General features: G+C 34.3%; 2 protein-coding genes and 1 long non-coding RNA gene across 15 annotated transcripts in view; 1 reads left to right on the top strand and 2 right to left on the bottom strand.

Moving 5' to 3' along the window:
* LOC127863948 (uncharacterized) overlaps positions 1-14,024 on the bottom strand; it is a 21,603-nt gene extending 7,579 nt beyond the window's left edge. For 2 of the 13 annotated variants that reach the window (XR_008041292.1, XR_008041299.1), the window contains exons 1-6: positions 13,763-14,024; positions 10,419-10,480; positions 8,621-8,742; positions 7,848-7,909; positions 6,050-6,171; positions 5,278-5,339 (exon numbers count right to left, since the gene is read on the bottom strand). This is a non-coding gene — a long non-coding RNA (uncharacterized LOC127863948). Of the gene's footprint in view, positions 1-133; positions 196-2,707; positions 2,770-5,277; positions 5,340-6,049; positions 6,172-7,847; positions 7,910-8,620; positions 8,743-10,418; positions 10,481-11,262; positions 11,314-12,182; positions 12,722-12,989; positions 13,052-13,762 lie in introns of those variants that run through there. The other 11 variants (XR_008041294.1, XR_008041298.1, XR_008041295.1 and 8 more) reach the window with 9 other exon arrangements.
* Positions 14,025-26,819: 12,795 nt separating this feature from the next.
* Positions 26,820-34,928, top strand: LOC127863947 (uncharacterized). The gene is made up of 5 exons (XM_052403627.1): positions 26,820-27,140; positions 27,695-27,821; positions 28,682-28,821; positions 30,925-31,102; positions 33,076-34,928. Exons 1-5 carry the CDS (start codon positions 26,823-26,825, stop codon positions 33,330-33,332), a joined length of 1,020 nt encoding a protein of 339 aa, XP_052259587.1. The 5' UTR covers positions 26,820-26,822; the 3' UTR covers positions 33,333-34,928.
* A 3,981-nt stretch (positions 34,929-38,909) lies between these two features.
* Positions 38,910-41,088, bottom strand: LOC127863949 (uncharacterized). Its single transcript, XM_052403628.1, has 2 exons — positions 40,609-41,088; positions 38,910-40,239 (listed from the first exon to the last, which is right to left on the bottom strand). The coding sequence occupies exons 1-2, from the start codon at positions 41,086-41,088 to the stop codon at positions 39,373-39,375; spliced, it is 1,347 nt and encodes a 448-aa protein (XP_052259588.1). The 3' UTR covers positions 38,910-39,372.
* Between the last annotated feature and the right edge of the window lie 31,001 nt (positions 41,089-72,089).

Genomic DNA, 72,089 nt, shown 5'->3' with positions numbered 1-72,089 from the left:
CAAACTGCACGGGGAATTGCACGACGGCAAGGATTTGAGTGACCACAAACCATATTATGACAGTATTTTACACCTTAAACATCATAACTATGCTTATTTGCTTGTGTACATGATAATAATTTAGTATTATTACCTGTTTTGCCATCAACAACCCTTCTCCAGTTGCCCTCGGCTAAGTCCCAGACATTTCCCTACCTAAAAAGGTCAAAATACCCAATAAAAATAGGTATAAAATGAAAAAAGAAAATGCATTTATGTATTTTATGTGTATTTCTATGAATAATAGCAAGTGATAAAGCTTGTTATGTTCATGATTGAACTAAATATGAAAGCTGGCTCAGTTAAGCGTCTGCTGCACTGTCCAAACTGTAAAAATGTCCTGCCATTTCATGTCGGTGAAATGGGGCTCTGTTTGAATGTTCATGCTTTACGCACAAGCTATTGTTGCGTTACTGGATCACGGAGTCCCTGGCGTTGAATTCTGACTTCATGTTGCACATTAACGCTACACGGTCAACCAGAATGCCTTTGAATTTAAGTCGGAAAGCAATTTAGCCCTTATTCGGCTATATAAGGGTGGGGGTCAACTTGAAAAACGACTATTCAAGGTCAAATAATCTGAAATCATGCATTTAATGCACTTATATTCTTCTCTTTTGCTAAGAAATGACCAAAAATCAGCTTTCACAGTCATATTTTGCACTTGCAGATGATATTTCATTTTTACCTAAAGTTAGTTTAGGTCACAATATACTAAAAGATTTCCTACACAAATTCAATGTGAAAGCAATAACTTTAACAAAAAATAAAGTCAAACTTTTGCGCATAGACATCCCCATAACCATACCTTTTCTTAAAGAGCATTCCAAGCCGCAATGATTTAAACAATAAAAATGGGGGGTCATACGTTATGCAAGAAAGAATTCGACGCGAATCAGCTGGTCACTGTTTTATGGCCATCTATTATCCGGCTTCGTACCAGTTGAGAAGGGTTTCCCGCCATCTGTCAAAGTCTCATGTAGTCTCCAACCTTCAAGCAAAAGAGTGCATTTCTGTTAAACATCAATGTTTTCCCTACCACATGCACAAAGAAACATTCTAAAATAAAGCCATGGCAAGTGCCCCTACAGAGAATTGTGTCTTCTTATAAATGATGTTCATGTTTTTAGAGAGTATAGCATTGCACTCCAAAATATTTTAGTATATTGTAACCTAAAGGAGAAATTTATTCTGATTTAAATGTGTTTTTCTTGCATATTATTATCTTCCTATGCATATTGCAGCAAAATATTAAGTTTGGCTGGATTATCTGCCCATTTTGCCATTTTATATCATATTTTCACACGCGGGTGTTTTCGGTCCGAAGAAGGCAATTTTTGGCCTGTTAAAGCTTAAATGTCCCTTTAAGATTTAAAGTTGTTGTGTTCAATATATGCAACAAAATACCAAAACAAACCAAATGGACAGGCACGTGGGGCTTATGCGGGGTGGGGAAAGAATGAATTTGTTAGATATTTTCACTCAAAGCAATTTTGATAATGCCTTTTTTGTTCTTTTTTTTTTTAAATCACCCCAAAAATGTCAATTTCAAAGCAAAAAAAAATCCAATTTCATCACAGACAATAAGCAAATTGGTGAAAATGAGAGATCAAAGATACTTTGAAGTGTAGAAATCCATAAGCTTCCAATAACTTGTTGTTTCGCACCAATAAAAGTGTGAAATCTTGAAAGCGCCTTGTTGCTCGGAGCCAATTTGTTTACCAGCTGCCAATTATATATTCTAGCATATAATGTCATGGGTGTCTTTAAACTGAAGAAGATGGTCAATATTCACTGCCAGCTCTCATTAAGAGGTTCAAAGAGAATACAAAATTTCATATTTTGGGCACAAAATAAGTACTTTTGACTATTTTGATGGTGGCAATCTGGTCAAAATGGCGCTTCATAACCGAGCCAAAGTCAAAAATGCTCATTTTGGGGGTTTAGAATGGAAGGAAAGGTTAAAATGAACAAGACACACACATGTAGGAAAGCATTATAAGCTTAGAAATGAGGTTTCATGTTGTAACAGGGGCAGAAAGGCAGTTCAGATCAATGCAAGCTTCCTGAAAGGGGTTTCTGGTACTTCTTTTGGGGACACAGCTTCCCGCAGAATTCTCAACACAGCAAATATCATTGATCCATGTCACCTTTGTATGCAAAGACAAGCGAATAAGGTCAATACTTCCCTTAAATCACTGAATGAGAGAAGCATGTACCAAATAAAAAACAAAACTGGTTGCTGAAATGCCAAATTTTGGCAAAAAGATCCCTCTAAGGTAAATGATGAAGGGGACACTTGCTACAACAATCCTATGTTTAAGTCGGACGCCACATCCTTTCAAGCCGGGACCATGACTGTAAGCATATTGTGAGGAAACAATACCAAACACAAGCTAATTGTAGGGTTGCAAGTAGCATATCAACTCAGATGTACTGCATACATGCTTAGGAGCAAGGATAAACCTGTTAAGTGCCAACTTCTGCTGCCAACAAAGCACGAGCTTTACTTGTCAGGACACGGAGCTATCAATACAAACTGCACGGGGAATTGCACGACGGCAAGGATTTGAGTGACCACAAACCATATTATGACAGTATTTTACACCTTAAACATCATAACTATGCTTATTTGCTTGTGTACATGATAATAATTTAGTATTATTACCTGTTTTGCCATCAACAACCCTTCTCCAGTTGCCCTCGGCTAAGTCCCAGACATTTCCCTACCTAAAAAGGTCAAAATACCCAATAAAAATAGGTATAAAATGAAAAAAGAAAATGCATTTATGTATTTTATGTGTATTTCTATGAATAATAGCAAGTGATAAAGCTTGTTATGTTCATGATTGAACTAAATATGAAAGCTGGCTCAGTTAAGCGTCTGCTGCACTGTCCAAACTGTAAAAAAGTCTGCCATTTCATGTCGGTGAAATGGGGCTCTGTTTGAATGTTCATGCTTTACGCACAAGCTATTGTTGCGTTACTGGATCACGGAGTCCCTGGCGTTGAATTCTGACTTCATGTTGCACATTAACGCTACACGGTCAACCAGAATGCCTTTGAATTTAAGTCGGAAAGCAATTTAGCCCTTATTCGGCTATATAAGGGTGGGGGTCAACTTGAAAAACGACTATTCAAGGTCAAATAATCTGAAATCATGCATTTAATGCACTTATATTCTTCTCTTTTGCTAAGAAATGACCAAAAATCAGCTTTCACAGTCATATTTTGCACTTGCAGATGATATTTCATTTTTACCTAAAGTTAGTTTAGGTCACAATATACTAAAAGATTTCCTACACAAATTCAATGTGAAAGCAATAACTTTAACAAAAAATAAAGTCAAACTTTTGCGCATAGACATCCCCATAACCATACCTTTTCTTAAAGAGCATTCCAAGCCGCAATGATTTAAACAATAAAAATGGGGGGTCATACGTTATGCAAGAAAGAATTCGACGCGAATCAGTGGTCACTGTTTTATGGCCATCTATTATCCGGCTTCGTACCAGTTGAGAAGGGTTTCCCGCCATCTGTCAAAGTCTCATGTAGTCTCCAACCTTCAAGCAAAAGAGTGCATTTCTGTTAAACATCAATGTTTTCCCTACCACATGCACAAAGAAACATTCTAAAATAAAGCCATGGCAAGTGCCCCTACAGAGAATTGTGTCTTCTTATAAATGATGTTCATGTTTTTAGAGAGTATAGCATTGCACTCCAAAATATTTTAGTATATTGTAACCTAAAGGAGAAATTTATTCTGATTTAAATGTGTTTTTCTTGCATATTATTATCTTCCTATGCATATTGCAGCAAAATATTAAGTTTGGCTGGATTATCTGCCCATTTTGCCATTTTATATCATATTTTCACACGCGGGTGTTTTCGGTCCGAAGAAGGCAATTTTTGGCCTGTTAAAGCTTAAATGTCCCTTTAAGATTTAAAGTTGTTGTGTTCAATATATGCAACAAAATACCAAAACAAACCAAATGGACAGGCACGTGGGGCTTATGCGGGGTGGGGAAAGAATGAATTTGTTAGATATTTTCACTCAAAGCAATTTTGATAATGCCTTTTTTGTTCTTTTTTTTTTTAAATCACCCCAAAAATGTCAATTTCAAAGCAAAAAAAATCCAATTTCATCACAGACAATAAGCAAATTGGTGAAAATGAGAGATCAAAGATACTTTGAAGTGTAGAAATCCATAAGCTTCCAATAACTTGTTGTTTCGCACCAATAAAAGTGTGAAATCTTGAAAGCGCCTTGTTGCTCGGAGCCAATTTGTTTACCAGCTGCCAATTATATATTCTAGCATATAATGTCATGGGTGTCTTTAAACTGAAGAAGATGGTCAATATTCACTGCCAGCTCTCATTAAGAGGTCAAAGAGAATACAAAATTTCATATTTTGGGCACAAAATAAGTACTTTTGACTATTTTGATGGTGGCAATCTGGTCAAAATGGCGCTTCATAACCGAGCCAAAGTCAAAAATGCTCATTTTGGGGGTTTAGAATGGAAGGAAAGGTTAAAATGAACAAGACACACACATGTAGGAAAGCATTATAAGCTTAGAAATGAGGTTTCATGTTGTAACAGGGGCAGAAAGGCAGTTCAGATCAATGCAAGCTTCCTGAAAGGGGTTTCTGGTACTTCTTTTGGGGACACAGCTTCCCGCAGAATTCTCAACACAGCAAATATCATTGATCCATGTCACCTTTGTATGCAAAGACAAGCGAATAAGGTCAATACTTCCCTTAAATCACTGAATGAGAGAAGCATGTACCAAATAAAAAACAAAACTGGTTGCTGAAATGCCAAATTTTGGCAAAAAGATCCCTCTAAGGTAAATGATGAAGGGGACACTTGCTACAACAATCCTATGTTTAAGTCGGACGCCACATCCTTTCAAGCCGGGACCATGACTGTAAGCATATTGTGAGGAAACAATACCAAACACAAGCTAATTGTAGGGTTGCAAGTAGCATATCAACTCAGATGTACTGCATACATGCTTAGGAGCAAGGATAAACCTGTTAAGTGCCAACTTCTGCTGCCAACAAAGCACGAGCTTTACTTGTCAGGACACGGAGCTATCAATACAAACTGCACGGGGAATTGCACGACGGCAAGGATTTGAGTGACCACAAACCATATTATGACAGTATTTTACACCTTAAACATCATAACTATGCTTATTTGCTTGTGTACATGATAATAATTTAGTATTATTACCTGTTTTGCCATCAACAACCCTTCTCCAGTTGCCCTCGGCTAAGTCCCAGACATTTCCCTACCTAAAAAGGTCAAAATACCCAATAAAAATAGGTATAAAATGAAAAAAGAAAATGCATTTATGTATTTTATGTGTATTTCTATGAATAATAGCAAGTGATAAAGCTTGTTATGTTCATGATTGAACTAAATATGAAAGCTGGCTCAGTTAAGCGTCTGCTGCACTGTCCAAACTGTAAAAAGTCTGCCATTTCATGTCGGTGAAATGGGGCTCTGTTTGAATGTTCATGCTTTACGCACAAGCTATTGTTGCGTTACTGGATCACGGAGTCCCTGGCGTTGAATTCTGACTTCATGTTGCACATTAACGCTACACGGTCAACCAGAATGCCTTTGAATTTAAGTCGGAAAGCAATTTAGCCCTTATTCGGCTATATAAGGGTGGGGGTCAACTTGAAAAACGACTATTCAAGGTCAAATAATCTGAAATCATGCATTTAATGCACTTATATTCTTCTCTTTTGCTAAGAAATGACCAAAAATCAGCTTTCACAGTCATATTTTGCACTTGCAGATGATATTTCATTTTTACCTAAAGTTAGTTTAGGTCACAATATACTAAAAGATTTCCTACACAAATTCAATGTGAAAGCAATAACTTTAACAAAAAATAAAGTCAAACTTTTGCGCATAGACATCCCCATAACCATACCTTTTCTTAAAGAGCATTCCAAGCCGCAATGATTTAAACAATAAAAATGGGGGGTCATACGTTATGCAAGAAAGAATTCGACGCGAATCAGCGGTCACTGTTTTATGGCCATCTATTATCCGGCTTCGTACCAGTTGAGAAGGGTTTCCCGCCATCTGTCAAAGTCTCATGTAGTCTCCAACCTTCAAGCAAAAGAGTGCATTTCTGTTAAACATCAATGTTTTCCCTACCACATGCACAAAGAAACATTCTAAAATAAAGCCATGGCAAGTGCCCCTACAGAGAATTGTGTCTTCTTATAAATGATGTTCATGTTTTTAGAGAGTATAGCATTGCACTCCAAAATATTTTAGTATATTGTAACCTAAAGGAGAAATTTATTCTGATTTAAATGTGTTTTTCTTGCATATTATTATCTTCCTATGCATATTGCAGCAAAATATTAAGTTTGGCTGGATTATCTGCCCATTTTGCCATTTTATATCATATTTTCACACGCGGGTGTTTTCGGTCCGAAGAAGGCAATTTTTGGCCTGTTAAAGCTTAAATGTCCCTTTAAGATTTAAAGTTGTTGTGTTCAATATATGCAACAAAATACCAAAACAAACCAAATGGACAGGCACGTGGGGCTTATGCGGGGTGGGGAAAGAATGAATTTGTTAGATATTTTCACTCAAAGCAATTTTGATAATGCCTTTTTTGTTCTTTTTTTTTTTAAATCACCCCAAAAATGTCAATTTCAAAGCAAACAAAAATCCAATTTCATCACAGACAATAAGCAAATTGGTGAAAATGAGAGATCAAAGATACTTTGAAGTGTAGAAATCCATAAGCTTCCAATAACTTGTTGTTTCGCACCAATAAAAGTGTGAAATCTTGAAAGCGCCTTGTTGCTCGGAGCCAATTTGTTTACCAGCTGCCAATTATATATTCTAGCATATAATGTCATGGGTGTCTTTAAACTGAAGAAGATGGTCAATATTCACTGCCAGCTCTCATTAAGAGGTCAAAGAGAATACAAAATTTCATATTTTGGGCACAAAATAAGTACTTTTGACTATTTTGATGGTGGCAATCTGGTCAAAATGGCGCTTCATAACCGAGCCAAAGTCAAAAATGCTCATTTTGGGGGTTTAGAATGGAAGGAAAGGTTAAAATGAACAAGACACACACATGTAGGAAAGCATTATAAGCTTAGAAATGAGGTTTCATGTTGTAACAGGGGCAGAAAGGCAGTTCAGATCAATGCAAGCTTCCTGAAAGGGGTTTCTGGTACTTCTTTTGGGGACACAGCTTCCCGCAGAATTCTCAACACAGCAAATATCATTGATCCATGTCACCTTTGTATGCAAAGACAAGCGAATAAGGTCAATACTTCCCTTAAATCACTGAATGAGAGAAGCATGTACCAAATAAAAAACAAAACTGGTTGCTGAAATGCCAAATTTTGGCAAAAAGATCCCTCTAAGGTAAATGATGAAGGGGACACTTGCTACAACAATCCTATGTTTAAGTCGGACGCCACATCCTTTCAAGCCGGGACCATGACTGTAAGCATATTGTGAGGAAACAATACCAAACACAAGCTAATTGTAGGGTTGCAAGTAGCATATCAACTCAGATGTACTGCATACATGCTTAGGAGCAAGGATAAACCTGTTAAGTGCCAACTTCTGCTGCCAACAAAGCACGAGCTTTACTTGTCAGGACACGGAGCTATCAATACAAACTGCACGGGGAATTGCACGACGGCAAGGATTTGAGTGACCACAAACCATATTATGACAGTATTTTACACCTTAAACATCATAACTATGCTTATTTGCTTGTGTACATGATAATAATTTAGTATTATTACCTGTTTTGCCATCAACAACCCTTCTCCAGTTGCCCTCGGCTAAGTCCCAGACATTTCCCTACCTAAAAAGGTCAAAATACCCAATAAAAATAGGTATAAAATGAAAAAAGAAAATGCATTTATGTATTTTATGTGTATTTCTATGAATAATAGCAAGTGATAAAGCTTGTTATGTTCATGATTGAACTAAATATGAAAGCTGGCTCAGTTAAGCGTCTGCTGCACTGTCCAAACTGTAAAAAAGTCTGCCATTTCATGTCGGTGAAATGGGGCTCTGTTTGAATGTTCATGCTTTACGCACAAGCTATTGTTGCGTTACTGGATCACGGAGTCCCTGGCGTTGAATTCTGACTTCATGTTGCACATTAACGCTACACGGTCAACCAGAATGCCTTTGAATTTAAGTCGGAAAGCAATTTAGCCCTTATTCGGCTATATAAGGGTGGGGGTCAACTTGAAAAACGACTATTCAAGGTCAAATAATCTGAAATCATGCATTTAATGCACTTATATTCTTCTCTTTTGCTAAGAAATGACCAAAAATCAGCTTTCACAGTCATATTTTGCACTTGCAGATGATATTTCATTTTTACCTAAAGTTAGTTTAGGTCACAATATACTAAAAGATTTCCTACACAAATTCAATGTGAAAGCAATAACTTTAACAAAAAATAAAGTCAAACTTTTGCGCATAGACATCCCCATAACCATACCTTTTCTTAAAGAGCATTCCAAGCCGCAATGATTTAAACAATAAAAATGGGGGGTCATACGTTATGCAAGAAAGAATTCGACGCGAATCAGCGGTCACTGTTTTATGGCCATCTATTATCCGGCTTCGTACCAGTTGAGAAGGGTTTCCCGCCATCTGTCAAAGTCTCATGTAGTCTCCAACCTTCAAGCAAAAGAGTGCATTTCTGTTAAACATCAATGTTTTCCCTACCACATGCACAAAGAAACATTCTAAAATAAAGCCATGGCAAGTGCCCCTACAGAGAATTGTGTCTTCTTATAAATGATGTTCATGTTTTTAGAGAGTATAGCATTGCACTCCAAAATATTTTAGTATATTGTAACCTAAAGGAGAAATTTATTCTGATTTAAATGTGTTTTTCTTGCATATTATTATCTTCCTATGCATATTGCAGCAAAATATTAAGTTTGGCTGGATTATCTGCCCATTTTGCCATTTTATATCATATTTTCACACGCGGGTGTTTTCGGTCCGAAGAAGGCAATTTTTGGCCTGTTAAAGCTTAAATGTCCCTTTAAGATTTAAAGTTGTTGTGTTCAATATATGCAACAAAATACCAAAACAAACCAAATGGACAGGCACGTGGGGCTTATGCGGGGTGGGGAAAGAATGAATTTGTTAGATATTTTCACTCAAAGCAATTTTGATAATGCCTTTTTTGTTCTTTTTTTTTTTAAATCACCCCAAAAATGTCAATTTCAAAGCAAACAAAAATCCAATTTCATCACAGACAATAAGCAAATTGGTGAAAATGAGAGATCAAAGATACTTTGAAGTGTAGAAATCCATAAGCTTCCAATAACTTGTTGTTTCGCACCAATAAAAGTGTGAAATCTTGAAAGCGCCTTGTTGCTCGGAGCCAATTTGTTTACCAGCTGCCAATTATATATTCTAGCATATAATGTCATGGGTGTCTTTAAACTGAAGAAGATGGTCAATATTCACTGCCAGCTCTCATTAAGAGGTCAAAGAGAATACAAAATTTCATATTTTGGGCACAAAATAAGTACTTTTGACTATTTTGATGGTGGCAATCTGGTCAAAATGGCGCTTCATAACCGAGCCAAAGTCAAAAATGCTCATTTTGGGGGTTTAGAATGGAAGGAAAGGTTAAAATGAACAAGACACACACATGTAGGAAAGCATTATAAGCTTAGAAATGAGGTTTCATGTTGTAACAGGGGCAGAAAGGCAGTTCAGATCAATGCAAGCTTCCTGAAAGGGGTTTCTGGTACTTCTTTTGGGGACACAGCTTCCCGCAGAATTCTCAACACAGCAAATATCATTGATCCATGTCACCTTTGTATGCAAAGACAAGCGAATAAGGTCAATACTTCCCTTAAATCACTGAATGAGAGAAGCATGTACCAAATAAAAAACAAAACTGGTTGCTGAAATGCCAAATTTTGGCAAAAAGATCCCTCTAAGGTAAATGATGAAGGGGACACTTGCTACAACAATCCTATGTTTAAGTCGGACGCCACATCCTTTCAAGCCGGGACCATGACTGTAAGCATATTGTGAGGAAACAATACCAAACACAAGCTAATTGTAGGGTTGCAAGTAGCATATCAACTCAGATGTACTGCATACATGCTTAGGAGCAAGGATAAACCTGTTAAGTGCCAACTTCTGCTGCCAACAAAGCACGAGCTTTACTTGTCAGGACACGGAGCTATCAATACAAACTGCACGGGGAATTGCACGACGGCAAGGATTTGAGTGACCACAAACCATATTATGACAGTATTTTACACCTTAAACATCATAACTATGCTTATTTGCTTGTGTACATGATAATAATTTAGTATTATTACCTGTTTTGCCATCAACAACCCTTCTCCAGTTGCCCTCGGCTAAGTCCCAGACATTTCCCTACCTAAAAAGGTCAAACTACCCAATAAAAATAGGTATAAAATGAAAAAAGAAAATGCATTTATGTATTTTATGTGTATTTCTATGAATAATAGCAAGTGATAAAGCTTGTTATGTTCATGATTGAACTAAATATGAAAGCTGGCTCAGTTAAGCGTCTGCTGCACTGTCCAAACTGTAAAAAAGTCTGCCATTTCATGTCGGTGAAATGGGGCTCTGTTTGAATGTTCATGCTTTACGCACAAGCTATTGTTGCGTTACTGGATCACGGAGTCCCTGGCGTTGAATTCTGACTTCATGTTGCACATTAACGCTACACGGTCAACCAGAATGCCTTTGAATTTAAGTCGGAAAGCAATTTAGCCCTTATTCGGCTATATAAGGGTGGGGGTCAACTTGAAAAACGACTATTCAAGGTCAAATAATCTGAAATCATGCATTTAATGCACTTATATTCTTCTCTTTTGCTAAGAAATGACCAAAAATCAGCTTTCACAGTCATATTTTGCACTTGCAGATGATATTTCATTTTTACCTAAAGTTAGTTTAGGTCACAATATACTAAAAGATTTCCTACACAAATTCAATGTGAAAGCAATAACTTTAACAAAAAATAAAGTCAAACTTTTGCGCATAGACATCCCCATAACCATACCTTTTCTTAAAGAGCATTCCAAGCCGCAATGATTTAAACAATAAAAATGGGGGGTCATACGTTATGCAAGAAAGAATTCGACGCGAATCAGTGGTCACTGTTTTATGGCCATCTATTATCCGGCTTCGTACCAGTTGAGAAGGGTTTCCCGCCATCTGTCAAAGTCTCATGTAGTCTCCAACCTTCAAGCAAAAGAGTGCATTTCTGTTAAACATCAATGTTTTCCCTACCACATGCACAAAGAAACATTCTAAAATAAAGCCATGGCAAGTGCCCCTACAGAGAATTGTGTCTTCTTATAAATGATGTTCATGTTTTTAGAGAGTATAGCATTGCACTCCAAAATATTTTAGTATATTGTAACCTAAAGGAGAAATTTATTCTGATTTAAATGTGTTTTTCTTGCATATTATTATCTTCCTATGCATATTGCAGCAAAATATTAAGTTTGGCTGGATTATCTGCCCATTTTGCCATTTTATATCATATTTTCACACGCGGGTGTTTTCGGTCCGAAGAAGGCAATTTTTGGCCTGTTAAAGCTTAAATGTCCCTTTAAGATTTAAAGTTGTTGTGTTCAATATATGCAACAAAATACCAAAACAAACCAAATGGACAGGCACGTGGGGCTTATGCGGGGTGGGGAAAGAATGAATTTGTTAGATATTTTCACTCAAAGCAATTTTGATAATGCCTTTTTTGTTCTTTTTTTTTTTAAATCACCCCAAAAATGTCAATTTCAAAGCAAACAAAAATCCAATTTCATCACAGACAATAAGCAAATTGGTGAAAATGAGAGATCAAAGATACTTTGAAGTGTAGAAATCCATAAGCTTCCAATAACTTGTTGTTTCGCACCAATAAAAGTGTGAAATCTTGAAAGCGCCTTGTTGCTCGGAGCCAATTTGTTTACCAGCTGCCAATTATATATTCTAGCATATAATGTCATGGGTGTCTTTAAACTGAAGAAGATGGTCAATATTCACTGCCAGCTCTCATTAAGAGGTCAAAGAGAATACAAAATTTCATATTTTGGGCACAAAATAAGTACTTTTGACTATTTTGATGGTGGCAATCTGGTCAAAATGGCGCTTCATAACCGAGCCAAAGTCAAAAATGCTCATTTTGGGGGTTTAGAATGGAAGGAAAGGTTAAAATGAACAAGACACACACATGTAGGAAAGCATTATAAGCTTAGAAATGAGGTTTCATGTTGTAACAGGGGCAGAAAGGCAGTTCAGATCAATGCAAGCTTCCTGAAAGGGGTTTCTGGTACTTCTTTTGGGGACACAGCTTCCCGCAGAATTCTCAACACAGCAAATATCATTGATCCATGTCACCTTTGTATGCAAAGACAAGCGAATAAGGTCAATACTTCCCTTAAATCACTGAATGAGAGAAGCATGTACCAAATAAAAAACAAAACTGGTTGCTGAAATGCCAAATTTTGGCAAAAAGATCCCTCTAAGGTAAATGATGAAGGGGACACTTGCTACAACAATCCTATGTTTAAGTCGGACGCCACATCCTTTCAAGCCGGGACCATGACTGTAAGCATATTGTGAGGAAACAATACCAAACACAAGCTAATTGTAGGGTTGCAAGTAGCATATCAACTCAGATGTACTGCATACATGCTTAGGAGCAAGGATAAACCTGTTAAGTGCCAACTTCCGCTGCCAACAAAGCACGAGCTTTACTTGTCAGGACACGGAGCTATCAATACAAACTGCACGGGGAATTGCACGACGGCAAGGATTTGAGTGACCACAAACCATATTATGACAGTATTTTACACCTTAAACATCATAACTATGCTTATTTGCTTGTGTACATGATAATAATTTAGTATTATTACCTGTTTTGCCATCAACAACCCTTCTCCAGTTGCCCTCGGCTAAGTCCCAGACATTTCCCTACCTAAAAAGGTCAAAATACCCAATAAAAATAGGTATAAAATGAAAAAAGAAAATGCATTTATGTATTTTATGTGTATTTCTATGAATAATAGCAAGTGATAAAGCTTGTTATGTTCATGATTGAACTAAATATGAAAGCTGGCTCAGTTAAGCGTCTGCTGCACTGTCCAAACTGTAAAAAAGTCTGCCATTTCATGTCGGTGAAATGGGGCTCTGTTTGAATGTTCATGCTTTACGCACAAGCTATTGTTGCGTTACTGGATCACGGAGTCCCTGGCGTTGAATTCTGACTTCATATTGCACATTAACGCTACACGGTCAACCAGAATGCCTTTGAATTTAAGTCGGAAAGCAATTTAGCCCTTATTCGGCTATATAAGGGTGGGGGTCAACTTGAAAAACGACTATTCAAGGTCAAATAATCTGAAATCATGCATTTAATGCACTTATATTCTTCTCTTTTGCTAAGAAATTACCAAAAATCAGCTTTCACAGTCATATTTTGCACTTGCAGATGATATTTCATTTTTACCTAAATTTAGTTTAGGTCACAATATACTAAAAGATTTCCTACACAAATTCAATGTGAAAGCAATAACTTTAACAAAAAATAAAGTCAAACTTTTGCGCATAGACATCCCCATAACCATACCTTTTCTTAAAGAGCATTCCAAGCCGCAATGATTTAAACAATAAAAATGGGGGGTCATACGTTATGCAAGAAAGAATTCGACGCGAATCAGCGGTCACTGTTTTATGGCCATCTATTATCCGGCTTCGTACCAGTTGAGAAGGGTTTCCCGCCATCTGTCAAAGTCTCATGTAGTCTCCAACCTTCAAGCAAAAGAGTGCATTTCTGTTAAACATCAATGTTTTCCCTACCACATGCACAAAGAAACATTCTAAAATAAAGCCATGGCAAGTGCCCCTACAGAGAATTGTGTCTTCTTATAAATGATGTTCATGTTTTTAGAGAGTATAGCATTGCACTCCAAAATATTTTAGTATATTGTAACCTCTAGGGAGCTAGTCAACTCGTACCTTAGTCAACTCGTACCTTCGGTCAACTCGTACCCGATTTGGTCAACTCGTACCCGATTTTTGGTCAACTCGTACCCCCACTAGTCAACTCGTACCCGAATTGGTCAACACGTACCCTCCTAAAAATTATTTATATACATCAAATACGTGAAATATGTTTTAGTTAGAAATTAGTTATGTAGAATATGATTATTAAGTTGAAACTATTATCCTTAAGAGTATACTAAATATTGATGCATGCATAAATCATGTTTATAAAACAGAACTGTTATTATTATTTTTTTTAGAAATTATCTTTAATATGATTTTTAATATGATTATTAGCGTATGATTAAGTAAATAAACATTAATTATGTAAATAAAACAGAGCAGTATATTTTAAATTTTGTAGAAATTGGCCTCAAAGAAAATGTTCAATTATAATAAAAACATTAAGGTATAAGATTATTATTATTTAATTATATAAATATTAAAATGGTAAGCAGTGCAACTTAAAGGCCAATTTCGTAAATTATGTAAACGGTCTCCAAATGGAGAGATAAAACGTTTTCAATTAAAAAGACCATTTATTGTATAAGCAAACCAAAATGACCGATATATATGATAAATTACGTTTTCGGTGATAGGTTTCTCTTCCGCAATTGACATAGTAACACGACTAAAAGTACGTTAGAGTAAGAGTATCTTTGCTTGATGTATTAATTCAATACATTATTTAATTAGAATTTCATACGGATGGATTTGAACGGTTTTTGTAATATATTGTTGATTAACTTTTGGACTTGGATGTATTGGACTTTGAAACATTATGTAAAGAACTGAATAAAGAACACAGAACTATGGAACGCCTTGACTGTCTTATAATACCAAAAACTTGTGATATTACGTCAATCTGACTCTGCATGAATGCCTGTAACCATTATATATATGCATACTCACAATATATAAATACATAATTTGAATATATACATATAAAGCATTAATATATATAGATAAAATGTAAAAATATACAGATACAAATGTATTATACACAGATAATCTTCCATTATATAAAGGCATTTCTTCTTTATATGAAGGCAAAATATCTTTATATGAATGTCTGTAACCATTATATATATGCATAATTATAATATATAAATACATAATTTGAATATATACAGATAAAGCATTAATATATAAAGATATAATTTTCTTATATATAGACAACATGTAAAAATATACAGATACAAATGTATTATACACAGATAATCTTCCATTATATAAAGGTATTACTTCTTTATATGAAGGCAAAAGATCTTTATATGAACATAAATCGTTATGCAATAATTATAAAAGATCCTTATATATACATAAAACATTGAGAGATACAGATAAAATTGTATTATATATATGTATTATACCTCGATACATAGATATTATGTATTGATATGAAGATATATGTATTTTAATTTTCTTATATGAAGTTTAGACATTAATATACGAAGCTATTCGTTATTTATGTATTGGTCACTCATCATTATATAAAGTGCTTTCCTCATTATAATACTACTACTAAAGAGTGAATTTTACAAGCCAAAAATTTTGCACGCACCGGAAAATTGCGCGGTAATCTACAGTCTACGTCTACAACATGGCAGACGACGCCCGTAAGGAGTGTTTTGCATTCAATTGGTTTACATTCACTGTATCAAAATTTTATGAGTAAAAAAATAGATTCTATTGAGATTTGTAAATCGTTAGAAGATAACCAGTTAACAAATTTAGGTCTGGTGACCATTGGTGAAAGAATTAAGTTTAAAAATGCAGTGCAGCATTGGCAATCCATGCCCATCATGCCCATGGCTGAGAGCGATACGGCCGCATCTGGATCTAGGATCTCGACAGGTACACTTTTCTAATATATTTTATTAAATGTTTATTTGGTTATTCAGTACAGTGTCATTGTTTTTCCTGTCTGTCGTTAGCAAATCCACATGCCAATGCAAACCAATGAACAAGTCACAAGGCCATTTGAAGTCAAGTTAACAGCAAAATATAAATGTTTTTCCTTTGAAACTTTGATTTATTTTGTTAAACTGGACTATTTTAATCAAAATTATGGTTGTGCCATCTTAGATTTATATAGTTCAAATAATGATTAATTTACGATCGTTTTCCTATTGCAAATTGTTTTTCAAATTTTATTTCAGTTCTTCCTGTTTAATCTTTGCTAACACATGCAATTATCATTAGTTACATGTAAAGACCACCATTACCCCTTTAACCCATTTCATTCGGCATTCGAATCGATTTGTACGTACCCATTTCATTCGGGATACGAATTGACCAGTATGTATTACTGACAGTAGGGGAACCCTGTGTAAACGTTGGAAAAACATCGTAAAACGTCATCAAAACATGTGGAAAAATACCCAGAAACGACTTCCTATGAGCATGCGCAGATGAATCAAAACACTGCGCCAATTTTGAATAACAAGGAAGTAAATTTTGCAGAGTATTTCTGAAGCGATTTTGACAGTTTTTTTTTCATTTTCGTCATGGCGGATAGCACGGACATTGAGAGCGATGGAAGCAATATTGAGGTGGAATTAAATAATGATTTGGACACGAATACGAGTGATTTGAATGAGCCTGGCTATAAATGTGAACAAAGGAATGATGGCGAATGGTTTCGTGTTTTTTTTTAATCCGTTGGCGAAAGTGATGACGACTTTGAAGGATTCCATGCAGAATGGAAGACTGCAAACTTCGACGGCAGAAATGAACGAAATTATAGCGAAATTGGTGGTGCATAAGCTTTTAGATCAGTTCATTGCCTTTTAGAAAATGTATGCTTTGCTGTAGTTTACATCAAAAATGAACATAACATCAATAATTCTGTACCATACTTTGTTGGTATTTTTCATTATCAATGAGACCAAATTATTTTGGCGGTTTTAGTAAGTTTCCCCTTGTATAGTATAATAATCACAACTTTGGTGTTTGTAGGAATATTTTAATAATTTTTTCTTTCCTATAAAGTGTATAAAATTTGGAATAATTGGTACATTGACACCAACACATTTTATATATTAGATCATCTTGATTTATCTTGTTGAAAATGTTGCCACTATTGGTTTTTTTATAATTTTAGTTTTATTTACCGGGTTTACAGCCTATTATTTCGTTTAATTCTGAACATAATAAAATAAAAAATATATGACTGGATTCAGAATTTTGTCTTCTTTCTAAAAATGTATACATATATAAACTTCAATTACATGATAAATGTGGTACTAATCTTTATCTGACCAGACCCTCAAATGCCTGGCATGGCTTATCAGTTATTGCTCAGGTCTCAGATCTTGGCGTAATCTTATCTGGAAGGGGGGCAGAATGAAATAGGTTAAAGTGTGCGAATTATGTCAGAATATCACTTTGTAGATCTTTAAAATACCGGTAGATATTGTTAACAAAATACACATTGTTTTTGTTTCTTACTCTTAAATATAAAATTACTTCGGATGAAAAGATACTTATGTGCAGGTTCTAATCTTTTGCTAAAATCAGTTAACAGCGTTTTTTTTCCCCAATTGGGAATTTTTGCGTCGTTAAATCTTCAAATTGGGAAAAAAACAAGTCGCAAAATCAATAAATTGGGAAAAAAATCGAGTTGCAAAATTGATGAATTGGGAATCGTTAAAATGCATTTTATCTATCATTAGGGGGTACATGTATATTCTGCATCACAAAGCATTTTAAGCTCTAGGTTTTAACAGAAAAACTACTAGTGATGATATTTTGACAATCATAACATGTCATGTGAAAATTGTTGTCGCGAAATGCGAGTAATTTACCAGACATCATGGTGGGGCTGATACTTGACTCCCTGACCTGTAGACTCCCTAGAGCATGGCGATGGGACTGATAAACTTGGGTTAATGGCTTTATTAATTAGTTCAAATGGGGTTAGATGTTTACATTTCCAAGCTCTCTCTTAATTGTAATCAGAGAACATGTCAATTCTGTATCTCTTTGATTTATGACAGACACCAGATACTTTAGAAATTCTCGGTTTTTAGGGATTTTAGAGTTAGTTGCAATAAGACCAGCAAGAAGTAAACATCAGTTGCAATAAGACCAGCAAGAAGTAAATATCAGTTGCAATAAGACCAGCAAGAAGTAAACATCAGTTGCATTTAGACCAGCAATAAGGAAAGAACTTAATATTAAGTGTTAAAGTAAAAATAGCTTATTTTGGAATATTATGAAACTTGTGGTTAAATAGAAAATAAAATATGATCAAGAATATTATCAAAGTGTTGTGTTGTAAATGAACTCAATGTGGTGATTTAATTGTATATAGTCCAAACATTTATAATAATAGAACACTTGGAAATCCTCTCCACAATTGTGTAATTGCCACTTCAGTAGGAATGTGCCTGTCAATAGATTTTTTTTTAATGATTATCACTGGGGTTGCATAAAAAATGATATTAATAATTGTGTTTAAGCCCTTAAAAGTCTCACAAGCCCTGGAAAGTAATTTTTGTGTTAACATTTTCAGTGATATCAATTAATAACAATTTAAAATAATAATTAGGAATTATCAAATTTTATGTTTAATTCTAAACAGGTGATAATCAGATCAAAGTCAAACTAATCTCTCCTCACAGTGACACAGGCACAAAGTTACATTTAACTAAAAGCAATCGCTCAAACTCTATTAACAGCTGGTAATTGTTTCTTTCTTTAATCGTTTCCGGTAGTATTTGGCGTTAATTGACTCATTATGATGTCCAATTAAGATTTTTTTTTGATGAAATTGCTGATAAAAATTAGTGTTGATAAAGTTTATTTATGTAAGGAAGACTGATTTATGTAACGATGAAATTCTTTCACGGGAAAAAGATATTTTCAGCGAACATAAAAGGCACTGGCCATTGGGAAAGTCACTGAGGATCGTTGGGAACGGTAGATATGGAGATTGGGAAAAGTCCGGTGCTAAAATTGGGAAGCCTCCGGTAGGCTTTGGGAAAGGTACCGTTCCCCGGTACTAGTTAAAGAAGGAAAAAAATGCTGGTTAACAAAAAGGACTACACAATTGAAATCTTTCTGAAATGTAAAATATTAATAAACACACATGGCAAAATAAAAAAATTCATCTTAAATCGACAGGATATTCTTGGCATATTAATTTCATCCAAATGCAATCCCATACCTGCCATATGTCCCGGATCGGAAATCTGGCAAATGTGTTGCACACAGTCCTTGTTTGAGTGTATACATGTACAGTGAATGTAAATCAAATCAGCACTGAACTACCTAATAGACAAAAAGCATAACCAGGGACGTTTAGGCATAACCAATAAGGCGCATTTTGCTTGTTTTACAAAATTTTATCTGTAAAAGTATCGTTTACGGTAAAGATCACCTTATTTTACAACTACGCGCTACATAATTTTCATACAAAAGTAAAGATCTACTACAAAGTTTTTATGTGGCAGTTGATACGCCCACGTGTTTCCTGCAGATCATGTGACCATGTACACAAAAGCAACTTCGCAACCTTTTTCTAACACCAACAACATGTGGCTTGTATCTAGTAATGAAAGTAGTAATGCTTAATTTGACGTTAATAGATCTAGTGTATTTCCGATAGGCGTTTGGACTTATTGTTTGTGTATTGATCTCATGGATGTTAATTTTTGTTTATTATAGGTAAGTTACATGTGAAATTTACCTAATTACATAGCTTGGATATCGCGAAAAAAATGCGTACCAAAAGTGCATATATCGTACATGTATGTCTATATATATCGCTATATGTATACATGTCCCGGTAATTTGAAGTCAAAGTCCCAGATTTGGTCAGAAAATTTATGTATAGATAAACAAGTTATTTATAAACGACCAATGACGTAACACTATGCAGCTTTCAATAAACACAGTGCAATATGGCTACAATCGGAATCCAAACAGTGATAGTGTTTTCATATCTGGAATAGCATAACTTGTAAGTTTTGACTAATGCAATATTTGTTATTCGGAACTCGGTCCAGTCTGGGTTTTTAGCTCCACTGGCCAGAGGCCAGCGGGGCTTTTGTCATGGTCCTGTGTCCGTCGTGCGTGCGTCAGTGCGTGCGTGCGTTAACTTTTCCTTAAAACATCTCCTAAAGTACTGGTCCAATTCTGATGAAATTTCTCAGGAATGTTCCTGGGGTGAACCTCTTTCAAATTTGTTCAAATTATGCCCCTGGGGTCAAATTTGACCCTTCCCCGGGGGTCACAAAAATGAAAATTTGCTTATAGAAGGCCTATTTTGTGAAAACTTAAAAAATCTTTTCGTCCATAACCATTGGGCCTAGGGCTATCAAATTTGGTATGTAGAGACATCTAATAGTCCTCTACAAAAATTTCTTCAAATTATGCCCCTGGGGTCAAATTTGACCCTGCCCGGGGGTCACAAAATTAAACATATTCAAATTATGCCCCTGGGGTCAAATTTGACCCTGCCCGGGGGTCACAAAATTGAACATATGCAATTGCTTATATAAGGCCTATTTTGTGAAAACTTTCAAAACTTTCTCGTCCATAACCATTGGACCTAGGGCTATCAAATTTGGTATGTAGAGACATCTAATAGTCCTCTACCTAATTTCTTCAAATTATGCCCCTTGGGTCAAATTTGACCCTGCCCGGGGGGTCACAAAATTGAACATATGCTTATATAAGGCCAATTTTGTGAAAACTTTCAAAAACTTTATTGTCCATAACCATTGGGCCTAGGGCTATCAAATTTGGTATGTAGAGACATCTAATAGTCCTCTACCAAATTTCTTCAAATTATGCTACTGGGGTCAAATTTGACCCTGCCCCGGGGGTCACAAAATTGAACATATGCTTATATAAGGCCTATTTTGTGAAAACTTTCAAAATTTCTCGTCCATAACCATTGGGCCTAGGTCTATCAAATTTGGTATGTAGAGACATCTAGTAGTCCTCTACCAAATTTCTTCAAATTATGCCCCTGGGGTCAAATTTGACCCTGCCCCGGGGGTCACAAAATTGAACATATGCTTATATAAGGCCTATTTTGTGAAAACTTTCAAAATCATTCGTCCATAACCATTGGGCCTAGGGCTATCAAATTTGGTATGTAGAGACATCTAATAGTCCTCTACCAAATTTCTTCAAATTATGCCCCTGGGGTCAAATTTGACCCTGCCCCGGGGGTCACAAAATTGAACATATGCTTATATAAGGCCTATTGTGTGAAAACTTTCAAAATCTTATCGTCCATAACCATTTAGCCTAGGGCTATCAAATTTGGTATGTAGAGACATCTAATAGTCCACTACCAAATTTCTTCAAATTATGCCCCTGGGGTCAAATTTGACCCGGCCCCGGGGGTCACAAAATTGAACATATGCTTATATTAGGCCTATTTTGTGAAAACTTTCAAAATCTTCCAGTCCATAACCATTGGGCCTAGGGCTATTAAATTTGGTATGTAGAGACATCTAATAATCCTCTACTAAATTTCTTCAAATTATGCCCCTGGGGTCAAATTTGACCCTGCCCCGGGGGTCACAAAATTGAACATATGCTTATATAAGGCCTATTTTGTGAAAACTTTCAAAATTTTCGTCCATAACCATTGGGCCTAGGGCTAATAAATTTGGTATGTAGAGACATCTTATAGTCCTCTACCAAATTTCTTCAAATTATGCCCCTGGGGTCAAATTTGACCCTGCCCCGGGGGTCACAAAATTGAACATATGCTTATATAGGGTCTATTTTGTGAAAACTTTACAAATTCCTGTCCATAACCATTGGGCATAGGGCTACCAAATTTGGTATGTTGTGACATCTTATAGTCCTCTACCAAGTTATTTCAAATTATGTCCCTGGGGTCAAGTTTGACCCTGCCCCGAGGGTCACAAAATTGAACATATGCTTATATAAGGCCTATTTTGTGAAAACTTTAAAAATCTTTCTGTCCATAACTGTATGGCATAGGGCTACCAAATTTGGTATGTAGTGACATGTAATAGTTCTCTTCTTAGTTTGTTCAAACTATGCCCCTGGGGTCAAATTTGAAACTGCCCCGGGGGTCACAAAATTGAATATAAGCTTATAAAGGTCTTATTTTTTAAAAACTTTAAAATTTACTTGTCCATAAACATTGGGCCTAGGGCTACCAAATTTGGTATGTAGTGACATCTTATAGTCCTCTACCAAGTTTGTTCAAATTATGCCCCTGGGGTCAAATTGACCCTGTCCCGAGGGTCACAAAATTGAACATATGCTTATATAAGGCCTATTGTGGGAAAACTTTAAAAATCTTTTTGTCCATAACCGTATGGCATAGGGCTACCAAATTTGGTATGTAGTGACATGTAATAGTTCTCTTCTTAGTTTGTTCAAATTATGCCCCTGGGGTCAAATTTGAAACATATTAACAGGTTTGGTGAAGTAATTATGTCATTGCATTATTATACAATTGTGTGTAGGCCTGGGCATACAGTTTTAATGGAAGTTTGTCAACGGAAATACAAAGACATTTACTTTATCGTATATATATTAAACTATTCACATGTATTGGTAATAATAAAGACAAGTACCAAACAACAAAAACATAAATATCCTCAGTCCATTCGTAGTACTAGAACTAATATATTGATTCATATAAGTTGGTTATTTATATGTCAATGTATATAGCCCTATTGCGATGTTTTTCCTTAAATGTCATCTAAAAAAATAGAAGAAAATTATTTGCTCAAGACCATGCGCGCGCTCAGAAATCGGAAAAAACAACAGTGCGCGAGTTCCGAATGAAATCTTTTATTAAGAAATCTCGTCCATGAGGATTCCGGGTTGTTATATGAATTTGCAGACTTTAAAGACGAGTTTGAAAAAAAAATCACCTGCGGTCCAAAACTAGGTCACTAGGACTGGTCAAATCTTAGAAAAGCTTTTTGACACCCTAGAAGTGACATTTTTTACCTAATCTTTATGAAACTTGGTAAGAATGTGATTCTCATTGAAGTTTCAAATGAGTTTGAAAATGGGTCATCCAGGGTTAAAAACTAGTTCACTAGGTCAAATCTTAGGAAAGATTGTTTTTACCTTAGAGGCAACATGTTTGACCCAATCTTAATAAAATTTGTTCAGAACATACATGTGCCATATTGAAATAATATGGCACATGTTAATATTGACAAAAATATTATAATATTGACAAAAATATGTTGACTCAATCCTCAGGTGAACAATAAAGGGCCATCATGGCCGTCTTGTTATAAGATATTTTTTTTTACATATTATTTTGGCTTTTATTATATAATTTGGAAAATTGCCTACACATTAGGAAAACATATTGAGTCATATTTTGCATTGGGAATCAGTAAGATATTCTGACCCACAGAATCTCTAGAAAAAGGCCTGTAGAGCTTCTCTGCACAACTGCTCATTTGTGTGTGTTTTTCATTTGGCTAACACAATGAATATCTCAGTGCTGCAGCGCACATTGTCATATGTTGTAGTGCTCTAGATATTTGAAATTAATATATTGTGTGAACAGCAAAATAATATTCATCTCTGTTTCAGAATGCAGTTAATAATGTGTAAGAAAGATAACCTTGGCTTTTTTTTTTCAGACGCTACATTAAGAGAAAGGAACTCTTTATTTATGCCAAGTAGGTGCAGGCAGCCTAGTACCAATACTTCTGTAGGCAAAAGAAAACGTCCACGAACTTGGACTGCTAATTTTATGTGCCTTTCAAACAATCATCAAAATAAGGTACCTAACAGTGCTGAAAAAGAATGCTTATACAAGGCAGGTTTGGGTTTGAAAAAAGTAACTTTTGAAGGAGATGCAAAAGAACAAAGTGTTCACGACACTCTTATTAAAGCGTTTACAAAACTTGAACAGTGTGGGGGCTTTGAGCTATTACATTGTAACAGTTCGTGCAGAGAATTGAAAAAACTTAATTGTAAATGGGATGTTAAAACATTGAAAAGTGTTGTAGGACCTCAAGGTAAATTTTATATTAGACCCATTCAAAAGTGTTTGACGGTTGAGGTAGTAACAGAAGATGAAGAAACAGAGTTAATGACAAAGTGTTACATATGCAAACAGGACGTTTCTTTAGGTCAGATACGTAACCATGTTGAGTCCTGTATAGCCACAAATCTGGACCATACAGGAACGTACCTGTATACTTCACAGGGAAATTCAGATGAAGAACTTCCTGAAAGTGCTACAGAGATAATTCATCAACAGGTACGTGCACTTTGTTTACGGTATTTATAAGTGAATACACTTGCATGTATTTGCTCGCCTTATAAAAATGTTATAATCAAAACCAGACTGTACACAGATTTAATTATTAAAATACTTATTGAACTTGGTCAGAGAAATTTTGTTCTATAAAACAAAATAGCCACCAGGGGCTTCGTCAGTTCTCTTTATATTTTAATGGAGACAGTCAGTTGGAAGTCATTGCTCCCTGTCTGTGGGCAGTTTTTGTTTTAAGGAGTGTTGCGGCAGTTTTTGTTTTAAGGGGTGTTGCGGCAGTTTTTCTCCCAATCATATTTTAGATTGTTTAAAATCACTGTTATGCAGATTATCTGCGTTTGTCAGTTTTCTGTGCACAGTGTGTCAAGTTTTAAATAAATACAATATGTTAATTTAATTGTTACACGTTTTTAAAGGTACATGTATATTTAAAATCAATGGTTCAAATTATGACAAGAAAAAATAAAAAATAAAAAAAATAAACATTTTTATGTCCAACTAATGCATAAATAATTATGTTATTTTGGATTAGTAGCAATGATCCACTTTACTCCTAAAGTATCATAGCTATTGCTTTCAGACTTGCAACACTTACTAATTACCATAAGGGGACTGTACAGGACAAGTTGCATAACTCTGGTTGGCATTTTGACAGAATTATGGCTCTTTTTGACTTAGTAACTTTGAATATTTGGTTAAATTTTGTGTTAAGCTCCACTTTACTTCTAAAGTATCAAGGCTTTTGCTTTCAAACTTCAAATACATTCAAAATCTGTACATATTTGGTGCTTTTAGGGAAAACAGGGCTTAATGCATGTCAAATAAGATTAGCCTGTGCACAATGATTTGCCTGTGCAATGCGCACAAGCCAATCAAGGACGACACCCTCTGATTTTATGTTGATTTTCGTTTAAAGAGAGTCTGTGGTACTGGGATGACAATGAATGCATATGCATTAAGCCCTGTTTTTCCAAAATGAAGCTTAAATTATCTTTCTTATTAATTATTTGAAGAAAAAAAACACATCTCAACCTGTGCTTTAAGACAAACTCTTTATAAATTTGAATGGGTTGTGTTCATTTCAAACTTGACATATAACAAGCTATAACATAATTTTGAAAACTGAGTTGCGTCTAAGATTATGCAATAGCCAACAATATCAGTGCCTTCAGCGCTTTGATTTTAGGTGTATCTACTTTCTAGCTTGTTTTTGTTGTGAACACAGTTTGCCATCATTTCCTAGCTGAAACCTGAGATGAGTATATCTGGCATTTGTTAGAAAAATATTTTGTCCTGAACATAACCTGAATCTGAGATAACAGCGACAATTTTATGGAAACTTTATAGGGAACATTTATTTTAGTGAATAACTTTTGTCGTACATGTTGTTTAATATTTTGATTTAATGAACTTCAATTCACTATTTAATTAAAAAGAAGTTCTATATTAATTAAATTGAATTTTGTTCATATGGAATGTTCTATTTTCAATAACCATTTAAAACTCTGAGGTTTAAAGGGGCCTTTTCACAGATTTTGGCATGTTTTGAAGTTTGTCATTAAATGCTTTGTATCGATAAATGTAAACATTGGATATAAAGCTGCTTTTAGGCAAAGCAGGCCTGGGCCTACATTTTTTTTAAACATTAAAATGTTGACCCTGAGGTGGGTGAGGGGTTAGAAATCTGCATTTCATGTTGACATTATCCTAAGACAATCAATTCTGTCACATTCCGAATGATGTAAATGACCGCGGAAATTTAATCACAGAGAAACGGATGTTTCGATCAATGAAATCATCAACACATTTGCCTCGGTTAAGTGTAGAAATATTGATTTCTTGTAATTGATGCACTTGTTAGAATAATTAGTGTAATAGATGAACTATAAGTTAGTTTAATACTCAACACGTTACGGTGCCGTTATAGACATGCAGCCAGTATTATTGGAAAGAATTCCCATGGTTTGACTTGTGAATAAGTGTGGTGTAACACTTTTAAATGTTTCTCTGTTCCATATTGTTTTAAAATTTAGTTCTCTGGTATGAAGATAATACAGTAAAATTTAGTTCACTAACATCGAGATAAACAGTAAAATATCAAAGAAAAACAGGCAAAAGTCTTATATTTTCGGCAAATATCTTATTATTTGTCTAGATAAGCTTCAAATCTCACCACAGGCGTTATAGGATTTAAAAATTGTCCAGGGGAGGACATCCGGACCCCCCGTTTTTATGTATTATATCCGGGCCTACATAGATTTGTCCCAAAAATATCTTGTTATCTCAGGTGAGCGACTTTGGGCCTTTCAGGCCCTCTTTTCTTATTTTTGGAAGATAATGTAATAAATGCCCAGACTCCCACACTATACACCCCTCACCACAGTTGTTTCAATTTCAGGGGTTTTCCATGGAATTCCATGATTTACCAGAGATTGCCAGAATAACTTCCATGGTGACCCTGGACAATGTACTCCCGGGCAGTGAGGACCAGCATAATGGAGATTATTTAAGTACAATTGTTAAAAAGTGTACTACATTTTGTAAATCCAATGATGTGTCTGATCCTATTCATGTGCTAAAGATCTTTCAAAAAGAGATTGTCACTGGGAGACCATTAGAACTAACAGAAGAGACATCATCTACGGGCATTTATGGTGAAACCAATTTCATTTTGGTAGACAGAGGCGATCTACTGAAAACAGCAATTGAGGAAATAAGGGCAATAAGCGACATGAGGAAATGCCTTGAAGTTCAGTTCTATGGAGAGGTAAATACATATAAAGTGTAGAAAAAAATCCACATACCCAAATGACCATACGATTTTCCAATTCCAAGTCTACTTCACTGAAAATAATTCCCTGTTTGTGATTATTTTGTTTCACTATATTACATTTTTCATAAATATGATTTTTCAAACTTTGAAAAATATAGAAAGAATGTTGCAAAGAGGTTTGGAAATTTTGGGGCATTGAATTTCCTTGTTTTAGTGTCAGCGGGTTCTTGCCTAGCCATGCTATGGGAATAACGTAATCTTTTACACCCCAGCAAACGAAGTTTGCAAGGGAGTATGTAGTTGTCATTTTGTTGGTTGGTCGGCTGTGGGTTTGTTCATCTCTCTCTGACTGCTCCAACAGGTGGATCAAACTACTCATAAATTGTGTAAGTAATTGACTTGAAACTGGACATGTGTCATAAGGAAAAACTGTATATGTGCAAGACCCAATTTTAACATGCGGTGATTCACCATTTTGGTAAAAAAAAATGCGAACATTAGTGTCTGTAACAAATCTAGTTGGTTGTACCTGTCATTTAATTTTGCAGTGTGCTGCTGATTTTGGAGGTCCAAGAAAGAAATTCTTCTCTCTTGTCCTGCATTGCATTAAGGAAGAATACTTCGAGCCAGTGAGAGAGTGGTCAGATGACTATGAAGCTGTTGGCAGAATATTGGGTAAATTTATTAAATTAAGCTTATTTGACTGGGACAAAGTGCCATATAGTGGCCTGTACTTAGTGTTCCAAAGGCAAAGTCCAAGTCATTCAGGCTTTGAAAAATACATTATCCCAGTTGTACATACAGGGTTCTTGAACTCTGATATATGAGGCAAAAATTCAGCCCCATAAGCACAGTGAAAATGTATATAATGACGTTCTCCCATTTCAGAAACAAATTTCCCCCATAGTGATTTAAAATAATTGCCAAAGTGGTGCTGTTTTGCTTTTATTTGTAAATCCTTGTTCAAAAACAGGCCACTGCAGTATAATGTAACTTTAATGAGCATCTCAAATTGTTTATTCTGAAAATTTATGATAGTATATCACTTTTCAGCAAGGTAATTTATTCTCAGTTTTAAAGGGACCGTCAACCACGAATGACGAAAAAAGAAAAGTTCTAAAATAACGTATTTTTGTACAATTTATATTAGTTTATTTTGATAAAAATACCAGGACTGGTATATAACATAGAACTTAGAACTCTATTTTAGAACTTTTCTTTTTTCATCATTCGTAGTTGATGGTCCCTTTAAGGTGTTTACAGCTTGTTATTTTTAGATATCATAAAACCTTCTAACTTTTAACTTTAATAATATTTTATTGCATTTTTATGCCCTTGCCATGAAATTGCCCTGGGACCAAGAGGAAATTCAGGTTAAGTGAGGATTCCCGTTTAGAGGGGAAATCAACTATTTTGCTTTCAGTTGGTCATTTACATAGTCTAATGTGAAAAACTTTTCTTGGGTGAGGAGTTGATTTCCCAATGAGACATGTACAAAACTATATAAATATTTTGAGGTACATTTAACATTCCAGCTCTGAGCACTATTCAAAACGGAAGATTACCTAGAATTATGTCAGCAGAGCTAGTGGAGAAAGTATTCAATCAAGTGCTGCCTGTAGACAAGTACATCCAGGACCTAAGAAAAGGTCTTGACAGTCTTGGTCTTGTTCAGGTAAATAATGTTGAATGTTGCAAATAGAAGTTCTGATTAGAGCAGTTAAACCAATGTACAGCGGATGAACCAACAGTTATTACGGTATACAAAACATGCTTATTAGTCCCCTGCCTGTTTCCAGAGGGGACTATAGTGTCTGTCGATGTCAGTCTGTCTGTCCGTGTGTCTATCCGAGGTGGTTTCCGGATGATAACTTCACTTAGGGCTGATGGATTTGTTTGAAAGTTGGTCTGTAGGTAGCTTAGGGGAAGATCTGGTGTGGGATTGCATATGGGGTCAAAGGGTCAAATATCTAGGTCACTGTTACTAAAAATAGAAATTTGGTTTCAATTAACATACATTAAATTCACATTCTTCAACTATCGTGCATGCTGTAACTGTAAATGCACAAATAACATTGTAAATCTAGCAGATGCTGCCGTATAAACACAGCTAACCTTCAAGTAATGCAGGTAGGTGATGGTAGGGGACATGTATTGCGTGCAATACTAACTGTAAGCTTGTTTAAAGTTAATTGTATGGCCCTTAAAATAAGTATAGGTGGGTTGTTGTTTTTTTCTCCATTTTTATAAGCCCAATGTGTGGTTTTGCAGACTACCACTTAAATGTCTTAACCAAACCCATATACATGACAATACCATTTATTTTATAACCGAAATAATATATCTTCATTCATGACTTTGTTATGAGCAAAACGAGTGCTTCAACATAATGGAATTGTGCATTTGACCAGCGAAGAATGATGATATATGTATTATTACAAAACATGTAAAACAATTAAGTTCCCATTCAATTATTATATCCCCATAAACAAAGTTTAGGGGGGTATATAGGAGTGCACTTGTCTGTCAGTTGGGCCGTTTCATGGTTTCCACTCAATAACTTGAGTTTGGTTTGACCTGTTGATGAAACTAGGATAGTGCCTTGTATCAAGACTTTGCTCGGGATTGATTTTGGGGTCCATCACAGGGCTTTTTTTCACCACTTTGGGAACATGACTTATACCCTTGAAATTAGTAATTTAAGCATCTTTTGACCACAAATTGGGAAAATATTAGTAGTATTAAAAAATTATGAAAATGTTGGTAACTTATCATAAAATAGAACGACATGAGCTGAAACCAATCACTAAAATGGTGATTTCAACCTACCAGTCCTTTTCTGCACTGAAAAATTTCATTATTTTTGAATTTTTAAAACTGAGGCTATCCATTGGGATTTTTTTACTCGATTTGGGATATGTTTTGCCATTGGAAATATGACCAAATAACGGCTATAAAATCAGCTGGAAAAAAGCCCTGCATCAGATTAAGGTCAAGGTCACCGTGGCTAACAATAGAAAAATGGTTTCCGATCAAAAATTTCTATTTCATATTAGATACCGTAATGAAACATGATTTAAAGGATGCTAATGACGAGACCTTGCCTCAGACTGCTTTTGGGGTCAAGGTCACTGTGACTTAAGTAAAGAGAGTTGATCCGTATCATGGTTTCCGCTCAATAACTTGAGTTTGGTTTGACCTGTTAACATGAAACTTGGTAGGATAAGCTTTTCTTTTTTTGTGAAGACAACATGCGGAATATTCTGTGTCAGTGTGGCATATGGGGGTATTCGTCTGGTCTGTGACAAAGCTCTAGTTGTACATTATTATCATGATGTACCAGTATAACTTTTTTTACCAATAGCATACAAAAGAATTTGGCCAATGTTCAGCATTTAAATATTGCAAATCATATCCATCAGTTGAGTTGCCTTCTTTCTTGTTTTACAAAATCTTTAACACAATAGAGGGCAAAGTTTTGAACCCATGTGACTAATATGACCAGAATATATAACTCTTGACATTATCAGATTCTGGGTCTACAAATTGAATGTAGTTAATTTCATGTATCTTAATATAACAAAGTCAAATCCATTCTTATGAGCACATTAATTTTATATTTTAAAACAATCACTCTATCGTGAGCGATTAAGGGATATTATGGCTATCTTGTTTTTGGAATGTGTATATCCATTAAAATCCTGTATAGTTGCAATAGAAATTGCAGTTTGAGTTTAAGTTTTTGAACAGCAAGATTTTGTTGAACCTTCGTTTTCAGCTTGTTCAAGAACTGCCAGCTGTTATTCACCTGTTCACACCTCAACAGTCGAATCCTTTAACGGTGAAGATGTTGACACACCTATTGAACCCACAGTTTAGTGCTGAAGGGTCAAACAGAAGACAGAGAGAGAATTCCACATACACGTTGTTCATCAAATACATGCGTGAAGCTGCAAGTAAGTTCCATTCAGTGTTTATACATTCAATTGTGGTATGCATCCTTTTTGTATACACTAAAGTCTTAAATTGTGTCTAAATAGCTCCACTTTTCAAAGGAAAAGATTGTCAAACGCTATTCAGAGCTCCAGATAAGGGCCGTACAGCCGTAAAAACGCCTTTTTTCATGAAGATTTACGCATTAATTTTTATAAACTGGACGTACAATTACGACTTTAATATCCATTTACGCATTTACGAACAAAATCTGGCCGTACCGATTCGTCTGCGTCAGCGCGGCGTGATTTGTTGGTCTCTAACCTAACGGCTTTTTTCGTTAATTTAAATTACCGAAAAGTTGTAGACTGGGTTCATATATTATTGTCTATTCTGTTGCGTGATTTCCTGTAACTTGTAAATCCGTCAAAAACAATATGTCTGCGCGCAATGGAATGCCGGCTTAACCGAAAGCGGTTCAGAACAACACTTTGTTGTCAAATAATGACTACATACGGTGTCGTCTAACCATCCTGACATTAAATCTGTAAACCCAGAAAAAGACATTGTCGCCCCGATATTAAACGATTTGATTGCATCGATGGCTTAAAACGTTAGAAAACACGATGGGAAACGGATGAGACAGTGAAATAAGTGTTCATTTACTTAGCTTACTAGTTGGCTTGTGTTTTCTTGTCAAGAAAAATGAAGAAATAGTATTAGTCATGAGTTTTAATGTGAAGTTGGGTTTGCATCATAATTCAGAATGGAAAACCTAATACAGTAACTGTTTAAGAACTACATATATTAATTATAATTGCTGCAAATGTTTCTGTAAAGTCAGTTATGCACCCTTCAATATCCAAGAACACGGGTAGTACAGTACTACCTGTATTTTTGGATATGGTAGTACAGGTACTAATTGATTTTAAGCGTTACTCCTTTTCTTTCTGTCAGTGGCAGTACCGTTACTAATTTCACAAATCCTTATCTGGAGCTCTGGCTATTGTCAATTGATCCTCTTGTCTGTGTTTGGTAATGTTTATATTTATCCCCCAATTGCACAGTAGCAGTCAAAAGATATTTTGTTCATCTTCACAAAGGCAGGGTCATGTATATTACCATAGTTAAAGAGTTCAAATGTTCATAATGGTTATGTTTAATTTGAAAAAGGTCCATCTTTTAGAAACCAAGTAGTCTTGTCCAACGCATATTTTAGTACAAACTATGCTTGTCTTAAATGATATTGTCATCACCAGAGAGCATAATTTGGTACTTAGTATTTCAATCGCTATATTGCAGTTAAACACTCCAATTGCAAGCGAAATGACTACTTGTGTAATATATATTACACAGATCTTCTAACGATTATTTTGTTATTTTACTCTTGTTTGTGCATTTTATTTATAGTCTCAGTTGTGTACCACTATAAGCCTCCATATATACCCTCCTGTTAATTGTTCAGCAAGGTGTGTTTATTTGCTGGCAATACTTAAACTGCATTTTAAACTGGTGTGTGATGTTATTTGGCAGCCATATTATTTTCTGTGTAAACTATTCACTGGTTGACTTCCGGATTCATCAAACCTTGAACCTCCCCCAGTCTATACTGGGGGACATATTGTTTTTGCCCTGTCTGTTGGTGCAACAGTATATTTATGCATTATATGTCATACCTTTTAAACGAAAATTTTGCCCAAAACATTATAGAATAATTTCTGTAAAGCAAGCATTCAAATACTGTTAAAGCATGTTGGATGTTTTAAGTAAGTTAGCTTATTCCATTAAATTTTCAAGGTAAGTATTATTATTTGAAAATTTAAAATTTCATAAATCATTCCTAAAAAGTTATTTCACATCAAATCCCCCCCCCCCCCCCCACACACACATGATTGTAACAGTTGATATATCCTTAATATTGCCACTTGCAGAGTGGTAAGTGTGTATAAACAGTTTAACATTTACCAAATTATTTTAGTATTATGTATATCTTCAGGTGGAAGACGAGGTGCTGTAAATCTTGGGAGCATATTAAGGTTTGCCACTGGTACAGAGGAGGAACCTGCCTTGGGCTTTGCTCTTCAGCCTTCCATTCAATTTATGGAAAGTGCTAATTTCCTGCCCACTGCAAATACCTGCATAAACAGAATGAATTTATCATTGCCAGATGAAAGTAATCCACTACCACTGCAAGAGGAACTGTTCAATTTGTTTGATCTAGCATTTTGTAACACATTCTTTGGTTTAGAATAAAAAATGACATTCACATATAATTATACCCCCATTACCATTGGTAATAGAGGCTATATAGGAGTCACTCTGTCGGTCAGTCGGGCTGTCACAAAATTTCATCCAATCTTCACCAAACTTGGTCACAAGTTGTATCTAGATGATGTCTAGGTCAAGTTTGAATATGGGTCATGCCAGGTCAAAAACTAGGTCACGGGTCACTTACTGCGTTTTAAACCGAAAGTTTGTCCGGACCATAACCATGTCATTTATCATTAGATTTCAAAATCACTTGGTACATTTGTTCACCATCATAGGACGGTGTGTCATGCAATAGAAGGACGTCGATGTCTCCAAGGTCAAGGTTACACTTTGAATTCAAAGGTCAAGTCGGTCGGTCTGTCTGTCTCAAAAATTTCATCTGATCTTCACCAAACTTGGTCAGAAGTTGTATCTAGATGTTGTCAAGGTCAAGTTCGAATATGGGTCATGCCGGGTCAAAAACTAGGTCACAGGTCACTAACTGCGTTTTAAAATGAAAGTTTGTCTGGACCATAAGTTCATAACCATATCATTTATCATTAGATTTTAAAATGACTTGGTACATTTGTTCACCATAAGTGGACAGTGTGTCATGCAAAAGAATTAAGTCGATATCTCCGATGTCAAGGTCACTCTTGGAGTTCAAAATTCAAAAAAGGCCATAAATGAGCTTGTCCATGCCATAACTATGTCATTCATTGTAAGATTTGAAAATGACTCCCTACATTAATTTTGTTCACAGTCATTGGACGGCATGTCATGCAAAAGAATTCAAGAGTTCAAAGGTCAAAATGGCCATAAAAGACAATGGCATAATCATTCTTCCAAATCGCCATAAATTAGCTTCTCTTGTTTTGTGAAGACAGCGTGCAAAATATTCAATGTCACTGCAGCATTTTGGGGTATATGTCACGTCTGTGACAAAGCTCTAGTTGTGTATATGTATGTAGTAAAAAATGTTTTGAATGTAGTATGTGAGTTATATTGGTGTAATCAACATTTACTTTGTGAACCCTCAAGAGGCCAACCTTTTTTTGCAATCTTGAAACTTGGTCAGCACATTTGTCCCCATAACATTATTACCTCTCCTGAGCACTATAGCCCCTATGTAGAGCTTATGTGATAGTCCTTTGTTTTTTGTGCATATAGTCCTTTTTTTTTGTGCATCGTCAATATATGCCATGTGAACGCTAGAGTCTACATTTTTGTCCGATCTAAATGAAACTTGGTCAGATAATTAGTCCCAATGATATCTGGACTCGGTTTGAAATTGGGTCATTAAGATGTCAAACACTAGGTCAAAAAAGAAAAACCATGTGAACACTAGAGGTCAAATTTGATGCCTAATCTTCATGTAATTTTGTAATAATGTTTTTTTTAATGATAGGTTCATTGTTGGTTGAGCATGAAAATAAGCCTTTTTTCCATGAACATTTACAAATTTTACTGTATTGTAGTGTACACAATGTGTAAAGTATATCAATTCTTTGAATTTGCTTATTAGCATGTTGTTAATTATGTCTTATTTACATGCAATACATTTTGCTTGTTTACATTGTAAATGTGATGTTCATTTAAGTGTTGTCTGGGCTTGTTTCCTTCTTTTGCAGCAGCAAAGTATATTGACCCTTTTACCCAAGAAAAACTATGCTGTTTACCTTCAAATTTACTTTTAAAAACCATATTGTCTCCTCAGTGGTAACTTTTCCTCATATTTAACATTTTGACCATTTCCCCAAATCAAAATCATAAAAATGACGTGTAATTTGGTTTTGTTCCTAATGGTATGTAACCCCATGTTTTTGTCATATTTTTGTGATATCTTTTTCATTGTTTAAAAGTTTTTTTTCACAAATTGTTACTTATGAGCTATTGTGACCTGTCTTTGTTGGTCGTCCTGTATCTTGTGTCAACCTATTTACTTAAACGACATCTCCTCCTTACCAGCTGGTCCAATATTAATTAAACTTGGCAAGAATGTTCCTTGCATGAAGCTCTTTTAAAGTTTTTCAAACAAAAGCATTCCATGAATAACTCTGGCTCTTGTTGCCATGGCAAGCGAAAGGAAAAACTTTAAAAAATCTCATCTGTTTTACCCCCACTACCATTGGTGGGGGGGGGGGGGCTATATAGGAATCACTTTGTCTGTCTGTCCCAAAACTTTGTCCGGACCATAACTTTGTCATTAATCGTAATATTTTAAAATGACTTGGTTAATTTGTGCACCATTATGGGACGGTGCATCATGCAAAAGAAGTATGTCAATATCTCCAAGTTCACGGACACACTTTGAGTTGGAAGGTCAATATGCCCATAGACGAGTTTTTCTGGGCCATAACTATGTCATTTGTTGTGAGATTTTTAAATCATCTGGCAGGTTTGTTCACCATCATTACACGGTGTGTGATGCGAAAAAATTCTGTCCATATCACCAAGGTCAAGGTCACATTTTCAGTTCAAAGGTCATATATGGCCATAAACTGACCTTGTCTGGGCCATAACTATGTCATTCCTTGTGAGATTTGTGAATGACTCAGTGCATTTGTTCACCATCATTGAACAGTATGTCAGGTGAAAGACCAACACCGATATCTCCAAGGTCAAGGTCACACTTGCATGATAATAAATTATTCTTTAAAATAAAATAAAATTAGTTTCTCTTACTTTGTGAAAACAACGGGTTAAATATTCAGTGTCAATGTGGCATGTAGGGGAATTAGTTAGTTCTTCTTGTCTGAGTTATTGTCCTTTAAAGATTCCTATGTTATTACATGTTGTTAAGCGCAAGTTCTCTGAGCCTTACACATGTTCCATTTTTCAGCCACTGTTGTAGGTGTATTGCCAAAATTAGAGACCAAGCACATTCAGGGAGCATAACCTTTGTGGTCTGTGACAGCGACTTGTACTTGTAATTGCTTAGCATGAATGGCAATCTTTTGAGACAAGACCATATGGTTCAGGTAAAGACGTAATTAATGAGCTAAAGGTATAGTTCTAGCAATAACATGTTGCCCGTGTCCGTTTGAATGACTTCATGTGATATTTCTTTTGTACAACTTTGTGAAAGTATGCACACGAGCTGCGTTCATGTAATTGAGAATCTTATTAAATGTTTAGTTATTTGAGGTTAGTCTGTGTTACTTCATTTAGAAGCAAAATGAAAATGCCCAAGGAAATTATAGACAGCCAGCATGAGATATGTAATTATCCCCCGCCAGAGGCGGAGGGATATTGTTTTGGCGTTTGTCCGTCCGGAACACTTGTGTCCGGAGCAATATCTTGGAAGTGCTTTGGCGGATTTCATTAAAACTTGGTATGAGTATATATATGGATAAGACGATGATGCACGCCAAATGGCATTGTACACCATCTGTTCATAACGGAGTTATAGCCCTTTGTATCTTGAAAAAATGCTTTTTACTATAGGCACTTTTGTGTCCGGAGCCATATCTTGGAAGTGCTTTGGCGGATTTCATTGAAACTTGGTATGAGTATATATATGGATAAGACGATGATGCACGCCAAATGGCATTGTACAACATCTGTTAATAATGGAGTAATGGCCCTTTGTATAGTAGTATGTCATCCGTCCGATTTGCACCCATCCTTGAACAAAATATATGTTGCGGGGGATATCAATTCTACGAATTTGCTTGTTCTTCTTGAATCTTGCTCGATTCCTGTATGTACAGTGGGAATAGTTTGTGCAGGTATGTTTGATTATGCTGTTTTCTTCATGTTCATACTGTGTGTTTGTATGTGAACACAGTACATGCTATGTAAGTAGTTCTATGTGTTATTGTTATGTTCTTGTAACTAGATATGAAAACAAAATGATAAGCTGCATGAAACTTTAATTTACAAATTCAAAATAATCTCAATTGACCAACTGTAAATACATAATAGAGTGATTGAAATAATGTATCATATTTCTTTATTTTTTATTGCATTAGTGTAGGTTTTTTGCTAAATTATTTATATACAGCAACTTTTCTTGAGCCAGTAAATATCATTGGGGATTATTTCTTAGTAATTTTATATTTAGTTTTATTTTTTCAAATAAATATAGAGATAGGAGATAACTTTGTTAACAATGGAGCCAAACATTTTTAAATGAAAGTGCTTTATTACTGTTTTGATTCCTATATTGTAGTTGTTTTCCATGTATGTTTTGTTTTATTTAAGAAAATTTGTTTTATTTGTAATTGAAAGTAAATAAAATAACCTGAGCAAAGTATGCTCATGAAACGCTTGTGTTGTTGCCTTAATTATGTCCAGCGTGTATGTAAACGTATTAGCTTCTGTCCACTCTAGATCTCAATGATACACTTTTGCCTCCATGGAACTTTGCTGGAACATATATCCCAATATCTCGGCTGAGTGTAAAACTTGGTCATGGGGGTCATAAACTAGGTCATTAGCTCAAATTGACTGGGTTATGTGGACGGGCTTGTTAACACTCTTGTACTCAACCTTGTTCCAAGCAAAGCTCATTTCAAATCCCTGCCATCATAAGCTATTTAACTTATGACAGCAGAATGGTTACTTTATCAACCGACATGTTAGTAATGTTTTCTGTTTTGAGGAGTAATAAGTACATTAACTTATTATCCACCGCCAGAGGCGGAGGGATATTGTTTTGGCGTTGTCCGTCCATCCTTCCTTCCGGCTGTCCGTCCGGCACTTTTGTGTCCAGAGCCATATCTTGGAAGTGCTTTGTTGGATTTCATTGAAACTTGGTATGAGTATATATATGGATAAGAGGATGATGCACGCCAAATGGCATTATACACCATCTGTTAATAACGGAGTTATGGCCCTTTGTATCTTGAAAAAATGCTTTTTACTATAAGCTTAGAGCTTTATCTCCATTTACACATGAGCCAGAGCCATGAAACTTGCCATAGTTGTTATCCCCCGCCAAAGGTGGAGGGATATTGTTTTGGCGTTGTCCGTCCATCCATCCGTCCGTCCGGCACTTGTGTGTTCAGAGCCATATCTTGGAAGTGCTTTGACGGATTTCTTTGAAACTTGGTATGAGTATATATATAAATAAGAGGATGATGCAAGCCAAATGGCATTGTACACCATCTGTTAATAACAGAGTTATGGCCCTTTGTATCTTGAAAAAAGCTTTTTTCTGTGACAAAGCTCTTATTTGGCGGGGGATATCAATTCAACGAATTTGCTTGTTGCACTAAGAAGCAGCTGAACTCCGTTATATGATTGAAATGGTGTTGACAAAAATAACACCGTATTTCCTCATTCACATCAACCCTCTTGACCTACAGTAGTTCATAAACGAGGAAATGAATGTAACAAACCATAAATATGATTATTTTTGTTATGCTTGTTAGTCATCAAATGGTGCAACCTTGAGGTATACATTAGTGGCGAAAAGTAGGTCACATACATTGAAGTGTGCTGGGTAAATGTCAGTTCCGACGGACGAACAGGCATGTCTCTGGGGCGGAACAATTGAAACAATTGACTAGCGTAATATTCCGTATTATCACGTGGTCAGTTTAATGAAAACTAGCCAATAAAAACGCTTAAAGGTATATTACACATGTTTATTATAAAACTATTCGTAATGGCTGTATAATATGGGGAAGCAAGGTATAGCATGTGATAAAAATAATGTGCAGGCGGAGTATGCTGAATTTGCACCTCCGTCATCATAAAATTGCTCATTCTCAATTAATATTGAAAATGAAAATGTTACGTTGATAGCGCAAATGAAGGAAGTGCATTTGTATCTTGAAGTATAGATTTTAATACACTATAATAACCATAATTAAGTACAAAATATTATAAAAATGAATACTTGCGTTTTAGTAGATTTAATTAAGTCAATTTACATATCGGGGACTAAATAAATTGCTTTGATAATTGAAACGTATGTTGGTATAGATGTCACGAAAACACTTTCTGCAAAGGTTAAACGTCTATGAACAGGCCCCTTAAACTTCGCTTGGAAATCATAAAGCAGCTTGTAAAAATCGAGCAATCAATTGTGTTGTCATTCACTTAATATCTGTTTAGCTGTCAAAAAGATGTCTATGCCGTGATTGTTTGACCTCCAGTTTTGAGGACATAGCTCGTGGAGCCGTCGCATCCGGTTTTCTTCAACACTAATTTGAAGAGATGATAATACTGGCCTGTTGTCCAGGGACTCCATATAATCATCAGACGAAGATTCTGTACGAGTGTTTGGAAGAATATCATCAACATGTGCTGATGGGTTGTCCATCATACCGGCCGTGTAAAGCCGCATTGGTGTTGAGTTCACTGTTCGTATTCGATGGTGATTCCATGCACCTTGCCAGGTGTTTAACCTTTCATTTATCTTTGAAATAAATACGTAATGAAGTGCAAACAAGTCTATTTCATTTAAAATGTCAAGCCGGCCATTGTCCTCTAAAAAGTAAAATAAGTCATAAAAATAACTCAAGACTCCGTCATACACGTCCCTCCACAATCGTTCAATACGTTGATTGCGTGTACTTTTACCAGTGAGCATACTTCCACGTCCTGTCCCGCGAGCATTTATCATGAAGTCGGCAACCTTCATATTTTCACGGCCTTGATCTGATCTGACCCGGTCAGGAACTCCAAATTTCGAAACACCATCTCTGAAGCAATGCAAAACCGTCTCCGCTTTGTTGTTGTCCGTGCATCTAAGATATGTAACTAAACGACTGAAACCATCAATGCCGCCTATTATAACAAAATGCCATCGAATTAATTTATGGTTGCTGTCAATGTGCCATAAACAATTTGGAGCTGAAACGTTGTAAATGCGACGTCGTAATCGCCTTCTTTTTCGTGCACGAATTCCATCTTCGTCTAGGTGTTTCAGACACTGACGAAGCCTGAAACGTTGAACCTGTATAAGAAATAATACTTTATGTTGGTTTTATGCAAAAATGAATATGCTTTAATTTACTTCTACATTTAGCCAAGTGCCTTATAAACAATAGAATTTTCTATGAAAAAAATCTAACAAAATTCTTATTTGTAATAGATTAAAGCGATAGCCGTTTCAGGTATGATTGTTTGGCACAAATCAAACTGTACTCTAAAACTAGTCTTAACAATTTAGTTAGTTTTCAATTGTTTGACAATACTTTATTGGAATCTGCACGGACAAATGTATCTGTTTATTTATAGACTGTCTACTAAAATCAATCAACAATGTACCGTATACGCCTTCAATTATAAAAAGATCTAGTTATGCATAGTAAAATCATGGTACCTTAATTCCTTTTTGAAGTAAAACTTTTCGCAGCATTTCTTCTCCACACCTAGGAAATTCAGTGATGGTCGTGGCAACAACAATGTTTAGTTCTTCTTCATCAATTTCTGTAAATGCGAGCTTTGACAAGCCAAAGTGACCCATCTTCCGGAATAAGGTACTTTCAGAAACCCCAAGTGCAATACTAGTGTCCTTCACTGAATATCCGGCTTCGAACAATGTTTCAATCATGATACTTGAAATTTCAAAACGTATATTCCGACACCGTGTACTATCATTATTATGTGCCCACGGATTACTCCGGTAACAAACACATTCAACACGCAATTTCATGATAGTTGTTTTGTCATTTACACCCAAGCAATTAAAGTCGTACAGTGACATAAGTGATATGATGTCCGGTGTTATCTTCTCCTGTCTGAAGCGCCGTATCACTCCTTCTTCCACTCCAAGTCGCTCAAGTATCAAATCCATATCCATTGTTGTAAAATGATGCAGAACAAATTGTCTTCCGTGTGTAATAAAAGCTTCGTATATAAAATGTTATCGTTAATGATTTTTAACGTATTTTTCAAATTTTATCTGCATAAAAAGACGATATGTGTTTATATAATTACGATTTATGTTTATATAAAGGTCTTTTGCCTTTATATAAAGAAGTAATGCCTTTATGTTATGGAAGTTTATTATATCTTTATATATTAATGCTTTATCTGTGTATATTCAAATTATGTATTTATATACAGTCCACTCTCGTTATCTCGACATCGGATATCTCGATATTCTCGATATGTCGAAGTAAGCTCAATGTCCCAACTTTTTTCCTTCTTTATCGATATAAATAAACATCGCATATGTCGATTTTCGTTATGTCGAATAATTCGATATCTCGATATAAAACTTTGTCCCGAGTCCCGATTTTACATGTATTTACTGTGGTTTATCTCGAAGTGCGAATAACTGTTCCAGTGTCAGCAAAAGGTGAGAAATTTTTCCTTTGATACTTCACCGTTCCGCTTCGCCCGGCTGCTCCCGATACTGTGCGGTAGGAAATTGATCCGTTAATTGCATCAATAATCACACGTGTGTAATGTCGTTAGCCATTTACACTTGAGTAAGGTCTGTCACTTAAACTGTCACTTTTACATCAATTAACTGCAATTAATACACAGCCTGCCGAAAGGCCGAAATACTAATTGTTTTTACAAACAATATTCCAAAATGCATTGAGTTATATTTTTACTAATAATCGATTGAACTTTGCATTTCAAACTACAAAATGTACATGTACAGTTCAGTATTCCGGAACGTGATTTACGCATGATCAGATGGCAAACCCTCGTCTTGATTGGACGTCAATTGCATCATAACTTGAAATAGCAACATTACCGGATGGCTTCTCGACAGTTTAGAAATATATTATAACCGCATGAAATTATGTTATACTTAAAACGTCATTTAAAGCATTTAAATAGCAAAATTAATCGTGCCTCGTAAAAACGCGTATATATATTAGGTAGAGAGTATTTTTCCACACGGTGACGGCTTTAGTTAGACCTCTTAGCTGGTATTTAGATGTTAAAAACAAGGTAAATTTTCGTCTCATATTTCTTTGAAAACGCCTAATCGGATATCTCGAACTCGCGTTATCTCGATATTTTTTCTTGTTCCCGCCGACTTCGAGATAACGAGAGTGGACTGTATTGTGATTATGCATATATATAAAGGTTACAGGCATTCATATAAAGATCTTTTGCCTTCATATAAAGAAGGAATGCCTTTATATAATGGAAGATTATTATATTTTTATATATTAATGCTTTATCTGTATATATTCAAATTATGTATTTATATATTGTGATTATGCATATATATAATGGTTTCAGGCATTCATATAAAGATATTTTGCCTTCATATAAAGAAGAAATACCTTTATATAATGGAAGATTATCTGTGTGTAATACATTAATATCTGTATAATTTTACATTTTATCTATATATAAGAAAATTATATCTTTATATATTAAAGTTTTATCTGTATATATTCAAATTATGTATTTATATATTGTGATTATGCATATATATAATGGTTACAGGCATTCATGCAGAGTCAGATTGACGTAATATCACAAGTTTTGGTATTATAAGACAGTCAAGGCGTTCCATACAGAACTATCAATAGAGTTATCTGTATACGAGTTATAACCCAACAATTGTATATATCGTCCGCAGATTCCTTCTTTGTATTTCTGTCCGCAAATCCTATAGATTTTTTTGGCGGCCGATTGCAGTATTCTGCGCTCAGCCGCCATTGGTGTGTTGTACTATGTACACTAATACCAAGATTAGCAGAAAGCAGGCCCCGTATGTATATACAATGAGAACTGATGTATTTATGGAACGTGAATTATATATAACTAATTTACGTTTTTAAATAACTAATTCAATATTGCTTACAGTTAATTTAAAAAAAATAAAATTGCATTGTCATAATAGAATTTGTCATTAATCTTATTTTTGCCACAATACAAAAAAATGAAACAAAGAAATTTGTATCAGAACGATTTGTATACTTTTTAGGTGTCACACTTGCTCAGTACAACAGAATTATTTGGTCAACTCGTACCTGCAATAAACATAAAAAACATCAAATGCATGCAAACACCCATCGCAATTTGTTTCCATAAAGAACAAATATTAAAAAGGTACGAGTTTACCAATCTGAAAAATGACTAAAGTACGAGTTGACCAAATCGGGTACGAGTTGACTAGGGTACGAGTTGACTTAGGTACGAGTTGACTGGAAACCCTTCTCTATTCCGGGACGGACCGTTCTATTTCTTCAAAGCTTATCATCACTCTTTATTGTTATTGTGACGATTGTACTATTTTATTTAATAAGATGTTAGTTGCTAACTTCTTATACGGTCTACAATTGGGTAATCCAGAAAATGCCACAAATCTGCTATGTTACTTCTTATTTCGTCGTGACGCTAAGTTAAATGTTGGTGCTAATATTTGTCATCGTAAAGTATTGTTAAACGTTGTGACTCTTATCATGAAACTAACCTACTCATAGTTCTAGCATGAAATTACTCATTTTTATATTTTATATAAGTGGTAATTAACAGTATATAACATATATTTATCCCAAAGGATCGCCAAATTGCCACTTTATAATGGCTAGTCGTAAGGCCCCGTACGGGTAGACACGAAGCTACCCGTACGGCTCTGTTCGTATAGTTGAATGTTATTGTTTACATTCGGGATTTTCCGCGCATGCGCACTGGCTGGTTGGCCTAAAACACTGGTTACAGTAACGTAAAACATGTAAACATGTCGTTTGTTTAGTCAAAGACCTATAGATAACAACGTAAAACATGTAAACATGTCGTTTGTTTAGTCAAAGACCTATAGATAATGCTATCTTTAGGTCTTTGACTAAACAAACGACATGTTTACATGATTTACGTTACTGAAACCAGTGTTATCTATAGGTCTTTGGCTAGCCGTACGGCTTATAATTTGATATTTGCACGTACAATGCGTATTTATACACTCCACAACTGTGATTTCTATTGATTGTTGCAATTGTTGTTTGGCGAAATAAATTTACATTTTTATAGCTCACACGTTTACACCCTTTATATACAATGCACGACTCGGATTTCCACCACGACGAAACAAAAACCATACTGCAAATACACGAGAATGATTAATTAATCCTGTCAACAAAAGTTTAAAGCCGAGGTAGTATCGCTTGATTTTCATTATACAATTAAAAATGTGGGTAAAATAAAGGACACGAATGCAAATTAACTAAGTATTATGGCTCTGTATAAAACGCGGTATTTAGCGCAGACTGCAAATTGCAGGCTGCGTTATCGGGCCATAAAACGCAGCCAATATAGACATCGTTGCAGTCAATATAGATATCGTTGGAAAACGCAGGCAATATAGAAATAGAAGGAATACGCAGACAATATAATATTCGAAGGCAAAACGGGTGAAATTAGAGAGAATTACCGTATCAATAATTCTAAGGTTGTAATTAACAGTATATGTATGAAAGTGGTAAAGGTCCAAACCATTATAAGACGTAAATTATCGTTTTTAATCGCTAAAATGGCAGTATAATTATACACGCATTTAGATTTTCTGTATCAAGAAGAAGACATAATAATTTGTTTTTATTGTTTAACATAATTGTTTATGAAATGTATGTATGTATAGTGTACGTACAGATTAAACGTGTTGTTGTTTTCAACGCAGTCAACGCAGCCAATATATAGACATCGTTGCAGGCAATATAGAAATCGTTGGCAAACGCAGCCAATATAGAAATAGAAGGAATACGCAGCCAATATAGAGATAGAAGGCAAAAACGCGTGAAGTTCGAGAATGATTGTATCAATAAGGTTTTAATTAACAGTATATGTATGAAAGTGGTAAAGGTCCATACAATTTTAAAGCTTATCGTTTTTATTGCTAAAATGGCAGTACATTTATACACGTTTTATTATTTTCTGTATCAAGATGAAGACATAATAATTATTAGTTTTTATGAGCACACATGAGTAATAAAAAATGTATTTACATAATTATATTAAATGTATAAAATGTATGCATGTATAGATTGAACAATTTGATGTTTTTAACGCAGACAATATGGACACCGCTGCAAATTGCAGACTTCGTAATCGGGAAGCGAGACAATTCAACTCTAAGACAATTCACCCCAAGAAGACAATTCACCCCCTAGACAATTCACCCCTGCTCCCTGGACATTTCACCCCCAGATATTTTTATTGTTTTCTTTTTCTGTTTGTTTAGGATTTAGTAATAACGGATAACTGATTTCTAAGGATAGTTATCTGTTTTCTATTTTTTTTATATAAAGTTCTAATAAAAGCATATAAAGATGTTCTCAGAATGTCTTTCTTTTTTTCCATAAAATTACTTGCAATTGAAACATAAGTGTGCTTTTTATACGCCCGTATAAAATACGGGACGTATTATGTGAAACCCCTTGGCGGGCGGGCGGCGGGCGGGCGGCGGGCGGCGGGCGGAAGGCATCACTTTGTCCGGACTCTAATTCAAATTGTATTCATCCGATCTTCACCAAACTTGGTCAGCAGTTGCATCTAGTTGATATGTAGGCCAAGTTCGAATATGGGTCATGCCGGGTCAAAAACTAGGTCATAGGGTCAATAAGTGCATTTTCAAAGGGGCCACTTTGTCCGGACTCTATTTCAAATTGTATTCATCCGATCTTCACCAAACTTGGTCAGCAGTTGCATCTAGTTGATATATAGGCCAAGTTCGAATATGGGTCATGCCGGGTCAAAAACTAGGTCAAAGGGTCAATTAGTGCATTTTCAACGGCGCCACTTTCTCCGGACTCTAATTCAAATTGTATTCATCCGATCTTCACCAAACTTGGTCAGTAGTTGCATCTAGTTGATATCTAGGTCAAGTCCGAATATGGGTCATGCTGGGTCAAAAACTAGGTCAAAGGGTCAATTAGTGCATTTTACTTTGTCCGGACTCTAATTCAAATTGTATAAATCTTATCTTCACCAAACTTGGTCAGTAGTTGCATCTAGTTGATATCTAGGCCAAGTTCGAATATGGGTCATGCCAGGTAAAAAACTAGGTCATAGGGTCAATTAGTCCATTTTCAACAGCGCCACTTTGTCCGGACTCTTATTCAAATTGTATTCATCCGATCTTTACCAAACTTGGTCAGTAGTTGCATCTAGTTGATATCTAGGTCAAGTTCGAATATGGGTCATGTCGGGTCAAGAACTAGGTCATAGGGTCAATTAGTGCATTTTCAACGGCGCCACTTTGTCCGGACTCTAATTCAAATTGTATTCATCCGAAACTTTTAAACAACTTTTTATCCTGCGTCAAAGTGGTATGGGGGTATAAGTCACATTCAGTGACAAAGCTCTAGTTCAAGTTGAATTCACCAAACTTGGTCAGAGGTAGTATATAGATTATATATCAGTCAGGTCTGATTGGAGACATGCAACCGATTAACACATGCAATATTTTTTTTGCTTATTTCCAAAACAAATACATCATTCATCAGTGTATCATCTCCAATGGCACACGAATCGGGCGTATATTGCTCCGTCATGCGGCGCTCTTGTTATCTATTGATGGTTGTTTTTATTATTAACAATATCTTATTATTGTTTTTATGACATTAAATAATTTATTATGTGTTTTTGTCTTATTTAATTATGTTTTTATTAATTAAAACAGTTTATATTTGTAAAAAGTGTAGGGGAGATAAATACGTGTAGAAAATATATAACAGAAGTAAGTTAAGGCGGTGTTATTGTTTACATTAAATATTAAACATTTAGCTCTGAAATGTGTAAATTGATAAGGCGATGCATAAACAATTTTGTAATTGCCCGAGCTGAGATTTCATTGCTTTGGCGATCAGGCCATAGGTTAATTTTGCAGACTGGTGCATAATGTTCATATATTGCGACAGTGGATTGACACATGTTCACTGGTAACACTCCCGTCCCAATTGAAAGTCTATTTTATCAAATCTTTCAATAGTAAAATAAAAGGATGCAAACATGTATTTGATTGTTTTGAAAAATTGCAAACATTTTGTGTTTTGGGTTTTTCTTTAGCACTTTTGTAGTCAATATTCAAAAATATTGCTTTTAACAATCGTATTGGTGATTATATAGTTAAAAACAAATATCAATCAATAAATATGTTTTTAAAGAAGAGTCATAATCATAAAATTGGTAACGATAAATGTTTTAAAAAGATGAAAGTAGGGAGGGGGCACACCTCAATGACATACCCCTAATGGCCGCGGTGCATCTGAATGAAAACATGTGTAAAGCGCGTAAGCATGTGAAAAATTACTAGCTGGCTTAAGCTTGATTATATTTTGAGAATACATTAACAATTAAAGTATATTTTGAATGTGATAGTAACTTGGAATTCCAATAATTGGTAATCCATACTTTGTACCTAAGTACAAATACTTTTATCCACAAACAAACCTTTTAATATAACTTTCTGGCTAAAGTTTAGGCGTTAACAACTATGAGAAAATATGTGCCAGGATTCCAGGATGATACTCACGCTCAGTGGATGTTATTTTTGATTGCACACCCACTCACAGGGTTATAAAGGTCACATGTAATTCCCCTCTTTCAGTTAATTTTTTTAAAAGTAGTGGTCCCTTACTGGTTTGAGTTAAGAGTTCCTTAACAGAGCCTTTGGTCGAAGTGTTTCAGCAGTGTTTTACACTAAAATGGAAATTTACTCAGGAGATAAAACTATGAAATATATTTTTATAATCACTGTTTTAAATCAATTTATAAAAACATATTTATAAGTTTATAAATCAAGATAAGCAGAAACTCAAGTTTTATATCAATAAGTCCAATTTCAACTATGTACGAACTTTCACTTATAAAGTGGAAAAATGCAACAATTAATTATTCCTGCAATTTACTTAAGATTGGTATTTCCAATTCTTATCAATAATTTTTTAACTTTTAATTTAGACCAAATGTCAACTGCGATTGTTTAAGTCAAATATCTTATATGGGTTTAATACAGATTGACTGTTAATAAATCATAAGGCAATAATTATTCAAAATGTCCAGATCACAGTTGTAGGGCAAAATGGCTCAGTTTAAAAAAATGTGACTATAATTATTAACAATGAAATATGAATCATATTTTGACAACATGCATCTTTTGCACTTGCCATGTATTCTGCGCAACATTGTTTAATGCTTACCCTGTTTTTAAATTCCAGACTTAATGAAAAAAGAGTTTAATTCAGAAAATTGGCTGCCATTTTACTATCGTGAAATTGGCTGATCATGTAATTGAAACATTATTCTGTGTCACTGAATTGATAACTGTTATTTTGTTTTCAAAATATTAAGCAATTTTTATCATCAGCATGAGATACATGACATATACAGATGACACATTTTTAGATGATGCTCTCTGAAGAATACGAGATGTCCTGTAAAGTTTTGTTTTTATCAGTTTATGTGTATTTTCATTATTGTCTTCAGTAGTTTAATCTCGATGTATAAAGCATCGAAACCATCGAATTCTTAATAATCGTGCCTCTCACAAATACAATATTGAATACAAAACTGACTTATCTGTGTATTTTACCCTCCAGACTTAGGTTAAATACTATTGTCTGAAGATAATGCTTAACATCTTTATGCTTTATAATATATATATATATATATATATATATATATATATATATATATATATATATATATATATATATATATATATATATATATATATATATATTTATTTATTTATATTTTTATTTATACATATACTAATGCGCACCAACATTTTAAATTGAATTTAGGTTATAAACTTTAGGTTATACCCAATAAAATACAGTCGTTCAAGTAATAGGGAAAAATGCAATGATATGAGCGCTAATACATAAGTTTTACTACAAATAATGGGAGGCCGACATTGCACCGATATGAATGTATTACATTGTAGAAACTGTTATTTTAAAATACAAATGTTTGGTTCCGTAGGTGTCTACGAAGATGCAAAAAGCTTTTCACAGGCAACAAAAAACGATGTCAGAACTTGTGAAAGCTTAAGATAAAAACAAGGACTTAAAAGGTAGGCGTGTACACACATATAGGATTCACACAAATGGCTCTAATTCATCACGATCTGAGCAGAACAGAACAAGTGCTTGAGCTGTTAAAGGTATGGTTTCCAAATGTGGGCAGATATTTTCGGCTTTGTCAATGTAGCAAAATTGTCTTTTGGAAGACGAAAACATTTCATCACAATAACCAGAGAGACAATTAAACATGTTGTCACGTAGTTTCACAAAGGAACAGCTAGAGTCATGCTCAGAAAATACAAAATGCTGTAAATATTTTCTTGAGTTTGTTTGAAGTTGACAAACCAACTGATTAATTTTTCTACGTTAGCTTTCTTTTTTAGTACAAATTTATTTTCCGAATGTACCGGGTTACAGACATTTTGAATAATCAAATGCACGAAAGGTTTGACCATTTCTTCAAAGAGACGCATATAGCAACAGTTAACGTTAGAAACATAACAGTGGCCAGTTTTTGAGCAGGAATGTTTATTGTAGCTAAACGAAATAATGTCGAGTATATGTTACAGGAACACGAATGTTCATTTGTATTTGAATATTATAGATGAATAAAAGAATCTTTTTGGCAAAGGCCAGTTGATAAGCTCACATCATAAATTGCAAATATGTTTATGATACTTGATGAATGGCACCAAATGACATCACCATTTGTTATCAATTCAAACTTAAATTGTTCATAAGCCGATTCATTTTCAATGTTGGATTCTTGAGAGTCAAAAGACCTTACTCTAACGTCTAAATCTGCCAGCGTTAACCTTCTTCTCACTTCTCTTCAAGATCGTTTCTCTGATGGGGGCTGGTCGAAATCTACTGAATCAGATGACACTGGAGGAGAAGTTCTTACAGCGGAGTATGATGGGAGGGTTTCCATGTGTTTAAGCTTTATGCAACAATTAAACACTCCCGATAGGTAACTTTTATGGAAGTTATACCGAATTTGATTTCGTGCTGAGACTGGTTTGTAGTTTTTGTCACATAGGGGTTACCATTGAGAAAAGTTAACTTTCTTATATTGCCACTTTTTGTAATTCGGATACAATGAAATAAATTGCATGTGTGCAAGCCAGGAGACAGGTGATTGAAGAGGAGCAAACAGAGACATTGGTGGCTGTGGAGCTGATGATTCCTCTCTGAATGCAATCATTAGAGCTCGAAAGGCCTCATCATCGAATACTTTGTATGCGTGATGAAAGCTAAATGATTGTATTAAAAAAATAAATCTGCACCGTTTCACTGTAAAAAAAATGGCACACAATGCTAATCAGTCAGATTTGTTGGAAGTACATGTCTTACTAAATTTGACACTGAATGGCGAACATAATTTTGAATTTTAACATTACAATTACAAGCAGCATACATACACTACATTGATGAACTGCAAAACTGCATGACTGTATATATTTTTGTATGAAATTACAGTCTGTACATCCTTAAATCTGTATGATTTACATTAATCAATTATCTGTTAGAAATTTTTAAAGCATCATGATAAATAAATAAACAAGAGGACCATAAGGTGCTCAGCCTCATCTGAGACCTTAAGGAAATAAACAAATGTATATAGCACTTCTGGACTGTTAACAAGGTTTCATTATAGCCATTTAATTAAAACTACCCCACTCCAAATGAGAATTTTTTTTAACGGACTACATCTATTCTCATACTTTGCCAATATTTTCTTAAACACATTTTCCAAGTTTTATGCATATTTGACTTCTTCCAAAATGTGACTTCTTAATGTCAACGAGCTTTTTCTTTTATTTTACGAAGTTTCTAAACTGACAAGACCAAGTTTCAAACTCAAGAGATATTTTTAGAAAATCGTCTGATAAAGGTTCATGAAGCTTGTACTAAATATGTGACTAATAAAGTGTTTACAGGCGTTCACTAAAGCTATATTACAAAAACTGCCCAGTCCGCTGACTGACATGGTTTTCAAAAGACCAGAACCATATTCTATCTCGGCCAATATATAATCAGACTTAATGTTTTGATCAAGTTGCATAACAATCTGACTAAACATTTTACTTCTAAAGAGTAAATAAGGTTTTAAAATAGCCATGCAAAGAAAACTATCCCACCATTTGCGGCCATCCTTTTCAACAGACAAGAATAACTTTGGAACTCAAATGAACAAATGTTCTGACGTTTCATAAGAATTGACCATTACTCTAGTCTTCGTTTTCTGTAATTTGACCTAGTTACCTAGTGTTTCAAATCATGTTAGACAGTTTCGTACTCTGCAAAGATATAATTGCAACAAATTTTCTGACAAAGTTTTATGAAGATCGGAAATAAATGAGGCGTCAAGTGTTTACAAGGTAAATGTTGGACGGACGCACGATGTACGACAAACAAAATGCTATCAAAAAAGCTCACCATGATCACTATGTGCTCAGGTTAGCTAAAAAATGAAATATGATTAATTTAAAGGAGTAGTAATAGAACTTAAGCATCAGAAAGAGTAGCACAAGTGGATGCATTAGCAGTATGTAAAGTATAAGTAATAGAAGTGTACGAAGCAATATTTAAATTAGTAGTATTTTTTGTTGTTGAATTAGTAAAAATAGTAGAAGCAACAGTAGTGGTAATAGTATAAGAAGAAGTAGTAGTAGTGGTGGTGGTGGTGGTAGTGTTGGTAGTAGTAGTAGTAATAGTAGTTTTAGTAGTAGTAGTAGTAGCAGTAGTAGTAGTATTAATAGTAGCGGCGACAGCAGCATCAGCAGTAGTAGCAGTAGTAGTAGTATTAATAGTAGCGGCGCCAGCAGCATCAGCAGTAGTAGCAGTAGTAGTAGTATTAATAGTAGCGGCGACAGCAGCATCAGCAGTAGTAGAAGTAGTAACAGGATGAGGAGAAGGTGGAGGAGCAGTAGTAGAAGTAGTAGTTGCAATATAGCTGCGGAAGCAGTAGCAGCAGATGTAGTAGTAGTAGTACTGTAGTAGGAAGAGTGGCAGTTATAAGAAACAGTAGCAGCATTACAAGTGATGTACAAGTAGTGGCAGTAAAAGTAGTAATAGCAGTTAAGTAGTGGTTGTTGTAGCAGTAGCAATAGCAGTATCAGTAGTAGTTATATTATTGTATTATATAACCCTGCACTCAATTTTCACATTCATCAACTTATGTTTGCTGCAATTGTTTACTCGTTATAAACATTGCCAGCATTATGTAAGTTCGAATAATATGTTTTACAATCAACAGCAATCAACATCATGCTGATATCAAAGAGTAAACATATAGATACGATGGTAAATGAGTCATAAACAAGCTGTTATCTTTTTTAAAAATGGTACAGAACATTAAATTGTTGTTAATAGCTATGAATACAACGCCCTGAGAAATAGCAATAATATTGTTGTATCATGGCTAAGTTAATTGCATGAATATACTTATATTTAATCACAAAACGTTATTGTCAAATCTTAAAAATCACAATTATCAATGATATATCAAGAATACATAAGGCATGTATATTTGCTAGCTATTTACGAAATTACCGCTATAAAAACTAAGGCAATTCCAAGGGTAAACAAAATCAAAGCTTGTAGGACATAAATTTGATAAATTATGTGAACAGTTTCAGACATTGCATGTGTGTAATTTATTACAAACCATAGCTACTAACATAACTGATCTTTCTGCATAATGTGGTCACAGTATATTTGTATTCAAATGATATTAAATATAATTTTTTTTAGCCTATCTTTTAGTCTTTAACATGCAATCGACCTCTTTCTTTAACAGCCGAATGAGGCAGATCCCAAAGTTCTGGCCGATGTGAAGCCATTAAATCTCTTTTTGAAAATGAACACTGAACTAATAATTCATAATTAAAGGATTTTATGCATACGTGTTTTGTTTTAAATTTATATTATTAATTTATTTACATTTTTCTTACTTGAACATTCCATATTACGTACCCTGAATTATACATAAATTGTATTCTACTGTAAAATGAAAGAATTAAACGGGTGGCGCGGCAAATTTAACAGGTGAGTATGCTAACTGTAGTTTGTTCAACGATTAAATTACTATTGGTTTGAAAATCAATTTAATAAAAAATGCAACTTCATATTACATCGGAATTAGGTGACGACAAAAGTGGGTCAAACGAAGTTATTGATATATCATAGATGCAGGATCGCAAAAGTTACGTACATTTAAACAATATATACATTTAGCTTATAGCACACTATTGATACGGAAAAATCTAACTAAATTTCAAAACTTTCGCTTACTTGAGAAATACCGTAGGTGGCTTTAACATTATTTAGAACATGCGCTTAACTCGTCACGTTTTTGAAAAAGTAGCACTGTTACAGTTTGATATGATAATGAAACGTATCCGTTACAACTGACTGACACATGCCTCAGGTTGATTAGCCTTTAAATAAAATGATACGTCACAACAAACAAATACGCGCATATAGATCCTCGCTGATTAGTGCAAGCGTCCGCTGTTACCTATGTCAGATATTCTTGAATACAGAGCATCGCGGCTGCTGAAACGCGTCATGTGACTACTTTTTGTAAGGAAAAGGCTGATTGGTTTCCTCCCATTAAGCATGTTCATAGTCTGTATAAATGAAACAAATGTGTTGAGTGCGGCATAAGAACGGAAGATTCATTCTTAACTATTTAAAAAACGTTTATATTAAACTGTTTGGAGGATAAACAAAGACTTCAATAAATCACATTTTCAACCTAATGTCGAAATCATTCATTTAAATAGATAAACATACGTTATCGTTTAATCTTCGTATCTTTACATCAGAATATGAGAACAAAGGAAATAGCTCTACCTTATACATTTTTGACAAGTGTTAACATACAATATGTTAAAATTTTTAGGCATTTTTAATTGTGAGTGACGTTATTATTAAGAGTTTTATTTTGCACTTCATCTTAATATATATTTCATATTAAAGAGAAATATGCAAATATAAAATGAAGATAATCGTTTTGCTTACTTTAAGAAAATGTGACTAAAATATAGTTAAGACACTTGTTACACTACAAACAAAAGACAATGCTGTAACATGACATAAAAGCTAGTGTATTTCCAATGCACACATATTTTATCTATTAATGATTTGCTGATTTGCAAACTTTTAGAATTAACAAGCAAATTTAAAAAGATACCTTTCCGCTTCTTAAGATCTGCGTTTGTAAAAAACGTTCTTTAGCGACAGTCTTATGATTTAAACTAAAAGAATCTATATCAGATCACAAATATACAAATTCAGAACTAGCAATTTTGTAATGGTTCTTTCGCTCACTCACGAAAATCTTCGGTTATAATGATATTTTGACCATATTAGTTAAGCTGTTGTGCTGTGGTTATTAAGAGAGTAAATGTTCTTATTAATGTAGGTACAAATGTAACAGAAATCAGAAAAAAATATAAATAAAAATCACCGACAAATTACATGTTCATCAAGTCTACAAAGCTGTTTGAAAATGAAAGTTGGATAAAATTAGGCACACAACAAAGTGCAAAGGACTTATTTTTTTAATGAGACCTTTGATCTTGGATTTAGGGACCTGGTTGGTTCTTGTGTGTGACTCCATCACCTTATTCTCATAACTTTGCCAAGGCATTTGAAAATTCTTCCATGCTGATCAAAGCAATTACCAACACAAATATATCTCACCGACCTTTAAGCGAAAGACACTACACAAGATTTCACATGTGGATCATGTATACCAATCAATTTCGGAATACCATCATGCCTGATATGAGCATCTACTCTAATTGTAACCACATATATGGAATATGTACAAACATCATGTGCCTATTTACCCTTGAGCAATCGGCGTTATTCGTCCACGTGACACACCATCTTCATATGATGATCATTTGTGTAAAATCATTTTGAATTCCCATCGTGCACAATAAAGTAACCAGGATGATACATAAACATTTGCTTCACTATATCCATATATATGTAATGCACAAACTGAAGTAACATTAGTGCCGTTGACGTGTTAGCGAGTCACATGGTTTTGTGCGCAAAACTTTTCTTGATATGATGATCATAAACATTTTCCTTAATATTTACACCATATGAATATTCACAAACATCAAAAGTCTATAACGACCTTGAAGCTAGCAATTTAGTAGTTTCACGCGATATAAGATCTTAAAACGACGATAATTTGTGCCAATGTATTTTGAAATCCCATCATGCGTGACGCAAAATATGCGTCTAACCTAAAGAATTCCACCCCACCAACACACACACTGCATACAGGCGCCGAAAATCAGGAGCAGTATGAAAGACATATACATTAAGTTGTACTTTGCGCATACGCGCTATTGATATCTGTAATGTAAGGATGTATCATTCTAACTGAATTATATCATTTTGAAGAGGTGAGTACGATTCCTTTGGTTAAATACTTCGAAAAAGGAATGATAGTGTATTCGTTTTTTCTTAACATTCGGAACATGCAGTTTGATGTGTGTGTATTTTTAGATAAATACCGTCAATATGACTCTTTAAGGAGTATATTATAAAATCATTCTGCATTACAAAGCATAGATCGTTTACAACAGAATCATTTTATATAAAGGAATTCCTTGAGGATTGGGAAATGCAATTGTGCAAGCTTTTCAATTGTATTGCATTGAATAGTTTAAATCGATATAATTGCACTTAGAATCATTTTGAAGTATACTATTTTCACTCGGCTTATTTTTTTATCAACTCAAATGATTATTGCAGTAATTGTAATTTGCACAATAATTTTATCAAAGGGATAAACGTTAAGAAATATGTTATTGCACTTATCCTGTTTAAAAACTAAATCTAATTCCAATAGATCTCTGTCATGTGTTAAGTAAATAAATAAATAAATAAATAAATAAATATATATATATATATATATATATATATATATATATATATATATATATATATATAAATAATTAGATACACAGAAAGAAAGAAAGATAGAGAGAGAGAGAGACATACAGACAGACAGACAGACACACACACAGACAGACGGACAGAAAGACAGACACACAGACAGATCCACAGACAGACAGACAGACACACAGGCAGACAGATAGACAGACAGACAGCAGACAGACACACAGACAGACAGACACACAGACACACAGACAGACACACAGACAGACAGACAGACAGGCAGGCAGGAAGGCAGGCAGGTAGGAAGACAGACAGACAGACAGATAGACAGACAGACTGACAAACAGACAGACAGACAGACAGACGGACATGCAGACAGAAAATAATCAATACTTGATTGCGCATTGGAACGATCTATAACGCTCTCATTACAATCTACTTTTACATACATAAAATGAAAAGACGTTTATAGCAAAGTTCTTGTTTAATTGTGAAAAATCGACCCGAAATCGCCTCCGTCAAAACTGACATATGGACGTCGAGAATTACATGCTTCGATTTTGGGGTCATATTTGTGAAACTTGTAGCTGTTTTGGACATACTTGGTGGATTTTCATTAAATAAACGGTGTTTAATCATAGATGGACGCTTCCTGCTGGAAACCACAACGACATAAGTGTGCATTGTTTGATCTTTCATGATGTTGCATAGTGTTATTAAATACACACGTGAAATCATCGTTTGATACATTTTCTTTTGTAACATATATAATATATAGAGACCGCTAAATAAAATATGTTCAATTTCGCCTTAAACTGACTATAGGAAACAGTACTTGCATTAGTTTTGTTCTAATGGAGTGCACGAGTGCCAGGTGAATGTTGTGAATGTTCAAAATTTATCTAATAAATTCATGTATTGTATTCATGCGGTTGAACGTTAATAAACAAGCTCTTCATTAAATTAGAAAAGCAAGTCTAGATACACATCATTTAAACAAAAAGAAACACACAAACTTGAATCTGAAACCATCAAAACCATTGAAACACTTGAAAAACAATTGCATCAAACAAACACAAATGAGACCACCGACATTGAAAATGAAATAACATTAAAAAAACAAATATTAGATTGGAATCTATCATACACATCTCAATGGAATAATACTAAGAGCGCATGCACAGCATGGTGAACACAATGAAAACAATACAAAATATTTCGCTAACATTGAAAAACGTAGAAGTGAACAAAAATGTACACCAATTAGTAGTCAATGGCAAAGATATAACAAACAGAACTCAAATACTAGAAGAACAACGTTTATTTTTCGAAACTCTCTATAAACGAAAAAATGTTGAAAATAACACCCTTTTTAAAAATACACATCACGCTTTAAATCAGGAGGAAAAACAACTGTGCGACGGATTTCTTAATGAATATGAATGTGGATAAGCCCTAAAATAAATGCAAAATAACAAAAGTCCAGGATCTGATGGCATCACAATCGAATTTTATAAAATTTTCTGGAATGATATAAAAACACCTCTAATTTATTCACTTAACTATTCATTTAACAACGAAAACTTAACTACGCTACAAAATCAAGGTATTATATCACTTATTCCAAAACCTGGAGAAAACTTAGAATCCTTATCAAACTGGCGCCCGATTAGTTTACTAAACAATGATTATAAAATTGCAACTAAAAGTATAGCAGACAGAATAAAAAAATATTACCATCAATCATTTCAAAATCTCAATCTGGTTTCATAAAAGGACGTTACATTAGTGAAAACGTTCGTCATATCCAAGAATGCATAAATTATTTCAACAATTCAAATAGTCCTGGTCTAATATTCTTTGCAGACTTTGAAAAGGCATTCGATTCGCTTGATCATTCATTTATGTTCTCCTGCTTAGAAAATATGAACTTTGGTGAAAGTCTCATTCAATGGGTCAAACTAATCTATACCGATATTAACAGTATAATCATTAACAATGGCTCCTTTTCAAACAGGTTTAACATCGAACGAGGGGTTCGACAAGGATGTCCACTCTCATCATCGCTATTTATTATTTGCATCGAGTATCTATCACATCACATCCAATCAAATAAACACATAAAAGGCATATCACTAGAACCTGACGAAGAAATCAAACAATCCCTATTTGCTGACGATGCAACTTACTTTTTAAACGACAATTACGATTCTTTCCATAACCTAATAGAGTCGCTAACCCTTTACGGAATGACATCGGGTCTAAAACTAAACAAACGTAAATGTACTGTGCTACGAGTAGGTAAATTAAAACAAAGTAATGTTCCATATAAAAAAGAAATGAAATTTAATTGGACATCCGATGAAGCCACAACGTTAGGAATTACTTTCACAAATAATAAAAAGGATACAGTTCTTAAAAACATACTACCTAAATTACAGAATTTTAAAACTGCTTAAAATCATGGCATCATCGTAAACTCGCACTAATCGGAAAAAAACACAGTATTGAAAACGTTTGTACTTCCTAAATTAATATATGTATTAACAGTTCTTCCAAATCCACCAAATGATGTTATTAACGATATAAAATCAGCAATATTTAATTTAATATGGGACGGTAAGCCTGATAAAATAAAAAGCACTCAGTTAATTCAATCTGTAGAAAATAGAGGTATCCAATTAACGAACATTGACTCATGCTTGAATGCAATCAAATGCAGCTGGGTTAAAAGATACCTAGATAATACCAATACGAGTACATGGAAATTATTCTACCAGAAAATCCTAAAAAATATGGTGACTCCTTACTCTTTGAATGTAACATCAGCAATACTATCTTACATGAAATTGCAAACAAAAACATATTTCTGTCTGATGTTCTATCAGCGTGGAGTGATGTCACTCATAACTTTGAAACCCAAACCAGCAGTAAAACAATTTTATGGAACAATAAAGACTTCAAAAAATAAGACGTTTTTCTATAAAGATTGGTTTGAACGAAGAATTAAATATGTCGACCAATTATATGACTACAGAATTAAGGATTTCTACTCTTTTGATAATACATGCTACATATACGGAATACCTTCAAATAATTTTCTGAAGTACTACACACTAATTAAAAGCATACCCATACATATTAAATCTGAAATCAATACAATTAATACACCATGTACTCAAACAACATTTGTAGAAAACATACTTGGAAGAAAAAACAAAACAAAATAAAATATTTTACAAACTACAAATTAAAAACCCTACAGAAAACTCCAAAATCCAATATAAATGGCAAGTCCTTTTTGGAGAAAATGAACTTAATTGGAAACACATATTTACCATGCCATATAAAGCAACTATTGAAAGCACACTGAGAAATTTTCAATATAAATACATCCATAGAATTATAGCTACAAATAAATATCTCTTTAAATGCAAATTATCTAACTCAAATCTGTGTGACTTCTGCAGTGAAAACATTAAAACTATAGAACATCTTTTTGGGAGTGCAAACACATCCAGCCTATTTGGAATCAATTAATATCTTTTCTTGAACAACAGCAACTCAACGTTAAACTATCTTTCTTAAATGTAAGTTTCGGAATTAACTCATTGAAATCAATAGACGGTAATAATATTGTGAATTTTATGGTTATATTGATGAAATATTTTATCTTAAACATGAAGTGCAACAACAAGTACCAAATTTAAATTGTTTTGTCCATAGTCTTAAACTAAAAATCCAGATTGAGAAAGAAATAGCCCTCAGTAATGACACATTACAAATCTTTGAATAAAAATGGAATCGAATTAAATTCTCATAATGTTTTGTCCACTTATATACATTTCACTCTAATGTTAGTTTATCTTTCTAAAATAGCTTTGTTTATTTTTTTTCAATCTGACAAGATCATTGTGAATATACAACAGAACACACAAATCCAGTATGCTTTCTTCCGACTTTATACAACTCATCATTTTTCATAACTATTCCTCTGTTGTTCTTTTCTTTTCTCTCTAAATATATATATATATATATATATATATATATATTAGCATATCTTGTATAACATGTCTGAACTTTATTGCTTTATACAATCACTGTGTTGTATAATCATATACATGTTTACATTATATGTATGATATTGATAAAAAAAGAAAAGAAAAGCAAGTCTGGAAATATATTGGAAACCAATCATTTAAAATAAGTTCAAAGTTAACAAGAAATATCTTTAAAAAAGATATACGGCGTTGATTGTGGTCGATGTTTATAAACGATCAAAAGTTATCTCTATGAGATAAAAAGTAGCGGATGCCTTTTTTCTGCGCAGTTCTTAGCTACATCACAAGCAAATCAATTACGGGGTGTTGCGCCAGATTTCGTGGCTAATTTTTCTCTATGTGATATTATTACTCAGATATCTATATTTACAGAATAGAAAAACACAAGAAACATGAAAATAAACGAGTGCATATAGGTCAGCCGGCAATACTCGAATCTTATTTAATTGCATAATTATAGTATAGTGAATTATTGTGCTCATGCTTAATAAACTGGTCTAAATGGATAAATATTTCTAATTAATTTTATCAAAATTGGTCCTTATCATGCAAATGTTGAAAACATATTAAAAATCGATGATTGACATACCACAATAATATCGCCGAATATCTTTATTTAGTATCTTTCTGATCAAAACAGACTTCAAGTGCACAAAGTTTACGAGACGGCGTTTATATAAAGATTTCTGCAACTGACCGCAAACTGACCTTTATACCTTGCGGATTGGAATGCAATGCATTAAAGTTAGGTAACAATTCTGCTGCTGAAACGACGGCTTGTTTACGCCAACTGTACACGACCAAGGCAACAGCTGTGCCTAAAATATTGATATATCGACAAAGCGACTAAACGAACTATTTACTCCATCAGACAAAAATAGCATAGATTCCAATTTTTTCCTTCAATGAAAAGATCGCAACCCCTTCTACGAACTCCGGCGATGAACTGTATATAAACTCTGACTTTCACACACTGGCCGCGAATTGACCCGAAACCTCGCGGGTTGAAATGCAATGCAAGTAAGTACTAAATATGAGAATATAGCCTTTAGTATAAACGCTTTCGCGCTGGTAATTCTCTGAAAATAAAAGGTGAACGCACAATCTGTATTTATGTCGAAAATTGATTGTAAATTTGTTCTATCTATTGAGCCTTTTCATTAGAGATAAAATTATTTCATGCAGTAAAACAGTTTTACAAAGACGCGGATATGTTTCTAATGTTCTGGTGTTATACTCAAATCAGCCAATGGAATAAATGAAGTGTATTCATTCGTACCTAGCCGCGGGAAATTTTATTTTAATATTATTGGACACTTACAAAGGTCAAGTCAGGGTGAAAAGCTGGCTTAATACAGCTTACGCCGAAAAATTCAATGAACGTTAAATATCTTTTTGCTTTTATTACATAAAATGTCTCTAGAAATTCAAACAATTGATTTCCGGCCCATTGGTTGGCGAGATAATCATTTGGCGAAAGGTAAGGTATGAAATACGAACGATGTCGAATATGTAACTCAGCTCTTCAATTCGTTTAAAAGTGCCGTTCTTACAATAGTATGCAAATGCTTTATATGATGCTTTGTGCCTGTACATTTCTTGTCTAAACGATTCTTAATAATTATTGCATGTCATAATTATTTAGTAAAGTATATATTATTTTATATCGTTGACTACATCCATGAGAGGTGCAGTTCTTACAAAAAACTACTTTTAATTGACAAACAATATGACCGTAGTGAGCTTGATGCCAATCATCTACAAACATACATATTGATGTCACGAAAGATGCTGGCTTGCCAGCATCAACTTTATCTCCTTAACATAAAAAATAACAATTTGAACTGTTTTATACTTATTTTTAACCCCAATACAATTAATGTCTACCACATTGACTAGTAACATACGTTTTAAAGGCAATTAAAATAATGTTTATATTATTATTATTATTTGCTAACACCATTCAGCATGTTATATTAAAATATTCCCAATTAAATATAATAAACTAAGGGTGGTGTGTATTATTCAATAAATATTTTGGTGTTAAAATGTGCCCATCAGTGGATATTTCTCAGATTGAGTAATTGGCTGATACCCCTATCAGATAAGCAATAAGCCCATCATAAACATTAATCCCTATCAGTGCTCCATCTAGGGCCTAACAAAGGGATGTTGATAGACTTTTGATTGGCTCAGCCACCATCTATTTGAAAACATGCGACTTTTGATTGGTTGAAAGCACAAGACGTTTTTTTTGCAAACATGCTGGTTTCAGCAACTGACTTTGAGCTAAATTTTATGTACAATAGTGCACCATTAATACTTATAATTATAGTGTAAAATGAAATACTTTCAAGCATGAAGTATTGTGTGATAAAAACAATGTGTATTTACTACAATGTGTAAATCAACGATACGTTTGTTGTAAAGGAGATTCAAATTGGGTGGTTAAAGTGATATGGTCTCATAGTTCAGCAAATGCCTGTTTTTGGAATACTGAAGAACAGTTGTTACAGGTTTGTATTTTCATTTCTGCATCCCTTTTTTATATAGATTATTGAATTAATTATGATCATGATCATATTTATGTATTGTCACTTTGAAATGTAAATGGATAAGTAAATGTAATGCAATTTAAGGACAAACAACACCATTTGAATTATTATGGCTGTTTTTTATGGTTATAGTCATCTTATATGTTATTTATACCTATTTATGGTCATTAATGAACAGATTATTCTTTCCCCCATATTAAATGAGAACTTTTATATTTTACATTTGAAGGTTAAACCCCAAGGTGAAATTTACATTGATCGGAAGATTCGTTTGAAAGAATCATCACCTGCCAAAAAAGGGATCAAAAGGGGGACTACCTGATGTATGGACTTTTATGCCAGGTTTAAAGGGATCTTTTTACGTTTTGGTAAATTGACAACATTGAAAAAAGTTGTTTCAGATTCGCATTTTTGTTTTAGTTATGATATTTGTGAGGAAACAGTAATACGGTACATTTACCATGGTCTAACATAGCCATTATATGCATCTTTTGACGATTTTAAAACCTGAAAATTATAAAGCGTTGCAACGCGAAACGATTGAATAATTTGGAGAGTTCAGTTGCTGTCGTTTAATTTTGTGAAACTACGAAGATTGCTTATATAAAGTATAAAATACGTATCTCATACATACTTGGCAGGATGGCCGAGCGGTCTAATTGCCTTTTACTCCAGGACTCCGGGTGTCAGTCGTTCGAGCCCTGAAGCGGGCTACTTTTTTTCCTTTTTTAAATGTTATTCTTGATTTTTTTACTGGAGCTTTTTCGATCCAATGTTTGCATTGATCATTTTAAAGCATTTAATGACAAACTTCAAAACATGCCAAAATCTGTGAAAAGGCCCCTTTAATCCTGCACGAGCAGGCCAACTTGAGGAAAACAGGAGTGGGAAAACCGCACCCTGTCCTTGACCAAGAAAATCTGGATTTGTTGAATGGTAAAACTATACAGGTTATTGCATTTTAAAGGCGTCACACTTCCGACTTGTCTACACAGCCAAATGAGACCACGTATCTGGGTACGTTTTCAAAAAGTATTTTTTACCAAACGTAATTTCTTTTAATTACTTATGAAAAGTGTTAAGTCACATGTGATTCATGGGATTAAGATTGCAAAAATAAACAAACTAAACCAACAAGCAAACTTGTTTTGATTTAAATTTATAATTTTTATAGCAACAAGATAACCATAACAGCAATATTTAACACTTACATTATAAAATATCTTTTAGGACCTGATCTCAAATGAAATCATGCATGAGACGCGCCTCGCAAAGGCCATGACAGTAGTTTTCAGACCTGATCAGCTGGTGACTGCTCTATGAAGGGTTTTTCAAATTTTCCAAAGGGGGGAGATTCGAGAGTGTGTCCGATTGCCGAACGCTGCGCAACAGTTGGTATGACTCTTTTTTTTTTAGGGAAAATGGGATTTAAATATATGTAACATATTTCCTCCATATCCGTTCTGAAACAAACATTATGAAAGTAATTTAAATTTGACTCCAGCACATAGGCAGACAAACATATCTTCAGTATTAAGCCACAGTATTTTGCCTCCTTGTTTCAAAAACCTCGTTTGAAATCCTTCTAATGTAGATAATGTTAAAATGGGATACCTGAACTGATTATGTTGATGTAAAAGTTTATTCCACCACAATCAAGTCATACAGATAAGACTTGATTTTGGTGGAATAAACTTCTACATGTTTTTTTTTTAATACTGCAATGTACAGTAAAATCTTGAATTGATTGTTTATATACATTTCAGATGTCATATTCAAAAAGCTTGCCCTGCCCATTTCAGCAGTGTCAAAAAAAATGAGATGGGCCTTGAGGAGGCTTCGTGTGATATACAGCGCGGATAATATATGAGATGAATTGTCTAGTGCTGAGCTACTTTGTTGCGTTTGTATATAGGTGTAAATATGTGTTAAGGGCTATCTCAGGAACAAATATGATGAAGGATTCCTAAATAGCGTCATTTTATATATCCGGTTCCACCAACACAGTTAAACACAATTATTATTAATTTTATCCTCTTTATCACCCTCACTAACTGAAACTGTATACATCATTATTCATACCCGTCTTCCCATTTTTACCTGGGGTAGCCCAAACATGAAAATGTTATTTATTTTAATTTATTATGTTAAAGGTTCTGTCATATTGTGATAACGAATATTGGGTAGATGTTTTCCTGATTTTGTTAAAAATGAACAGTAAAAATGTTCACATTATTTGTTTTTTAATAAAAAGATAGTTTTTGTGCAAATCGTGTGTGTTTTTTTTAATCACGCGGAGCTAGTAATGATCTGTTGTGATTTTATCTCAATTACCTTGTTTACCGGAAAGGTGTATAATTTTATTTTTTTTACAAAGGATAAGGGTCAGACGAGCACAATTTTAGGATCCCTTCAGCGATCAAAAGACTCACAAAAAAACAACTTAAAAACACACTTCCGTAGACAGAAGTGTGTTTAAGTTGATTTTGCGAGTCTTGTTACACGTACAAAAAAACATTCAGTTTCGGTAAGTTGGTTTTTTGTGAGTTTTGGTACGTTGGTTTTTGTGGGTTTTGGTATGTTGGTTTTTTAACCCACAAATAACCAACTTACATTTACCAAAACCCACATATGTGTACCAAGTGAGTATTTTCTGTGTTTTACTCAGTTGGAAAATATGACCCACTTTTATCACAGAAAAAAAAACTTACCAAAACTCACAAAAACCAACTTACCAAAACCCACATAAGTTAGTTTTTTCTGTGTTTTACTCACTTTTAACCAAGTTGGTAAAAAGACCCACTTTAAACACAGAAAAAACCAACATACCAAAACTCACAAAAACAACTTACTAAAACCCACTAAAAATCAACTTACCAAAACAAACAAAAAACAACTTACCAAAACCCACATATGGTACCAAGTGAGTTTTTTCTGTGTTTTACACAGCTTTTACCAAGTCGGTAAGCAAAACGACCCACTTAAACCAACTGCAAATACCGCTTTGTTTAACACGGATATAACCCGTGTTTAACTCGAATTTTACACACTTATATGGGAAGGGTTGTTACTGTCCCATGCCTATATAATTTAATTGATATTAAATGTGCTAAGTTTTGAAGCTGTTTTGGACAGACAAAGATGGTTGGTACCTAAACAAAGCATTTTTTACCAAATTAAAAACTCATTTTAAGTTGATATTTGACGACATCTACCTCTGAAATGTAATATTCCTAATGTCCCAGACATTGGTGATAAAGGGCACAACATATAATTGTCTGGTGATTTAAAGAGGGTTTTTATTTGTGAACTGGAGGAAACATACCTGGAAAACCTAAAAATATGCACTTGGGCACTGAAATCATGCTCATGTTCACATAACGTATTTAATGAGTGTCCCGTAAACTGCTGTAAGATACGTTAACAAATTTTGGTATCACATATTTGGTATGAAATAATGTAAATATAGTCTGAAATATATGCATTTGACATTGGCAGTGGTGACATAATACGTTTTTAATAGTGATTGGACTCATAATTTGAGAATTAAAACAGCATAAATCGACGAAATTCAAATATTTAATTGTTGCGTACATTTTGTGTAAGATAGGTTGAGACTCTATCGACTAAATAATCTTAATGAACACAACTATCATATTCCATGCTAAGATTCCTTTATCGCCCGCTCTATAATGACAAGATATAGCACAAGTATTGTTATTAAAACCACAAACCTTATGATGGTGATAAAAACTAAAAATTTTGGTAAGATACGTTATGGTTAGATACGTTAATGAGCTTTCATGTTATCAATTTCCTATTTGTCAAAATCCTATATTTAGATTCTTTAAACCACACATGTGTATAACTTACATTAGATAGACTCGACAGAGCCATGTTCTTGTGTAATTTCCATGATAATTTTTGATAACCTGATACAAAGTTTGATACTAGACCAGTGGTTAATTGAATGTGTTATAACTGGGATAAGTTACCGTTTTTAGATTCATTCGTTTTGTGTGCTACATGATGTTATACGTTAAACTTAATTTGCAAAAGTATTGTTAATGAATAAGTGTGCTTTTTAGTGCATAAAACGTAACAAACAAGCTTAACGTATCTTACATAAAGTTAACGTATATTACACGCTCTATGTTATGTTTAGGGCACAACTTTTAAAAGATGGATTTAATTATGTCAGTAAATGTGTGCTTGGTTGATATTTCAATGGTCAAAATTACATTACAATGTAGGTATGTGTATAGCTTGAAAGAGTATTAGGCTTTGTGTTTTTTATATTGTATTTAACGTATCTTACATTTCTATCCGAACTCCACCATGGGTATATACCAAATAATACAGTGATAGAGAAATAATTTGAATGCGAATGACCTGCAGGGACATGGTAATATTGATAAATGAACATGATACATGAGTAGATGAGCTATATACCTTCATGAAATGCACAATGACCTTAAGCAGTTTGTTTACAATAATCTGCACAGTCAGTGTTTCATGGAGATTATGTAGACTTTAACAAAGATATATAATCCTGTAAATGAAGATCGCTGTCTTTTTTGATTTACCATATCTAATAGCTGTCACTTTGTAAGTACATGATCTTTTCTTGACACTGCATACAGTTTAGATGATAAAAAATAATCACAAAAATTATAATCAAAAAGAACTTGACAACGAGAGTGTTCCTAATGTTAGATTTCATACGATTTATATATATCTATATCACATTTATTTAAAATTCATTGTGATCTTACTTGATTTATATGGCAACCAATGCGCTACTTATAATGTTAGACCTTTGGCACACAAAGATTTATCATGAACAAGCTGGATCTTTAACATAATAAACAATGAATTAAAGCGATTTGTTTATAAGTACGTGCACCCGTTTGCAAACCTTCCCTTTTTTGTTCAGGACGTAGACTGTGTATTTTAATTTATGGAATTTAATAGATAAAGCCATTGCAATAATAAAGCATCGACTAATTAATAGTTTAAACAGATATTGAGTAACAGACTAGGCACGAAGTTGTTCTCTAAGAAAAATTCACACTGTAAGATACGTTAACATTTGTAGTGGCATACAATGTCAAAATATCGTTCCAGTATGGTTTACATGGGATGCATTATGTACAATATAAAATATTTTTATGCTTACATTAGCAAGCAAGATACGTTAACAATTTTATTTAATGCATTTATTTTTAGCATTTATTTCAGCAAATGGTCTTGTTAAGACTTTTAAAACGTTTTTACTACTAAAGAAAGACAAGTCAGTCATTCTTTGATAGCTTTTTGTTCTATAAATCACTTTTTCCAATGCACGATATACCTATGTAAGATACGCTTAAAAGCAGTACAATTACTATCATCAAAATATAAATCATTCTCTGCACACATGAACTACAATTTATTTCCTTATAAATGAGGTACTATAAGATTGATGTAATGACAGCGATGATTTGAATGAATATGTACGTCTTAAAAGTACACCATACATGACAGGGATCCATCCTTGACCTCGTTTATTGTATATACATTTATTGTACCTTTTAATTGATAAATTATTCCTTTAAAGGCAAAGTCATACCGAACACGTTATCATAGTTAGTGTTATATGTTATTCCTTCACCCAAATGAGTAATTTATCTTTGCAGAGCTGTCAATTCTGTTGTTTTAATAAAAATGATATCATATATAACTTATCTTACAGAGTATATTATATATATGATTTTGTAGTGAATGTCATTTTTTATTAGCTCGACTAGTATATATGAAATATATATAGTGGAGCTATCGTACACACCCCGGCGTCGGCGTGAGCGATAGCGTGAGCTCAAATGTTAAAGTTTTTGTTCTACCCCAAATATTTCCTATGTCCCTCGGCATATTGCTTTAATATTGTGCCAACATGACCCCAACCTATAAACAAGAGCAGACAACTGTATCAACCTCTTTGTAAGAATTATGGCCCTTTTTCAATTAGAATATGCATATTATTGATAAATCTATGTTGAAGTTTGCGTACCACCTCAAATATTTTCAATGTCCCTTGACATATTGCTTTTCATATTTTGCAAACTTCTTTACCAACATGACCCCAATCTATAAACAAGAGCAGACAACTGTATCAAGCATTTTGTAATAATTCATTATAATATGCATATTACTTTAGTTACATTGTCATTACTTTTTTATTTATGATCAGATTTATTAATACTTTGACAAAACAACACTGACCTGAATACCACAATGGATTACACCCAAACAATACCCCAAGCCCCAACCAAGAATCCCAGAATCCCTGCCCCCCCCCTCCCCCAGACATTTTGTTTTCCTTTTGTGTAAAACAATCATCTAATAAATGACCACACCCCACATTATACACCCCTCTAAACCCACCCCCTACCCCCCCAAACAAAAAAAAAATTAAAAAAATCCTTTTTTTTATTTTTGAAAGATCGTCTAATAAATTAACTACTTTTAAAAATGAAAATGTCCCTTTAATTGACAATGGGCGTTTTGTGTTCATACTTGCGACAATTACTAACTATCATAAGGGACTGTGCAGGCAAAGTTATGTTACTCTGGCTGGTATTTTGACAGAATTATGGCCCCTTTATACTTAGAAAATTGAAAATTTCGTTAAGTTTTGTGTTTTGGTCCACTTTACTCCTAAAGTATCATACCTATTGCTTTCAGACTAGGAACACTCGCAAACTATCATAAGTGGACTGTACAGGACAAGTTGCATAACTCTGGTTGTAATTTTGACGGAATTATGGCTCTTTTTTACTTTGAATATATGGTTAAATTTTGTGTTTACATCCACTTTACTTCTAAAGTATCAAAGTATTGCTTTCAAACTTCAAATACTTTCATAATATCATGAGGGTACTGTACCTGGCAAGTTGAATTTTGCCTTGACCTTTGAACGACCTTGACTCTCAAGGTTAAATAATTAAATTTTGCTTAAACTGCCATGACTTCGTTATTTATGATCAGATTTGATTGATACTTTGACAAAACAATTCTTACCTGACATACTGCAATAGACTTCACCCAAACCATCCCCCATGCCCCCCCGCCCGAATCCCCCCCCACAAAAAATTATTGTTTTGAAAGATAATTCTATAAATGACCACAACCTCACACTTCACCCCCCCCCCCCCCCCCCGACCCCCCCCCCCACACACAAAAATATTTATTTTTATTATTTTATTTTTGAAAGACCGTCCAACTATCCCACCCAAGAATCCCCCCCCCCCTCAAATTTTTATATATATTTGTTTTGCTATTTTATTTCTTATTTTTGGAAGATCATTTAATAAATAACCACACCCTCACACTATACACCCTTTCCACCCCAACCCTCCATCTTTTTTGAAGTATTGAGATAGCTCCCTTCACCTTTAAAAAGAAAAAAATAGATGAGCGGTCTGCACTAGCATGGCGGTGCTCTTGTTTTATATGATTTTATGAAAGATTTTTTGTATGCGAAGGTTTTCATTTTCTAGATGTGTAATTTTTTTTCAAGCCTATTAATTCATATACTAATTCTAATTATTATATTGATTTGTCCATACCACTTATAGTTTTGATGAATTGTTCATAGAAGAGCTCCATATCTTAAGTTATAATTTCGGATGTGTGTGGTAAATTGTAATTTATAGAGATTAGTACCAGGTAACTAATTACGTCATCAAAAAATAATTGTCTTTGATGTTCAGACCTATGGGTATCCCATAATTGTACTGGGTTTGTAATTGCTTAATTGATTTTACTGTCAAAGCAAATAGGTTTGCTCGAATTTGGCAAAATTATCACACATGATGTAAACAAGTTTTCTTAATTAAGCAAGTTCCTCAAAGGAGTATACTTGTATCGTACTTGAAAACTTTTCTTAAATATCAAAGTTATAACATGCTTGGTCTGATCTACATGTATATGAGATATCATCACGCTCAAAATCAGAATCGCAATTGGCCGTAAAACAAAATCCGGCATCCCTATAATTTTCAACATTGTCAGTCCGCAAGTAGAACTCTTTAACCCCTTTACGATTTGCCCTTAAAGATACGTATTTTTGCACATTTGTAGTCCCTTAGAAAGTTAACTTTAAGTAATGACCTTTCTTACTAGATTCGAGTTTTAAAGGCTTCACTTCCAACCCTTAGATACTGATGAGCAGCAAACAGCATCAAACCTGAACAGACTGTGAGTTACTCGACTGCTGTTCTGTTTTTTATGCTGTTTGCAATTAGCCATTTTTCACTGTGCTGTTGAGAGGGAAAGGGTTAAATTCAGGTATTTTGACATTTTTACACAATTTTATTGGCTGGAGTTTCATGTATCGGTTGAGAAAGGTCAAAATAATAATGAAACCACTTTGAAATAAAATTCAAGTTTAGGTTTGGACAATCATTCTTTAGTAGAGTCCAACTAAAATTTAAGTGATTTTCAGGAGAGTAAAACACCTCAAGTTATAACTTAACAAGACAAATACGTTATAATTTAATAAATAAAACACTGAACAGTGACAGCATGGAGGTAATACAAAAATACGTACGTAACAATTAAATAGTATAACTGAACACCCTACATTATAATATTAATTATTAGGAATTTGATGCTGTAAACCATAAAAATATAATCATTATTTAGAAATTGTATTAATATAATCTGATGAGAGTCATATAAAAAAGGTCCAATATACCACGTATTTATTTGTGTCTTGTTCTGAGAAAATTTGGCTTAATGCATGTGCGTAAAGTGTCGTCCCAAATAAGACTGTGCAGTCTGCACAGGCTAATCAGGGACGATTTTTTCCGCTTTTATGGTATTTTTAGTTTCAATGAAGTCCCTCCTTACCGAAAATCAAGTTTAGGCAGAAAGTGTGCGGACGGCACAGGCTAATCTGGGACGACACTTTACGCACACGCATTAAACCCAGTTTTCTCAGAACGTGGCTCATTTTAATTATTGTTCATTGTTTGGTAATTTGATATTGTAATATTATCATTGTTATCCTCAGACTAAGAGTTGTACTAAATTTGACAGCTACACAGTAAACTTTATTATCTGATTTATTCATTATTATCAGTTGCCGATATTGCCTTCGGCAAACAATAATGTATTTAATTTTCATCTCGCATGAGATTTCCATAGATATATCACTAAACTTAATTAAAGTATTTTTGTCATTTTGACATCTGCAAGCAGACTTTATATATAAGTAGCATACAAAATCACATAGGGGCAAAATAAATATCTTCTTGAATTAATTGGGAC

The sequence above is a fragment of the Dreissena polymorpha genome, unplaced genomic scaffold (assembly GCF_020536995.1).
Source record: "Dreissena polymorpha isolate Duluth1 unplaced genomic scaffold, UMN_Dpol_1.0 chrUn066, whole genome shotgun sequence".
Lineage (NCBI taxonomy): Eukaryota > Metazoa > Mollusca > Bivalvia > Myida > Dreissenidae > Dreissena > Dreissena polymorpha.
Note: the sequence above shows the minus strand (reverse complement) of the source record. Positions and strands in the feature narration are given on the sequence as shown.

Coding starts and splice junctions, on each gene's coding strand:
- LOC127863949 (XM_052403628.1), bottom strand. CDS start 41,088: ATGGATATGGATTTGATACTTGAGCGACTTGGAGTGGAAGAAGGAGTG. Junction 40,240..40,608: donor TACTTCAAAAAGGAATTAAG/GTACCATGATTT, acceptor TTTCTTATACAG/GTTCAACGTTTCAGGCTTCG.
- LOC127863947 (XM_052403627.1), top strand. CDS start 26,823: ATGGTGACCCTGGACAATGTACTCCCGGGCAGTGAGGACCAGCATAAT. Junction 27,141..27,694: donor AAGTTCAGTTCTATGGAGAG/GTAAATACATAT, acceptor TTAATTTTGCAG/TGTGCTGCTGATTTTGGAGG. Junction 28,822..30,924: donor ACAGTCTTGGTCTTGTTCAG/GTAAATAATGTT, acceptor CTTCGTTTTCAG/CTTGTTCAAGAACTGCCAGC.